Source organism: Parasteatoda tepidariorum, chromosome 4 (assembly GCF_982258835.1).
Source record: "Parasteatoda tepidariorum strain Cologne lab strain chromosome 4, Ptep-v5.0, whole genome shotgun sequence".
Taxonomy (NCBI): domain Eukaryota; kingdom Metazoa; phylum Arthropoda; class Arachnida; order Araneae; family Theridiidae; genus Parasteatoda; species Parasteatoda tepidariorum.
In genome coordinates this window covers 112,182,913-112,248,237 of record NC_141758.1, presented here as the reverse complement: position 1 = coordinate 112,248,237, position 65,325 = coordinate 112,182,913, and the positions used below count along the sequence as shown (strand labels likewise).

The 65,325-nt window shown below is 32.0% G+C and overlaps 1 protein-coding gene and 2 long non-coding RNA genes across 3 annotated transcripts; 2 read left to right on the top strand and 1 right to left on the bottom strand.

The window, feature by feature from the left end:
* Positions 1-4,893: 4,893 nt before the first annotated feature.
* Positions 4,894-15,972, bottom strand: LOC139425944 (uncharacterized). The gene is made up of 3 exons (XR_015433287.1): positions 15,730-15,972; positions 7,627-7,722; positions 4,894-5,665 (listed from the first exon to the last, which is right to left on the bottom strand). It is a non-coding gene; the product is annotated as an uncharacterized LOC139425944 (long non-coding RNA).
* LOC147812562 (uncharacterized) lies at positions 8,516-47,743 on the top strand. Its single transcript, XR_015433286.1, has 2 exons — positions 8,516-11,887; positions 46,965-47,743. It is a non-coding gene; the product is annotated as an uncharacterized LOC147812562 (long non-coding RNA).
* Positions 24,086-29,466, top strand: LOC147812563 (uncharacterized). Its single transcript, XM_087161917.1, has 2 exons — positions 24,086-25,781; positions 27,428-29,466. Exons 1-2 carry the CDS (start codon positions 25,339-25,341, stop codon positions 28,413-28,415), a joined length of 1,431 nt encoding a protein of 476 aa, XP_087018043.1. The 5' UTR covers positions 24,086-25,338; the 3' UTR covers positions 28,416-29,466.
* Positions 47,744-65,325: the final 17,582 nt, after the last annotated feature.

The window sequence follows — 65,325 nt, the reverse complement described above, 5'->3', positions numbered from 1 at the left end:
ATATTTTGAAGATTTTCTTCAGATTCTATTCTGAAGATTTTCTTCAGATTCTATTCTGAAGATTTTCTTCAGATTCTATTCTGAAGATTTTCTTCAGATTCTATTCTGAAGATTTTCTTCAGATTCTATTCTGAAGATTTTCTTCAGATTCCATTCTGAAGATTTTCTTCAGATTCTATTCTGAAGATTTTCTTCAGATTCTATTCTGAAGATTTTCTTCAGATTCTATTCTGAAGATTTTCTTCAGATTCTATTCTGAAGATTTTCTTCAGATTCAATTCTTAAGAATATCTTAAGTTATTTGGCCCACTTAAGCCTAAATCTTAAGAAAATCTTAAGTTTATATTTTGAAGATTTTCTTCAGATTATTTTCTTAAGATTTTCTTCAGAAAATATTCTTAAGAAAATCTTAAGAATGAGTGGGCCAAATAACTTAAGATATTCTTAAGAATTTTTTTTAAGAAATTCTTAAGATTCTTTTTAGTGGGGGTTAGCCTGGAAAAAACTTCGTCAGTAGGCCAAGGCCCACGTTGGGGTGTCGAGCCATTTGTGATGACGATGAACGTGATCATTAAGGAAAAGTGGTAGTACAATGATGTCGTTGGATAACCCAATAGGTCACAAAGTGTGAGGTTTGGATAAATTGGTATCGCCAAATTTGGAATAAGGTGAAAACTAAAAATAATCAAGAACGTAGATAAATAAGACAATGCCCTGCTATATCCAGATACAAGCTCATCATTTAACACGGTGAGATGTTTTCAAAGGGAAGTAAAACAGGTATTCAAAACAATTACATAAAGTACTCACCGCATAAAAAAAAATAAATAAAAACCATCACCAAAAATAATAAAAACCATCACCAAATAAAAAAAAATGATAAAAACCATCACCAAAATTAACACAAATAAAATGGTATATTCACACAATCTTTTCATTCAGCGCAGCATTTATATAGAACAAACTCACAATTTTATCAGTAAAACATATCTTTTGATACAATTTTAGCAAAAGAAAGCCTTGAATTAGAAATGGGTGACAAGAGAATTTAACGTAAAGCCTCGTGCATAAAAATAAGATACAAGATAAAGATAAATTTAAATGGTTATAATAAAAATAAATGCAGTAGAAACGCTTAAATTTGAAACGGTTTTCAATGTTAAAGAAGATTAAAGTTATAAAAAGTAGATATTCAATTAACAGAAATTTACGGTTTGAGGATTTTATTAAAATTAAAGGCAAAGAAAAATGATGTAAAAAAAACAAAAAAGAGTAAATTCTATCGATACGGACCGAAAGTGTTAAATCTTTTAAAAAAAATTCGTTAATTGGTATAGACTCGGAAAAAGGATAGACTGCTAAATTTAAAGAGCGGAGAGTTTGCAAATCGGACTAATCAAATTGGTTAAGCCCCCCTTAAGAAATAAATGAAGAAAAAAAAAAAACGTGATAGAGGGGTACCTCTCTCTCCCCAGGAAGTGCAACGACCAGTGAAGACGGGAGAACAGAAAATTAATATTCTTTATAATAAGAAAAGTGAAATTTTGCCAAACAAGATATTTAAAAAAATTATTTAATATTTTATTTATTTAATTGTATTTAAGACAAAACCCTAATTAAAATCAGTTGGAAAATTTCGCATGAAATAAATTTACACGGTTTTTAAAAAAAAGGAAATAAAGGTTTCAAAAAATTGAAAGATAATATTTAAATAAAAGAGTAAATTGTTAACATTTAACAAAGTGTTAATGTGACAGTAGGTGACACATATTCATCGACTGAAATTATTTATAATATTTCTTTTTCTCCATTTCTTAACTTTGTTAGGCGTTATTCAATGCAGTACGCTAACGGGTTCGACCGTATTTCTGAATACTTTCGGATGCCATTTTTGGCGCGTGTTATCTACATCTGTATCAAGAACATTAAATATTTTTATGGCCAAAATAAGTTTAGCCCCTTTCTGAAAGTGAAAATGAACATGAAATTGGACTTCAAGCATGGTGGCTCAGTAGGTAGAGCGCTCGTCGCGTATTAAAGTGAACTGGGTTCGAATCCCAGCTATCTAAAGTCTGGCTTATTCGAGTTCCGTACCAGTCTCGCACCAGCCACATTGCTGACGTAAAATATCCTCCGTGATAGACGGATCATGGGTTAGAGTCCCCTTGCCGCCAGGCTAACTGTGAGTGGTCTTCGTGGTTTTCCTTTCTATGTAACGCAAATGAGGGTTAGTTTCATCAAAAAGTTCTCCACGAAGGCAAATTTCTCCCAATACTTCATCCAAGAGTTCCCCTGTCTTCTGGATTGGGTTTAAAATTACAAGGCTACGGAGTTAACGGAGGATAACAGAGTTACAAGGCTATGGAACCTCGGTAGCCTTAAACTGAAAATTCGGTCGGCTGTTCAACGACAGAAATAATATAAAATAAAAATATAAAGAAACTGTACATTGTGTTCAAATTGTAGCTCATTGTGGGAAATAATTAGTGTACCCACCAATTATTTCCAACAATGGTCTACCAAAACTTTTATATCGGCTAAAAATAACGGTGGATGTAGTTTCTTGTTAACTTTTTTGTTAAGTAAAAATCCACGATTTTCAAAGTGAAATTTCAAATTTAACGTAATTAGCCCATATCAGTGTATCGTAAACCTACGTTTGGCACCAAAAACTTTCATTAGCTAACCAACTTAAAAAAATTTCTGTTTAAAACAATTTTTTTTTTTTAAAATGCCACGATATGCAGATGTCACTGCGATAATGTTGAGGAGAATTAGCGTAGGCGTTTACTCGGAGCCCACCAAATCCAAATGAATTTGTACCAACTTGTCTGCAATGTAAAGAGAGGTAATAGGTTGCCACTCTACAGGTCAAAACCTGGAAAATACGGGAAATTTAAAAATAACCTAAAATAACGGGGAAAATGCAGGGAATTTTGAGTTTTTCCTTAAAAACTGGGAAGATACAGGGGATTTTGTTTCTTATATTTGTCTTTTAATAAGTGGTGACCACTGAATGCGCATTTTATGGCATATTTAAGGATGACATTTCTGCTATACTAAACTATTTCATTTACTATAGCATTATTTGTTTTAAATTGGTTAAGCTGTTCCGTATTTCTTTAAATTTTTCCAGTAATTGAAACTAGTATAGTTAGACTAAGATAGATTAGATAAGAGCAGAGTGATTGTGAGTTTTCTCTTAATATATTGTGTATAATACGCACAGGGGGAACACGAAAATATTTTTTTTTCTTCAGATTTGAGTGTCGTTGCATTAGTCGCGAAATTGTTGATCCTTAATCTCTATGTGCCAAGGGTCACACGGGAATGCTTGGTTTTAACCTACCTTTTTAAAAAAAAATGACATGATAACCGCGGGAATGCTCAACCTTTTTTAGCCAAAGCAATTTTTAGCTGACTAAGCTAATTTTTTGATCAAAATTCTTCAGTGTTAGTTTGTTAGAAATTACTATTTTATCTTAACCCACCAAAATTTTCATTAAGCCACCCAATAAAAATAAAAAATACCGCAGCAAAAAGAGGTTTTAACTGGGTTAAAAAAATAGTTTAAATATTGTATTTTAAAGTAATTTATTGTAGATAATTGCTAAGCCACCCGCCAAAAACAGTTATTATCAAATTAAGATATATTTTATAATTTTATTACTGTCGTTGAACAGCAGACCCAATTTTTTGGGTTTACGACTATTATTGTTCAACTACGTCAACTTGTAATTTTGAACAGAATCCAGAAGGCAGGAGAACTCCTCCATGAAGTATTGGGAGAAATTTGTCGTCGTGGAGAACTTTCCTGATGGAACTAACCCGCATTTGCTTTACATGGATAAGAAAACCTCCCACAGTTAGCCTGATGGCAGGGGAACACTAACCCATGATCTGTCTACCACTGAGGATATTTTATGTCAGCACTGTGGTCTGTGCGAGCGTAATTCGTATAGGCTAGCCTTCGCTGAGATTTGAACCCAGTTCACCTCACTGATAAGCAAACGCTCTCTCTCCAGAGCCACCACTTCTCAAATTAAGATATAGTTAAATTATTATCTTCCATATCTAAATTTATTTCACCAGCAGCATTTTCTGCCTGAAATGTAAGTTTCTTATAGGAAATCTGAAGCACTCCAAACAAGTTTTGCCGAAAACGTAATGTGTGTTTTAGCTAATCAATCAACAGCAATTTGATCAAAAGTTTTAATTCTGTTTCCAAACGTTGGCACATCGTAGAAAATTATAGCCGAAACATCTTTCAGCTTATTTCTGATCTAGAAAACACAAGTTTGATTTTTACTTCAAACGAAGACCCATTTTAAGAAATCTTTACCTTATGCGCCTTATTGTTATAAATCTAAACAACTTTTTGCCGACTTCTGATGTATTAAAAGGTAAACAATAGTGAAGGCCAATAGTAGGCAGCTGCAGGAAATAATTATCCAACGCTTGCCCACGAAGGCTTTGTTGGCATTTCGTTAGCTCACTTTAGCGGGGGAAAAAACTTCATTTACCGAACCAGCAAAAAAAGTTAATCAAATGCATTTTATAGCTAATTTCTGACCCACTAACCACAAGAATGAATGACGTTTCATAACGTTAGAACACTTGCGGAAATATTCACCCAGGTTTACCAATCGAAACTTCTTGTTGAAATTGTGAGAAAAAAATTCTTTATTTTGGGAATACTTATTTTTAGGTCATTCACAAAAACAATTTTTCAAGCAAGATTGAGTGAATAATAAATTTTTGAAGACAGTTCTTTTCCCTTTCAGTCCTAACAAAATTCGTTATAGAAATAAAAGTAGCAATGAAAAACATTTAAGATGTCATAAATAATTTCCTTTATTCTCGAATGAGCTGCAAAATGTGTAAAAAATTATTTATAATCTTCAAAAATCTTCTTGATCTTCAAAAACCAAATACATGGGACTAAAAATGAAACAAATGTGAAAATAAATGAATGAAAATACATATTATATTCAACAGAAAAACTTCACACTTTAAGAATAAAATTTGCAAGGTTGTTTAACATCAATAGAATTGTGGGGAGAATCATATTGTTAATGTATTGTCAGTATTCATCTATGAGAAGGTATCACAACATGGAAACGAGTTACTTATATACTAGTGAATTCAAATTGTATTTTGTAGTGGTAGACATACTACGGTACTCATTCTCCTCCACCAGAGTCTTATCTGTGGTATGTGTCAATGAACGCATAACACTAGTTGATTCTATCCGTTTCGTGAGAAGCCTTGAGGGTTGTAATAAGATCACCGGACTTTTAAGGGCTGATCGTGAGAGCTGCAATAAGTTGCCATTTGAAGTAAAGTATGCACAGACCGACGTTGTGTGTGATCGAGACAGAGTAGCAACAGCGCGAGAAAAGTTAATAATGTCGCAGTCACAAGTAGCAAGTTCAATGTAGACGATCCTTGCGAAGAAGGCGTGTTCAGAACGAAGTGGTAGTTTCTGTGACGTCCAGGTCACCAATGTGGGGAGAGTGATATCGACAATGTCAACATCCATTTATGAAAAGGTACCCCAACATAGTCCTAGCTCTGTCGGTTGGTCGGGGTGCCCGAGGCCGGAGTGCCCCTTTACCCCATGAATTGAAGGATCATTGTGGTGGTTCCTTACGGTCCTCGTAGCCTAAAAATAAAATTAGAAATCATATCGAGAAAATCATAGAAGCCAACGTAGAATCGAGTTAATATTTCTTACATACCAGTGAATTGAGATTGCTGTTTTGTATTGGTAGACGCACTGCGGTATCGCAAACATAGGTGAAAGCTAAATGACATTTTTTTTACAAGAGCACAATAAACATTATTAATCTTGAATGAAAAAATGATTCTGGACTGAAGATAAAGAAATATTACCCCTCGAAAACTCGAAGGGTAGTTTTATCATTCAGATATAAAGATTAGCTAAATTTAAATTTCCACTTGAGTAAGTTTAAAAGTTTAGTCCGAAGAAGTTTGAAAGTGAAAGAATCGCCTCCAAGTCTAAGACGTGTCTCAGATTTTTAAAAAAAAATTTATATTCAGGCCTACAGTTCAATTTTTCTTCGACTTAATCTCTTCATATTTATAGATTTAGCAAAATGTTTCATCAGAAGAGAACCCTGGGCAGTGTATAAAGTTACGTATTGTATATCCTAAAAGTCATCTCCATAAAAATTGACAGCCTGTCTCTTTTTTTTCCTGAAGAATCTGACTAAAACGAAATATAAATAAGAGAAATCAAACATTTAGCAAAATTACTATATAAAAAGTCACATGCATTGGACCAAGATCCAAAGAAAGAGCATCGTGCTGAATGCGATATTCGATACACAAAATTATCACCGGAAATTTTGTTTTTTAAATATTTGAAAAAAGTCATTTGAAAAAGTAAGTAAAAGACACAATTGTACCATCTTTTTAAACTGTTTTGATGTTTCTCACACGTGTAAAATATTAACCTTCGATAACTAAAAAACTGAAAGAATAACTTTTGTTGTGGAAACAATGAATTTGCATCAACAACAGACCATTCTGATTTCATTCAAATCTAGCAGCTCATACCTTCATAAACATCTGTTCTAATAATCGGAATTATAAAAACTAATAAGTGTCGGTCTTAACAGCTCATAAGGGTGAACGCTAACTAATCAGTTCTAACTATTGACTAATTAATATATGTTAATATATATTAATTAATTATGTTATGAATCAGGCATAACACACTCCTTCAGAACTTTTGTTAACTTTCGTCAAATTTTAATTATGTTTTTTATAACAACCAACAGTTTCTAAACAACTCTCTCATGGTGCGTAGCATTTTTAGAAAGTGCTTAAAGGTGCTTATATTCGATTTTCGTTTTTCAAAAGCCCTTAAAGGTGTTTTTTTCATTGGGTGTCTTTAAAAAGTGCTTGATATTCCCTTTTTGAAAATAGATTTTTATCTTAACAATGTCTATTTTCGGCACGTATTATGCAAGAGCATGGTTTTCACATTGTTCTGTACAACGTTTTCACAATTCATTCTACCACAATCCATTCCAATCAGTAGCATATAAAAGCAGCTATCATTTTACATATTTGATGAAATACTTGCGAGTCCGCATGTGCGTCTGCTGAGATTAGTTTTGAAAAATTTTAGCACTCTCATGTGCTGCATTCTGCTAGATATTCTCAATTTCAGGCTTCATTTTCCATCCTCATTTTTCGAACCGAAAAACCTATTAATCTTTTTATGGTGGCTAATATAATCAACAAAAATAGTTCTTTGTCAGAAACTTGTTATTTTACAATGATCATGTAAAGCCTTTGAAAATTATTCTGCATTTTGTTAATGTATGTAGTGCTTAAAAATATTTTTCTAGTTCTTAAAAAGTACTTAAAAAGTGCTTACTTTTTGTTGAAATATTTGACTACGTATCCTGTATCTTAAAATGCTAAACAAACAAAAAATACAGAGTATCAATCACAAAATTTCCTAAATTAAAATTTATTTTAACTAAGATTTCGCATTTTTGAAAATGTGGGTTAAATACAAGACATATAATTAATTTATAGATTACTACAAAGTACATTCGTTAAAAGATTGTAAAAGTGTAATTTACTTACAACTAATACTCAGAAATATAAATTGTTTGATAGATCAATCATAACTTCCAACCAATTTGATCTGTAGTATGGCAAAGATAGTTCTTAGAATAGAGCCTTTGGACGGAAAATACTTCACATTACCATTGGTACCAAAAATACTTCACATTAGTAATACAAGCTTTGTTATAAAGAATATGTTTCATTACATACTATGAATAATTAAACACATAAACTAAACAGGCATCAATATATTATAAAATCAAAATGCTCAGTTGAAATTTTAAATAATGCCTCTACTTGAATGACCCTGGATAATTCCTGTCAAAAAATAAAACTATCTGTGAGGAATTATTCAAGGTAAAGTCTTAATTTTTTGTGAAATTTCTTTAGATTTTTGTGTGGAGTTCTAAGCACTCATCTTATGCTTGAAAATTAAAATAGAATAGAATTGCTGTAGAATAAAATAGAATATATCATAAAATGATAATAAAAGTATAGAATAAAATACACTAGTGGAAGAAATTAAGAGAATTTGCAAACTGGCTCGATTATCTCTAGAACTACTGGACCGATTTTAATGAAATTAGATATGTACATACTTTGATACAATACAAAACAAATAACCATTCAACAATTGTAATACTCACGCATGATCGTACCTAACACTAGTTGGAATCGGAAGGTATGAAACAATGGTTACAGAATAAGCAAAAATAAAAAAAATGGTCTCCTCTTACAGATATGCAGCGTGATTTCATACTTGAAATAAGACATCATTTCCTGTGATTATTTCATACCTTCCCACTTCAACGAGTGCTACTCACGATCATGCGTGTGTATTACAATTGTTGAATGGTTTTGTATTGCATCGATGTATGTACATATCAAATTTCATTAAAATCGGTCCTGTACTTCTAGAGATAATAGACCAATTCTGCAAATTCTCTTAATTTCTTATATTAGTGTAGAACTGCTTTAGCCATGATAGAAAATCACTAGCCTGCGAAAATGTTTCGTTAATCCCCACGTCAGAAAGTTAACCAATGTACGGCTATCAACATTTAATGAATATTAATAATGTATAGCCAAAATTTCCGGTGGTTATCACTTTCGAAGGAACTGTAAACAATCTCCTTTCTATTATAAATCCTCTTTAGTATTATAATTTGTTATATTATTACAGTGATGCTACGCCTGCGCCATTTGCGACAAACTGAGACAAAACGGCACAACTGCGCCATTTTGCGACATTCAGCTCAGTTTCTGCCAAAGCTGCGCCATTCTGAGACAAAACGTCCAAAATTTGGCAAACCTGAATTCAGTTTCAAATATTAATCCGCATCGCCGTGAGTCATTGGAGATCATTTTGCCGTTCACGTCTCCACGGGATGAAAGACTTCCGCAAAAAAGCGGAAATCCGCTTTTTTCTCCCAATTTTTAAAATTTTTGACCATGTTCCAAAAACTAAAATTTTTAGGGAGTCCAATTAGAGAAACCCAAGCCGCCAGAACGATAGTCGGATTCTCGCGACTTCCGCTATAGAGTGGAAAGGAGTCTAAGCGTTTCGTTTCGACCACCGACATTTGATTTTTTTTTCTTCGTTTGGCTGATTTTCGGAATTTTAAATATTAGGAACTGCGCTGGAATATGCTAAAATTGCGATTTTTAATCAGACGATTTTAATATCAATCATCGATTTTCGTATTGAACTGATTTAAAACTTATGTGTTGCGATTTTTTTACGCTGTTTAAAAATCGTACTAGCAATTCCTATTCACTCAATTTAAAAATTCAATATCGCGATCTGTATTCTCGCGAGTTTAAAATCCAACGTCGCGATTCGTATTCACGCATTTTTAAATCCAATATTGCGATTCGTTATCACGCAGTTGTAATATCAGATCTCGTTTTTCGTATTTGTACGCTATTTAAAGATTACTCATTGCGATTCGTATTCACGTGATCTAAAAATTATTCTTTGTGATTCTTATTTACGCGATTTAAAAATTCAATATCGCTATTTGTATTTTCGCGTTTTTAAAATCCAACAGCGCTATTCTTATTCACGTGACTTTAAAATTCAAAATCGTGATTCATATTCACGTGATTTTAAAATCCAACCACACGATTCATATTCACGCGATTTTAAAATCCTAAATAGTGATTCATATTGACGCGATTTTAAAGTCCAATATCGTGATTTGTGTTTTTTAAATCCAGCAGCGCGATTCATATACATGTGATTTTATAATCCAAAATCGTGATTCATATTCACGCGATTTCAAAATCCAATATCGTGATTTGTATTTTCGTGTTTTTGAAATCCAACAGCGTGATTCATATTCACATGATTTTATAATCCAAAATCGCGATTCATATTCACGCTATTTTAAAATCTAACCGCACGATTCATATTAACGTGATTTTGAAATCCGATATCGTGATTCATATTCACTTGATTTTAAAATCAAAAATCGCGATTCATGTTCAATCGATTTTAAAATCAAAAATCGCGATTCATGTTCAATCGATTTTAAAATCCAATATCGTGATTCATATTCACGCGATTTTAAAATCCAAAATCGCGATTCATATTCACGCTATTTTAAAATCCAATATCGTGATTCATATTCACACGATTTTGTAATCCAATATCGCGATTCATATTCACGCGATTTTAAAATCCAAAATCGCAATTCATATTCACGCAATTTTAAAATCCAGTATCACGATTCTAGAAATAAGTAGAATTAAGTTTTTTCTTGAATTAGTTACTGTAAAGATGTGATATATTTTTCTACAGTTGTTGCATTTAAACAATTACTAAGTGCATTCATAATCACATTTTATGATTGTATATTTAGCTATATAAATTAAAAGAACATAGTCAACTAACTGATCTTGTGAATGCAAGAAAGTACAATCTACTAGTCAATGCCAAATAACTAAAAAGTTTACTTTTATACTTAATAAAGGATGCAAGTCATTTTAGAAAGAAAATTATATTTATATGTGTCTTTTTAACTTGTTTATAATAGTTTTTATATATTTCTGCTTTGATATAAAAATGTATATATGTTAATTTTTGGCTATTAAGTGCTCCCTAAAATTTTCTTGAAAAATTCCTACTTAAAATATTTTAAAATTTCACTGCACCTCCTGAATTCTATCAAAGAGTGCTTTTTTGTGTTATTTGCATTTTCTTAAACTCTCATTATTTAATTACTGAATTTCTCTTTTAATTACTGAAATCTGTAGACCTTCCATTGTAACTGAATAGTTATAGATTTTGAGATGAAATTTGAGCTCAAAATAAAATGGATATTTTCCCTTTGAATTATTGAAACTAAATAGATATTTCTTTTTAGAAAGTTAACACCATTATATTTTAAAAAATAAGAAAGTTAAAATTTACTTTGTAAAATTCTGGAACAGATACTATTCATTGGCATAAATGATAAATGCAATATATATGAAAACAACAGAGTCCATAAAACAATTTTGTGGACTCTTATAATCAATCATATGCAGGTTTTTTTAAAATCCTAGCAAATAGTGAATATATGTATAATTGTAGTACTCCTAATATGCTATTAATGGTTTTATGGATCCTGAAAATTATCTTTATAATGTTATCAAACTGATTAATAATCATTTTAGCTGAGATAAACTGAGTGAAAAAATAATTTTAGCTGAGACAAACTGAGCCAAAAAGGGATTTTAACTGAGACGAAATGCAATTTCTGGTGAGACAATTTGATATTTTGCGAGTAGCATCACTGTTGTTATAAATATTATATACACAGAATTGATGCAGTTTTAATAGGCATCGAATAGACTAATGAAATACACTGTACCAATATTAGTATTTTTGCTACCTGTTAAAACTACATCAATTAACTAAAATACTAGCAGTACCAAATTTAATTAAACATCATTTACGTTAATAATAGTATCACACACCCTCTATTTTTTCTGATTTCCATAGCATGCGGCTTTAGACTTTGTCGCAAGGGGAGTTCTTTAAATAGACAAACTGTAAGTTACTGTCTTGTTTCTCCGTGTTCCCATGCTTTTTTTGCACCTTGCACACATTCGTATTGCAAAATATAAATGTCGTTAAATTTTTTATTAAATTTTATGATTTAAAATGCCAATTACCATATGAATCTCATATTATTTTCTTTGCAATTTTTGCAGAACAAGTTGTGGCCTTCTTTTCTGATAAAAAGAGCTATAATGTTGATTAAGCTGTTTAATGTGATGCACCATAATTCAGGTAAGCATTTTATTTTCATTTTCCTTTAATTTTAAGATCTCTACCTGTTTCGACCAAAAATTTAATTCAATTTTCATTTCTCAATAATGATTCAAAAACAATTTTAGTTTCTATACTAGTTGCAGTAATACCATTTATGTTTTTATTATAAACAATTAGTGTCACTTAGTAACGTTGCTACCTGTTCTCTTTACTGGCTTTTTTTTTCTTCTGAAAACTGCAGATTTCAAAGCACAAGGTACATATTTTCTTAAACTTTTGCTCCAATAAACTTGAATTTTGATGTGCACAATATTTTTCATTTTCATTAACTTAAAAAGAACTTTTTTTTATTCAAATAATTATTGAAAAAAAATCATTAAGAAAATTGATTTGCTTTTATGCATACATGGTAATACTCTTACTTCCGTTATGTGTAACGAAAGTAAAAAGTACGTACCTTTACTTTCACTTTGTTACTTTTTAAATTTAGTACTTTCACTTGCTTTTTCGTAATGCCCAATGTCTAACAAGGGATAGGCTTATTTAACCTTTATTTAATCAGTTGTGAAAATCTCTTTGAAAAAGCGTTTTCCAAAAAAGCGAATATGTATAATAGAAACCCCTTTGTAAATTTTACTTCATAACACTCGTTGAACAGTAGGCCCTATTTTGGGTTTACGACTACTGATGTTCAACTCCCTAGCCCCCTGTAATTTTAAACGCAATCCAGAACACAAGATAACTCCTGGATTAAGTATTGGGAGAAATTTGCTTTCGTGGAATACTTTTTGATGGAACTACACCGGCATTTGCGTTACATGGAGATGAAAACCACGAAGACCTCTCACAGTTAATTTGACGGCAAGGTACTCTAATCCATGATCCGTCTACCACTGAGGATATTATACATCAGCACTTAGGTCAGTGTTAGCCGGGTGCGGAATTCTTTTTGACCAGCCATCACTGGGATTTAAACCAGGTTCACCTCATTGGACAGTGCTGACGTAAAATATCATTAATGGTAGACGGATCATAAGTTAGTCTCCTTACCGTCAGGCTTATCGTGGGTGGTTTTCGTGGTTTTTCTCTCCATGTAACGCAAATGCGGGATTGTTGCATAGAAAAATTTTCCACGAAGGCAAATTTCTCCCAATATTTGATGCAGGAGTTCCCTTGTTTTCTGGATTAAGTTCAAAATTACAGGGCTACGGAGTTGAGTATTAGAAGTCGTAAACCCAAAACATTGTGTTGGATGTTCATGATGGTTATAAATAAAAGAAAATGATGGTTCGTAATTATTTTTTAAATATTTAAATAAAGGTATTGAGTCTTACCGATTTGTTTACGTCCTTCAGATATGTTAAAATTTGTCACAATTATGGTATAAAATCAATGGAGGAATCATAAAGCATTCCCCTTCCTTAAAATCTAATCATTAATTAAGAATTATAATATATAAATTTTAAATGTTACTTTTTTTTCCATTTTCATTAATAAAAAAAAAATGTGAATAATTTATAGAAATTTATCTCGTTAACAAAAAAGTTTTTTTTTAATGTCATAAACAATTTAAAGAATTTCGTCTCGTAAAATAAACAATACAACATTAAAGAAGTTTTTTTTTGCAATCCCGCATGCTATATTCAGTTTAAAGTATTATAATTTGTATTTATTTTTTCTTTATTATTTAGTTGACGCAACATAAAAAAACTCAATTCCGTACTAAGAACCTTTAGTTACTTTTCAGATTTATTAAAATTTTTGTTAAAATAGTAGATTTACTAAAAATGATATTTGAAAATTTTAGATAACGCAAATATAAGTATTTTTTGAAATTAAAAAAAAAATTACATGATAATTTGATCCTATTTGCAATATCTTCTGAAACAATTTCTGTGGATATGCTAGGAGTACTCCATGCATGTTGGGGTTTTAATGTTGGGATTGGGCTGTAAAATTGCATCCCATCAAATAATTAATTACCTTTAAGACAAATCCTTTTTAAATATGGGCATTGATAAATAGAAAATAAATACAATTAAATAGTGTCGTTGCTTATTGTATTGGTATTGAAATTACCTTAATAAAAACAGTAACCAATGTTAAAATTTCAAAGTTTTCGTTCTAAGTATGGAAATTTGTTTAATTAAGTAATTATTGCTTATTATATGATATTAGCCTTCTTAATTGCGCTAAAAAAATTATTTTCGTTTTATTCGCAAAACTATAGATTTCGATCTTTATCACTAGTTTTTTTTATTTTATTTTTTATTTGGAAAGTTTAGGAGGAAACGCATTATTGAACTTTCATATTGGTTACTCTTACATTTAATCACAGAAATATACTTCAAAATCTCCCTATCTTGCAGTTATATCTCAGGATCGTATATTCAAAATTTGATTTCTCAAAAACTATTTGACCTATTACTTTTGAATTTTGCGTTGAAATTTAATATATTAAAATTATCAAATTAATAATTTATTGACAATTTAAAAGATTATTACTTTAAAAATATGTGAGATTTTTATACCTCAGAAACCAAATGTTTTTCGGTTAATACTTAAAAAAATAATAAATATTTATCAAACATTATTTTGTTGCCGGAATTATCTTAGGATTATTGAATTTTATAAATGTGAGTGAAATTTTCACTTAGTTAGGTCTATTATATCGAAATACAAAAAAATTTAATTTAACATTGAGGGGTTCAAACTTTTTATAGCTTAAAGTAAAGAAATCATTTTTCCCAGATTACTGCTTACCCAGGATGTGAATTTCGAAAATTTAAATCCGTTGGGGGAAAAAAGGATATCTTATTCAGGGTGTTCACTTTTCCATTTTACACATTGTATAGATAATAGTAAAAATTATAAATAGCGAGAAAAATAGCAGAAACAATAGCGGTATTCAACATTTTATTCGCCACTTAGATTCTTTTCGAAGGGTTCTTTTCAATACAATTTTAACAATAGCATTCAGCGTTGTAATATTTTTAAAAAATTTCTCATGAAATCTTTTTTCTTGGATGCTAGGAGACTGCTATATAAATATCGCAATTAATATTTTTTTACAATCGCAATTGTTTTATTTAATGATTAACAAATTAATTAGCAATTTAATTGTTATATTTTGTTAGCAGTTCTCATAATCCGTATAATCAGAAGCTTCTTAAATTTTTATTTATTTGCTGCTTTACAAAACGATTACTTTTTCAAATAACAGTTTCCTTTCTTTAGTTTAATTTCTAAGACTGAGTGTTGTTTATTTCAACATTGTGTTAAAATAACTCAATAAAAATCTTTAAAATTACTTAGAGCATCATTTTCTAAACATGAAAAACTTTGAAATATAACTGTGTTTCATTAAATCAACTAAGATGTCGCTTCATTGTTTCATCTGATAAAGTAGTGAATGACATAAATATTTAGCAGTGACATAATATTTTGAATTTACGGATAAATGCAACATTATTAAAGTTTGAATTGCTATAGTTTTTTGCAAATTTTTGATCATATATATTATACAATCTTCCACTATATAGTGAAAATAATTAATTTTTCAGATAATCCTTTTATTTTTTTTTTGCATCTTACAAAATAGAAAATATAATATTTGTAAAAGTGCGCCGATACGAGATTTGTCACTTGAACTGTTTCTCCTAGAAAACCAAACGTTTTCTGTACAAAATTTAAATATTTTGGCATTAAAAGATTTAAAATATAAAATTTATGCTTCGTTTAATTAAAATATAATATGTATTAGAAAAAATCTAGAGTTTTATTATTTCATTGATTTTAAATAAAAAAAAATAAAAAACTTTTTTGAATTTTACCATATACCAATCTCGCTCACCACTCACCAATCTCGCCACCGCTCACCACGATGATTGCTTCACAATAATTGCTGTTTCTTGACAGCTGAGAAAATTCAACTAAAAATGTATGTATTAAAAAGAGCACTTGTTGTTTCGTGCTTCCGATAAATCTACCCGATCTATCCAGCGATGAAATAACTTAAATTTACAAGAATTATCTGCGTACACATATTTACAAAAGCAACCATTTTATTTTTCGTAGAACACATCTAGCACAACATTCTTTTTGTTGCCACTCACACTTTCCATATATACACAGGCTGAAAAATCGTTTTAGTTAATATTTACACTTTAAATGAATGACGTCATTTTATGAGAGTGACGTAACACTTGTCCCGCCACTTCCCACGTCCAAATACTCCCCTTATGATAATACTATACACATACTGTATTATATAACAATTAAGATCTATCAGTGAATCTAAATCATTTATCTAAATAATCTTTTTTTTTGAACTAACCTTTAAAAATAAAATTATATTTAAATAACAAATTTGGCGCGTTCACAACTGTGATTTACTATTTTTGCTGATCAAACTAACGGATGTATACTTTAATTACAAATTTGCATTCATTATTTTGTGCAGCAAGTTGAAATTTAAGTTCTAAATCATACAACGAATCTCTTTAACAGTAATTCATAAGAGTATATTTATGTAATTTGCACCTAAAAAATAATAATTATAAAACGATAAACAAGGTCAGACATCGATTTCATCTTAAAATATAACACAGAATTACGTTATTCTAATAATTATAATTTAAAAAAATCCTATTAAACTCTTAATTTAGAAAACAAACAAAATCAAAAACGTAATAATAACAGTACAGGTAAATATCTTTAAATTAGGGGTGCACAAATATTTAGAGGAAAACAATAACTTTATGACTTATATCAATTTTATACTGATGACAACCAAACCAATATGATAACTAGTAATGAGGGATCCTACCTTTTCGACCAATCAAAATTAGTAATGAGGGATCCTACCTTTTCGACCAATCAAAATGTACCGCGACACCATCCTTAGATTTTTATGTATATTTGGAAGCATTTAATTTATCACATGAATAAGATAAAACTTTCGTGCTCAATTTTTGATTAAAAGTGATTTCAACACTGAATATGCCAAATTTCTAAATTTACTTTCCTTTAACTTGAAAAAATGCTAATTATGATTTTTTATTTAATGATTTTCAAGGAAGTTACTTGTGTACATAAATACATCTTTTAAATATTTCTTTAAACAAAAATTGCAATATTTATCTAATTTGTTCTACAAATCCGATAATGGAAACGAAATTTCTAAATATTATGTAGTATTAAAATTAATAATTTTATATGTAAACATTTTTAACATTTACTATATTTCTGGATATTTTTAACATTTACTATTTCAATGAAGTTTGTAACATTTTCATGCATTTTAAAGTTTTGTACGTTTTAATGAAAATTTAATACGTTTTAAATAAAAATTATATTTTTTCTTAGATTTGTAGAATAATATTTCCCGTTATTTTGAATTTTCGATTTCCCTGAAAAGTAATTTGAAATCGTTACTTTTTTGTATTGTACTTGTACTGTTACTTGTACTATTTACTCGTTACTTTTGTCTTAAGTATTTGTACTTTTACTCGTTACTTTTTAGAACAACTTTCAAACTTCCGAACAATTTCTTGGCAATTTAAATTGAAATAAAAATGAAAGGAAATCGGTAACTTTCATTTGTTCACTGAAAAATTTCGTTTGTTTAACTGCTAAAAAATGTCTAACAACAGATTTCGCCGATTTTTGACAAAATAACCAAAAGTTTGAATTTAATATCGAAATTGGAAAATCGACATCCCAATAAATGTTTCGCTATCTCTCCTCAAAAGATATTATAATAATAAAATAAATTTTAGCTATCTTCAAACAAAATTTTAGTTAGTTTTCGACAACAAAAAAAACCAACAGAAATTTAAATTTCGATTCCAAATTTCAGCCCAGCGTACGACATTGTTAATCCATATAAAATATTCTTTCCCCCATTTGTCAAAAAAGTTTTGGATTAAACAAATTTTTAATGTATTTTGACTTAAAAAAAAACACTTCATTTTGTAATTGAAAAAAGTAGCCTGTGGCATTAGATTATTAGTATACATATTAATCTGAGTAAAATTTTTTATATAGTCCGCAAAATAATATGACATAACAAGACCAAACTATTAAAATTTTTATCCTTAAAATGACAAATTTGAATTTCGCGATCAAATGTTAACCCCAAAGGCAGTAAATCATTTTCCCACCACAAATATTGTTTTCAAAAGCAAAATGTTTACCCATTGTAAGCATTCGTTAGCAATGTAGCTATAAAAGTTGGCCTTTTCTAAAAAAGTTCAAGAAGGGCGGATTTTATGCATGATTTTATTTTTGAAAAAAAGCTAACTTGTATTGGATTTTTTTATTTATTTTTACCTTATTGTTCTAAGGTAATGTGTGTGGAGCCGTGATCAGGCCCGTTCCTAACTGATTTGAGAGGCGGGGTGTTGAAGTTTATTTTGCCGACTGTCATGTACGTGTCATACGCGTATATATATATATATATATATATATATATATATATATATATATATATATATATATATATATATATATATATATATATATATATATATATATATATATATATATATATATATATATATATATATATATATATATATATATATATATATATATATATGTACGGTATGTGTTGACTGAAAATCTACTAATCTACAATCTGTGTATTTAAGAGTGTACTAAATGGATATTTCACAATGAATTGTTCTGTGTAGTGATTGCTTTTATTCATATTTTAAGTGAGCGTCTTGATATTTGCTGTCATTGGCAGACAGGCTCTTCACGTTTCCGACTGACATTCTGAACTTGTTTAATTCTCAGGGACTTCGTTTTGGAATCTAGTTTTACGGTGTCCAACATGGAGTTACGTAGTTAAAGCAAAATCATACTTGTCCAAAATAAATAGATTGGTCATTTGTTCAGCTTTACGGAAAGAGATGTCGGACGTAGGGGAGCCTAGTCTGGTAGACCCGGTCACGGGCGATTCGTTGTACGAACCACCAACCCTTAAACCTGCATTGGTGCTCCAAAATAAGTTACACTCACTACTTTTTAGAGAAAATTGTAGAATTGTCAAGGCAGATAAGGATGGTTTCTTGAACACCCTTTCTGAGCTCATGTCACTGGTAGCCAACCAGGACACACAGATCGCATTGCTACAGGCCAAACTGGACAGCTATGAAGAGTTAAATGAAATTGTTTTGGATCCGATAATAGAGAATAATAGCAGAAGAAATGATATGGCGAGTAGGTCCTATGCGGATATTGTGAAGAAGGGACATAGTCGCCAATTGGGTGTCAGTGATCGAACCAAGGAACATGTGGCGATAGTCAGACCAATAAAGGAGGGAATTACTTCTGACCAAACTAGATCTGATCTTTTGCAGGGCTTGAACCCGGCAAATCTGAGGATTGGAATTAGAAGGATTGCTAATGTAGGTCATGGGGGAGTCCTGATACAGTCGGACACCGAAGAAGATCTCGAAGTTCTGAGAGAAGAAATGATGAAACAGGGATTGACAAAACAGTATACTGTAGGACCTCCTAAGTTTAAAAACCCTACAATAATTGTATTCGGAGTGGAAGAGGACATGGAAGAACAGGATTTACTGGACGGATTGACAAGGCAAAACAATGAGTTTGAGGAGGGAGATATAAGGATTAAGATGGCCCATAGACCAAGAGGTGGTAAGAAAAATTGGATACTAGAGATAAAACCAGAGAACTTTGTTAGACTTAAATTCAAGGATAAGCTAAATCTGTTGTGGAGGAGATACAGATTCGAGGAATCATTACATGTTAGACAATGTTATAGGTGTGCAGCCATAGGTCACCTAGCCAAGGATTGCAAATCGACAAAAATATGTAGATGCTGCTCATCGGCCGAGCACACGGGAAAAGAATGCAATGAGGAGGAGTTCTGTATACACTGTAATAAGGCCAACCAGAGATACAATTTGAACTTGGATACCAACCACTCACCCTTTGATAGAGCATGTCACCAGTTTCTAAGAGCCCAACAAAAAGAAGCTAGAAAAGATTATGGACAGAAATAGAAATAGCAAATTTAGAATGGGTCATATTAATTTACATCACTCGAGAGTGGCTAACCAGCAGTTGGACGAGGACATTGTTCATCTGGGCTTGCAGGTTGTAGGACTTAACGAACCTTATTTTAATAATCAACATATAATCACAGGTTTCTCCACACAGTGGACAATCCACTATAATCAAGACAGGCCAAGAGCGGCAATCCTAACGGATCGGAGGGTGAAGAGTGTTCTTTCTATCGTGGCGAAGAGAGACATCACAGCCATTTCATTTGTTTCGGACAGCTCCACCTATATCTTCGTGTCTGTGTACCTCTCGCCAAATGAAGATCCCTCGGCAAACTTGGCAATCCTGGATGCCTTGTTGGTTAAATATTCCTCGGTAGGGATTGTGGTTGGAGGTGACCTTAACGCCAAATCCACGGCCTGGGGTCCGAGAACCGATGCAAGGGGAGATAGAATGCTGAACTTTCTAAACGAGCACAATTTGGAAATTCTGAATGATCCCTACGGGCCGCCAACATTTAATTCTGTACTTGGACAGAGCTGGGTGGATGTCTTCGCCAGCAACCTTCAGGATATTGGCAACTACAAAGTTTACGAGAACATCTCCTGTTCGGATCATGAGCTGATCACAGTCGAAATTGGTACTACCTCATATACACCCGGAACTAGTAACTACATTAACTTTAAGAAAATCGATTGGCTCGAGATGAGAATCAAGTTGAAGCAAATTACGGACAATCACGACTTTGGTTCTATTGACAAAGCGGAAGATCTAGAAGATAAAGTAAAAATAGTGACAGAAGAAATTGTCAGGGCAGGCAGGACCAGTAATATAAAGCGTGGCTTGGGGGACAAAAACCACTGCACCTGGTGGACTCCAGCTCTTGGACAGCATAGAAAACTGGTTAGAGCATTAAGAAGAAGATACCAGGGGACAGGTGATGACCAAGAACGAAGAGACTACAGAACCAAGTTCAAAGGTCAAATGACAATTTACAAAAGAGCGATAAGGAAGGCGAAGACACTGCACCTGAAGAAGTACCTTGAAAGAGTTAATGAGGATGGGGCCTTTACAGCACCATACAAATTGGCAAAAGGTCAGAACTTGAGACGCTCAAATTACAACCCTTTATACAAAGAGGATGGATCCATGACGAGTGACTACAGAGAGACAATTACAACGATTATGAAACATCATTTCCCAAAGGAGACAGAGACCTCGATCATGTACTCTCATAATGGTCATAGTGACCCATTATTTACCCTGTCAGAATTGGAAATGGTAGTTGACGACTTAGGATTAAATAAGGCGCCGGGACCGGACGGAATCCCCGGTGAGATATTTAAAGAATTACTTCTTATTAACAAATCCTGGCTCCTAGAATCAATAAATAAGTGCCTTGAATTGAAAGTATTTCCTGTTTGCTGGAAAAGCGCCAGAGTCACCCTAATTCCCAAATCCGATAGGGACCCACATTTTCCGACATCTTACAGACCAATCTCTCTTCTCCCGGTCTGGGGCAAAATCCTAGATAAACTCTTGACCAAGAGACTTGCCTACTTTTTGGAAAGCAGAGATCAATTAAATCCCTACCAGTATGGCTTCCGGGCTGGGAGAAGCACAGACGACGCATTGTTGGAGCTGGTCAAATTTGTTGAGGAGGCTAAAGCAAACAACAAACACAGCATAAGGGTGCTCTGGACATTAATAATGCTTTTAATAATGCAAACTGGTCGATTTTGAAGTAAGAAATTTTTAAACTTGACCTTCCAGATAATATTGTCAGCATTATCATGAGTTTCCTAAGTAATAGAGAGGTTACATATATAGATTAAGAAGGTCAGTGCCTATTTAAACAAGATACCTCGTTGGGGGTTCCGCAGGGATCTTCCCTGGGACCGGTGCTGTGGTTGGTATATGTCAATACGATTTTCAACAATTTTAACAATATTGATTTTAGCGGTTTTAGCGATTTTAAAAAAGATGACAGCCGACTGATTGTTTTTGCAGATGACATTTTACTTCTCTTGAGACACCAGATACTGTATAGATTTGATCTGCTGGCTACCCATTGTCTCACTCATCTCTCAGCCTGGGCCGAGTCAAACAGACTGAGTTTCAGTGATTCAAAAACTAATTGCCTAACATTCCCTAAGAACCAAAAAGAATCGGCAGACACCCACGTATTAAAATGAGTGTCAATCATAGCCAAACAATTAAGCAAGTCAGGGAGCTAAAATATCTCGGTGTTGTGCTCGACCCGGGCCTGACCTGGATACCCCATTTAAATCAGATCAAAGAGAGAGTGAACAATTTTAACAACCTCATCAGACGGGTGGCCAGGGCCTTTTGGGGCCTCAAACCATCGATCTTAAAAATCATCTACCTCAGGGCGACCGAAAGAATTATACTCTACGCCGCCAGTGTCTGGTATCGCAATAATACAAAAATCAATGACAAGCTTAAATCCATTCAGAGATCCTCCTTGATTACCATAACAAAAGCCTACTCTACTACAAGTACGGAGGCCCTCCAGATACTGGCGGGAGTGATACCTATTCACTTAAAGATTCTTGAAGATATCAGCACAAAAAGATTGACCTGGGGCTGGGGGTTGGCTGACTTGGAAATAGTTTTGGGCCACTCTCTGGACTCGATTGCACTGGAACAACGACCAGTAAGACAACACCCCTCAAAGTTTGTTTCGGTGCCTTGGGGTAGGTCACTCCCCACTAATGAGGGGTTGGAAATTTTCACGGATGGTTCAAGAGTGGAGTTCGCCGAAGAGACCGATAGTGGAAGTAGGATAAAGCACAAGACCGGTTATGGAATTATCATCAAGAGAAATGGGATAATCATTAAAGCGGACTCCATTAGACTCTCCAACAATTGCAGTATTTTTATGGCTGAGCTGATGGCAATTAAAAGTGCATTTGATTGGCTGGCTAAAAATGACTACCCGGACGCCACTCTTTTCACTGATTCGCTCTCATCGTTGCAAGCCCTAAGTGACCCAACTCCAAATAACAAAGAGACAGAAAATACTAAACAACTATGGAGACCAAACATCACATGTAACTGGGTCAGGGTGCACATTGGTATCCTACGCAACGAGGAGGCGGATCAGGCAGCCAAGGAAGCCGTCAGTCTCAGCCAAATCAATTTAGAGGCCCCAAGTTCCAAGGCCCAGATCAAAACAATCATCAAGTGCAACAACCTAAACAGATGGAAAACAGAATGGCAGAGCTCCGAGAGAGGTCGACAAACCTATGTTTTTTTAAAGACCCTTCAACCAAACGACTACAGGCCAACTTTTACCTAAACCAATTACTTACTGGACACGGGGTGTTTGGAGAATACCAAAATAGACTTTTCAATAAAAACCCAAATTGTACCTACTGTGGGGACAATCAGACAATCGAACACTTGATCATGAACTGCCCACACTTCCAGACACTCCGTGGAAACCATTTTGCAGGACAAAATTTGCACCAATGCTTTGCTAAGTTGGTCTGTAGAAACATCGTTAAAAAATTATAAAGGTAACATTGGAGGACATTCTGAACCACATTTAACTATGCTCGGAGCCTGCGAACACTATTGCTGGTGTCTTGTGTTTCTATCTAATTTCATTTTAAACTTCTCTACGTTTTAACTTGTATTGTTTTTATAAATTTTTAATTTAACAAGCATTGTTTTTATCAACTTTTAACTGATTGTTTTGATTCTTAACTTGTTCTGCCTTTTAACCTTTTTATCGAATTTTAACTTCTATATTTTATCACTGTTTTGCATGTTCCTGCAAAGTTTTAATATTTATTGGTTTTTGGGTGATTTTGTGTTTCTTTTTTTTTAACCTTTTTACTACTTTATTATTTTATTTGGTTTTAACTTGTTTTATAGAATTGTACTGAACATTATTTTAGATATTCAGATTTTTATATTCACTGTTGATGTAACTTTTAGATATTTACGTATTTTTAATGTATCATTTGTGTATGTATCAACTCTCGTATGCCCTAAAATAGGGCGGGGTTAATAAGAATAAAGGATAATAATAAACTATATATGTAATGTATATATATATATATATATATATATATATATATATATATATATATATATATATATATATATATATATATATATATATATATATATATATATATATATGTAGTATCTAAAATACTAGCTTTATAAAATTAAAAGGATCTTTTAAGACTAAACTCAAAAAGAATTATATCTATCTGCAAATAAGCTTATCTGGTCTCTGAGAACATTAAATTTCTCTTTCACATACTTAACTTGGCTCTTCGCGTATACATTTAGTCCCGTTGAATAGCGATGAAATCTTTATTTGTAAAATGAATCCACCCGCGCAATAAAATATCTCAAAGAAACCAAATTCCCATGAAAATCAAGACTGTTGAGAGATTAGTTCATTTCCATCTGGTCTTAAGATCTTCCAGACACCGGCTCTAACATCTGGGTTATATAGATCACATGACATGAACATATGTTACGTTAAAGAAGGTACACTTATATTTTGGAAATGAAATGGTAAAGATGTGTCCCGGAGCCTCTGCTCCGTTTGTATATAATTTGTAAATAGATTTCCTTATCCTTTTCTCAATAAAAGCATAGAAACTTCATTTGTTGTCATCCTTATAGAAAAGGATATTAAAAATAATTAAAACATGACTGCGAAAATTGGAATCAACAAAATAATCATTCATGAATGAAAGCTACGACAAAAGAGTTAACGAGAAAGAACGAGAACGAGCACTACATCAAAACCCTATGGAATAGCATGTGAATTTAAAGATTATTGCAAAGAATTTTGCTTTGAAGAAATGAACTGGAATTAAGAGATGCAACATTAAAAGTTTGATGAACTCCCGTTATCGGCCCCTTCTCTGCTTGGGACGGAAAGTCGGAGGTTCCTTTTGCCCCCCTGAAGCCCGATGGAGATCCGATGATGAAATTCGCCGCCCCTATAGAGATCTGAGGGTGAACTTCGCCGAAGGAGGGATGACCTTACTTCCTCCCTGTATGCTCGCTAAGTGATCTTCGCCGCCCCTGTTCTTGATGCGCCCTAAGAAAAGGACTGACTCTCGCAGTAGAAAAATATTGAAGAGTGAAGGAAGAAAGGGACTGTTTATTGTTTCTAATACGGTGCGCTCGCTTTGTAGAACAGATGAAGATCGGTAAGTTTTGAAAATGATAGTTTTATTACAATACTGAAGATAGTTATAAATAGAAATTATATTTTATTATGGAGTGTGCTGCAATTTTAAAAAGTATATAGAGTGTATTGGTATTTTAAAAATGTAATACTTTGATTTTTATTTTCAATTGATTTTGATTTTCATTTCTCTTATTGCAAAAATAAGTATCTTATTTTAAGTTATTGATAATTATTGTTGTGAAAAATGGCATATTTATGGAAATTAGTTAAATCGGAACTGATAATTTTAGCGAACGAATTAGAATTAGATGTAAATGAAAATAACACAGTTCCAGAGATAAGAAATAAAATTGTAACGCAAGATAATTATGACGAATCTATAACTAAAGAAATAGTTAATAGAATTTTAGAAGAAAAACGGGAAAAATCAGAATTACAACTTTTAAGAGACAAGGTTTTAAGTCTAGAAAATAATGACAAAGATATATCCTATTTAGGTAAACTAGTAAAAGCTGATTTAATTGTTTTGGCAGATGAGTTAGGAATATTAGTAAGTGATACCGAACCAGTTTCCGAAATCAGAAAAAAAATAATATCAGATGAGAATTACAATGAGGGGTTAACCAAAGAAATTGTAAGTCGTATGCTAGAAGAAAAGAAAGAAATGCAAGAATTACAAATTTTAAGGTATCCGACTACCTTCGGGACAAAATTTTTGAAAAATAAATATTTTTCACAACATTATTGCAATTTATATTGTATATTAATTTAAATAAACATATTTAATAGAGAAAATTTTAATATACAGGAAATTTTTTGTTTAAAGAGTATTTTTTAGATAATTTTAATGAAAATAACTCATTAACGGAAAACACTCTACACAAAAAACTATTGTACATGCAGCTATCAAACTTTTTGAGCCGTTTCGTATAACCCTCTGAAGTGTTATGAACCTCAACTTAAATGATAGCATGAAATTAAAAAAATTTATGGAGTGTTAAGCATATTTTTCCATTTTTTTTCACATTTTCTTCACATTATCTACTGCAAAATATATCATAAAACAAAAAATAATACAGTTATCTGAATTCTGGAGGTCTGTTACATAACCACTAATACAAGAAACAATCTCTGAAAGTTTGAAGACAAATTTATTATAATTAGTTGAGTTATCTTGTTTTCCGTAGACAAAAAACAGCAAAATTGTCATTTTGAGAAAAACACAATTAAAGTTTATAATTACATTTTTTCTAAAAACTATGAATGTTTGTCAGTAGGAAGTTATTATATTTTATAGGGGGCACATTCCTTCACACATTTTCTTAGTTTTATTTAGCGTAGCGATATTTTAACGTATTATTTAGCGATATTTTAAAGTATTTAGTGAATAACATCAAAAGTCTACTATAAAGCATTTAACACAGGAACAATTTTTTATTAAACAACCATCTTACTGTATTTTCACACTTTAATATATATGTCTAAATATAGTTTTTATTAATAATTAGAAGTAAAAAAATATTTTTTAAAATATTTATAATAGCTCAAATCTAGAATTTTCTTCTAAATGCAATTTGCTATCATAGCAAACAGGACAACATAATGAAGCTAATATCACCATTAGGATCTCAATATCAATTATTCGATTGCCACACAGATTGTTTTTATCCAAAGGCATCAGTTCTTTATTGACATTCATAGAAATCGATAATTTTGAAGAGCTTGAAGTAATAGATTCATCTGCTTCACACAATTTTGAATAAATGGTATAATCAACTTTACTCAAATCATCGCTTTTGGTGGCATGTTGATTACCGTAATATTTACGTTTCTTAGATCAAGAAGTACATCCTTTAATTCAATAAATTCATCAAAATAAATAACAAATTTTTTTGAAAGAAATCAATAAATTTCTTCAAAACAAATCAAAATCAAGATATAGAAAGAACGCTTCAAATGTAAACAAACTATCAGAAAATATGCTAACTTTTCATGTTACCCACAAACAGTAACCACGAAACGTAAAATCTAATTAAAATATAATTCAGATTATTAGCCGTGAGTTTAAGAGCTTTTAAAAATTAAATATCTAAGAAAAATAAAGATACAAATAGAAATGGATCCGAAACTATTACCTACTACCGGCTTCATTTTTGTAATTTCCGGTAAGTTGGACAGCTGTCATCTTTTACTAAAATAGCTATAACTAAAGTTCTGCTTGACGTGCATTCAAAAACAAAACAGTTTTTAAAACTAGAAAAATTGGGCATTATTATAAAGCAATAAAATAAAAAAGTGATTTTTTTTTGTGAAAATCCTCTTTTTTAAGGTAGTCGGGAACTTGAACTTTATAAATTAACTTTTCAAAGTAATGATAAGGAAACACGTTCAAGTGTAAATTCATCTAATGTAAATATTTCCTTAATCAGATTGTCACAACCGTTTGACCCCCATAAAGATGAGATATTTTTGTATTTAAAAAATTTCGAAACTAAGGCCAAATTGGCTAATATTCCCGAAACCGAATATGTTGTTTATTTATTGAATATGTTACCCCATGATATTGTTAATCAACTAACACGGGAACCGGGTGAATTGGCTCATGATTATTCACATATAAAAACCTTATTATTAAAAAGGTATAAACTTAATCCAGAGCAATTAAAATTTAAATTCTTTTCAACTCATAAAAAATCTCAAGATTCTTGGCGCGATTTTTGCAATGAAATATCTGCTTACTTTAATGATTGGTTAGTTGAGCTTAAGATAGAATCATTTGAAGAATTGAAGGAATTAATTATTGCTAACCAAATCAAAACTAGAGTACCAAATGAAGTAAAGCAGCATTTTCTTGATACATGGAATTCTATGAATAGTTCTTTAAATTTGGCAGAAAAACTAGATGAATTTGAATCTTTAAGAATCGGTATAAATAAACAGACAGGTACGAAACCAAAACAATTTTCTCCTACTTTGCAGAGACGCGCTACAAATAATGCACCACAAGTAAAAAGAAATTTTTCAAATAATTATCAGAGTGGTCCCGGACAGTTCAGATACCAGACTGATCAACAGCATTATATGGGACGAAATTATAATTACCCATATAGGGCTGGTTTCAATCAGTATAGTAATCAGTCTAAATATAATAGTAATGAAATGAAACGATCAACTGAAAAAACTCACCACGGAACTGTTTCTGATAAATCTTCCCGAAACAAATATGACAAAAAGAATGAAAATTATAATGATAAGTCTTCTCAAAACAAATGTAACAAAAATGTTGGAAATGGTGTTGAAAATGGTATTAATGATCAATGACAATTAAATTCTTTATATTTTTGTGATATGATTATGTCGGGAAGTGATGGCACAAAAATTGAAATTCCAGCACTTTGTGATACTGGAGGAACAATATCAATTGTTCCATCAAAATTATTAAAAAATATTAACTATAGAAAAATTGAAGAAAAAGATAAAGTGCCATTGCAACAAACACAAGGCACAATTCATGATTTTGATTTAATTGAAATAGATGTTTGTATCGGTAAATTGACAAATAAAATTAAAATGTATAGTATTAATACGAATTTGAATTATTGTTTGCTATCACTACCTGACATGTACGTATTTAATATTAAATTAGATTTTGATAAAAGAATTGTTATTCAAGGTGAAAATGAACTAAAATGCTCTAAAAATATTGTAACTCATTCAAAGTGTTGTCTCAGTGTAGTTAAGGATAGTCTTTGCTCATCACCAACGAGTAAATATTCTAAATCTAAATCACTTGAATCTGTGGATTGTAATTCACCACAGGAAATAGTAGATAAGAGACTATCCTTATTAAGAGAAAAATATAATGATATTTTTAGTGAGGATAGATATGATGTTGGACTCATAAGGTTAGAGCCTCAGAAGGTTATTCTTACTTCTGAATTGCCAATATCTCTACGTCCATATCGTTGCTCTCCTCAAGATAACATAGAGATTGAGACACAAATTAAAAAGTTGTTAGAAAATGATATTATTAAACCTTCACATAGTCCCTATTCAGCCCCTGTAACGATGGTTACTAGAAAAGATGAGGGAAAAAGAAATAGACTTTGTATAGATTTCAGGCGATTAAATCTAATAACCAAAGCAGATGCTGAACCGATTCCTCGAATTGATGATGTTCTTGATGACTTAACGAATGCAAAATATTATTCTAAAGTGGATTTATGTTCAGGTTTTTGGCATTTAAAAATTAGAGATTGTGACACTGAAAAATTTGCGATGGCCACTAATTTTGGCTTATATGAGTGGGTAAGACTCCCTTTTGGTTGGAAGAACAGCCCAAGTATATTTCAGCGAGCTATCCGCCAAATACTACAAAAACATAATATTAAATTTGCTAAAAATTTCTTTAATGATATTATAATTTATAGTAATTCTCTTGAAGAGCATTTAGCTCATTTAGGAAAAATTTTCGAAATTTGTAGGTTAGAAAATATCAAATTAAAAGGTTCTAAGTGTGATTTTTGTAAAACAAGTATTAAGTTTTTGGGTTATGAAATTTCCGAAGGTAAATGTTCTCCTAATGATGCAAATATAGAAACAATTAAAAAACTTCTGCCTCCTCATAACGTCAAGTCATTACAAAGGTTTTTAGGTTCGATTAATGTTTATCATCGTTTTATTCAAAATTACGCAAAGTTAAGATTGCCGTTAAATAAATTACTTAAAAAAGATGCTAAGTTTGTTTGGTCTGAAGACTGTCAAAAATCATTCGAAGAGTTAAAAAACGCGTTAATTTCCAAACCAGTTTTATGTCTTTTCAACCCACAAAGAAAATGTCATTTGTATGTAGATGCTTCTGGTGAGACTATAGGTGCAGTTCTTAAACAAGAGCACCCGGATGGAACACAACATCCAATATCTTTCCATTCGAGGCAATTAAGAACTTATGAGAAAAATTATTCAATTACTGAGTTAGAATGTTTAGCAATAGTAGATGCTCTTGATAAATATCAACATTATCTTCATGGAACACCTTTCACCATACATACAGATCACGCAGCTCTAGTTTGGTTGAGAAATGTGAAACATTTGACAGGTAGATTATTTAGATGGTCTTTAAAGTTATCAATGTATGAATATGAGATAAAATATAAAAAAGGAAGTACTAATTATGAGGCAGATATGCTCTCTAGAAATAAAATTTCTCGCCATAATTGCTCTCCAACTCATTTAATTCAAAAAGAAAAATTAATTGAACATCAAAGGCTTGATAATGTAAATAATCCTAATTTTAAGAAAATTAATGATATTTTAACTGTAAGTAAAAAGGGTTTAATTAAAATTGTAGTCCCCTTTTCCTTAAGAGAAGAATTAATTTCAAAAGTACATGAAGAATATGGTCACCCAGGTGTAAAGAAAATGTTAAGCATTATTTCCCCATACTATTATTGGTCAGATATTATTAAGGACATTAGTAATTATGTTAAGCACTGTGAAACTTGTCTGTTTAATAAGATCTCACACTTGAAAAAATACGGTTTGTTACAGTCAATGCCACCCTGCAAAGAACCTTTTGAGTTAATATCACTGGATTCTGTAGGTGGTTTTAATTATTATAACTCTTCTAAAAAGTATTTGAACATTGTAATTGAACATTGTACCAGATATATCTGGACTTTTTGTAGCAAAAATATTACATCAGAAGTGTACTCAAATTTGTTGAAGCCTTTATTTACATCCTATGCCCCAAAGGCTTTATTAACTGATAGGAACCCAGCCTTTACTTCTAGTCGATTTAAGAAATTTTTGAGAAATCATAATGTAAAACAGTTGCTGACAACTAGTCACCATCCACAATGTAATGGAAAATCAGAAAGGGTAGGACAATCAATAGTTACTAGATTAAAATGTAAAGTAAATAACTTTTCTAAAAAGATTCCTTGGACTAAATTTCTTGATCAAGTTGTGTCTGAATATAATAATACTCCTCATGCTGTTACAACTTTTCCACCTGCTTATTTATTGTTTGGCTCCTTGCCTTTTGATTCCCCTATTGATCAACCTTTATACCCCCCAGTCGAAAAAGCCAGAGAAATAGCTTTCGAAAAAACCAAGGAACGTCATTTGAAAAATAAACTTAGATATGATTTAAAATTTAAAAATGCAGATTTTAAAGAAGGAGATTTGGTAATAATGGAAGAATATAAATACCCTAACACTAGAAAATTAACTTCTCCTTATTCAGGCCCTTACACTATATTAAGGAAACTTTCTAATGTAAACTTTGAGATAGATAAATATAATAATCAAACTGAAATCGTTCACTCTTCCAAATTAAGATATTTTTATCCAGTTGAAGAATTTCATTTAACACCAGAAGGTGAAAATTAAGAGTACATTTTATGTAAAATTTAGTCAATTTCTGTTATAATATTTTTGTAATTTTGCTATAAGGAAAATTTGAATTTTGTAATTTATTAAAAATGATCCTGTCGACTTTGATGTAGTGCTCGTTCTCGTTCTTTCTCGTTAACTCTTTTGTCGTAGCTTTCATTCATGAATGATTATTTTGTTGATTCCAATTTTCGCAGTCATGTTTTAATTATTTTTAATATCCTTTTCTATAAGGATGACAACAAATGAAGTTTCTATGCTTTTATTGAGAAAAGGATAAGGAAATCTATTTACAAATTATATACAAACGGAGCAGAGGCTCCGGGACACATCTTTACCATTTCATTTCCAAAATATAAGTGTACCTTCTTTAACGTAACATATGTTCATGTCATGTGATCTATATAACCCAGATGTTAGAGCCGGTGTCTGGAAGATCTTAAGACCAGATGGAGATGAACTAATCTCTCAACAGTCTTGATTTTCATGGGAATTTGGTTTCTTTGAGATATTTTATTGCGCGGGTGGATTCATTTTACAAATAAAGATTTCATCGCTATTCAACGGGACTAAATGTATACGCGAAGAGCCAAGTTAAGTATGTGAAAGAGAAATTTAATGTTCTCAGAGACCAGATAAGCTTAATTGCAGATAGATATAATTCTTTTTGAGTTTAGTCTTAAAAGATCCTTTTAATTTTATAAAGCTAGTATTTTAGATACTACATATATATATATATATATATATATATATATATATACACACAATTTGTATATGGCTAAAGATTGATAATCAAAGGTAAAACATATTAAATAAAAGAGTTCAAATGCGCCACAAAACTTGAGCTTCCAAAGTTTATTTTGAAATCATTTCGACTAGTTATAAACATAATGCTATTCATCGAAATAATTTTTACAGCACTTAAAAATGCAACCGCTGTACACGATTGTACACAGTGCGCTGGTTCATTAAATAGTATAATTTCAACAAACAATATTTTATTTTAACAATTGTAAATAACCAAATTCATTGCACTATTACAATGGAAGCCACGACTGGCTCAAACAAGAGTTCAAGAGAGACTGAGCAGTTCACAACAATTGCTACAGATGGCGCTTCGCTGAAGACCGAACATGCCGGCCCCTTGAAATATTTAACATATTTCAACAATAACTAATATACATTGAAACTATAAGAATCACAATAAAATTATTAGAAATATTTGATTTCAATTAATAGAATAAAATTATGGACTGTAGAAAAATATTTGTTCCAATATTAAATGAATGCACAATTCCAAATTTAAAGGAAATTATTAAAATACAATGATACAATACAAATATAAACTAAAATTAATTCAATGAGGTTACAATTAATACCAAACTATTTATTGTCCTCAATAGGTAAAATACTCAATTTATGAATTGGTCTTTTAAATAAACCTTTAGAAGTTCGCACTAAAACAACCCTAACCTTTTTATCTTTGCCAGCTATAGTTTCTTCAACTCTACCAATTATCCAATGACATACTGGAAGATTATCTTCCCTAACTAGAACCATTGCACCAGGGGTAACATTATCCTTCGAAAATTGCCACTTAGTTCGTTCGTGTAAATTAGACAAGTAATCTCTTTGCCACCTTTTCCAAATATTTTGAGTCAATTTTGTAACTCTTTCCCATCTAGACAATCTGTTATCTGGAATTTGAGTGATTTCGGGTTCTATGGGGGCAGTTATTGGACGCCCTATTAAAAAATGACCTGGCGTCAGAGCGTTCATATCATTTGCATTTGTAGATAATGGGGTAATTGGTCTAGAGTTTAAAATTCCCTCTATCTGCGTAACAAGGGTCAAAAATTCCTCAAGGGTTAGTTTTGAAATTTTAACTGTCTTTTTAAAGTGGGTTTTAAAGGATTTCACTGCTGCTTCCCAAATACCCCCGAAATGGGGGGCCCGTTGCGGTATAAATTTCCAAGTAGCCTCTTCTGTTAACAGATAATCAATTAATTCTTGTTCCGGGGATTGAGCTAAACTATATAACCGTTTTAACTCGTTTCGAGCTCCACAAAAATTACTCGCATTATCACTCATTAACATAGAACATTTCCCCCTTCTTGCAAAAAACCTTTTTAATGTGGCAATCAAGGCCTCAGTTGTTAAGTCCGAGACAATTTCCAAATGTACTGCCCGAGTGCAAAGGCACACAAAGACTGCTACATACATTTTTTGAAGACTTATTTTTCTTTGATTTTTTTGCTTGACAAGAAACGGTCCGCAGAAATCTAAGCCTGATTTATTAAAGGTGAACTCAGGACTTAATCGATAAGATGGAAGATTACCCATTAATTGATCAATAGCTACAGGTCTAAATTTAAAACAAGTAACACACTCGTGCACTATTTTTCTGGCAAGATTTCTTCCGTGAATTGGCCAAAACCTTTGGCGAACAGAATTAAGTAATGCCTGGGGACCAAGATGCAAATCTTTTAAATGGAAATACAACATAATTAAATATGTAAGCTTATGACCCGCAGGCAAAATAATGGGAAACTTAGCATCGAAACTTACCTGCGAGTGGGCCAAGCGACCACCCACCCTCAATATACCATCTGCATCTTAAAAAGCGTTAAGTGATTTAATCTTACTCTTAGAAGAAATTGCATCTTTCTGAATATCTGCAATATCAGAAGAAAATTCATCCCTCTGTACTTCTCTAATCAAAAACAATTCGGATAATTTTAACTCATATCCCTCGAAATTGGTCCCGTAGTTTTCTTTGCTGAGTTTTTAGCATTTCTTACAAACCTGAAAATAAAACTTAAGATTCTGATTAGTTTCATATAACTATTGCTTTTGTTCAAAAAATCAATTATAAAAGTGTTTTTCTCAAAGACAGTAAAATTAAGATCAGAATTTTTCTTGAGTTCAACCATATATTCATCGCTGGAAGAAGGAGAATGTTCGAATTGCTTATAGTCCTCAGTCTTTAGAAAGGAAGGGCCATTCCACCAAAGTTCAGAGTTTGAGATTTTGTCTGCAGTAACACCACGCGAAATGAGGTCAGCAGGCTTGCTTTCGGAAGGCACGTGTCCCCATTTAAATAATCTAGTGATTTCTTGAATCTTGGACACTCTATTCGATACGAAAGTTTTCAACAAACATGGATCAGTTCGTATCCACGCCAAAGTTATGGTTGAATCCGACCACAAGTAGGCACTTTGTATATCCATTTGAAGAGCCTTTAACAGTTTCTGTAGAAGTTTGGACATTAGTTCAGCCGCCAATAATTCTAAACGAGGAATCGTAAACTTTTTTATCGGCGCTATGCGTGACTTGCTGCACAGTAAGTTAATAGTCACTTGATTCAATTCATTCTTACATCGTAAATAAATCGCTGCACCGTATGCATCTTGCGAAGCATCGCAGAAGCCATGGATTTCAAAGGAGGAAACAGTTCCATTCGCTACACAGCGGTCTATTTTAATGTCTTTCACACAGAGAAGAGAGGAAGCATATTTCTCCCACTCCTTAACTTTGCAATCTGGCAGTGTCTGGTCCCAGTCTAGTTTTTGTAGCCAGAGCTTTTGCATAAAAATTTTGGCCTTCACTATCACCGGCCCCAAGAGGCCTAATGGATCAAACAGTCTTGAAATGCACGATAAAACAGTTCTTTTAGTACAGTTCGTCAGATTAGTGCTATCTGAAATTGAAAATTCAAACAAGTCTACATTTGGGTTCCATATCACACCGAGAGTCTTAACGTTGTTTTTAACATCGAAATGGTACTCCTGGTCTTCATACGGTAAGTTTTCTAACAAGGACTGTTCATTAGATGACCATTTGTGTAAATCCATGCCACCCCGATGAAGAAGGTTTATTAACTGATTTTTTAACTCTAAGGCAGAAGAAATATCATTAACCCCCGAGACTACATCGTCCATGTAACAATCATTTTGAACGACACGAGCTGCAATGGGAAAATCCTTCCCTTCATCAATCGAAATTTGTCTTAAGTCACGCGTTGCCAAAAATGGAGCAGAGGTAGTACCATAGGTAACAGTACAGAGCTTGTAAATTTTAGCTTCATCATCTTTATTCAATTTCCACAATATTCTTTGTAAGTCTCGTTGATTTTCATCAATTAAGACAGTGCGAAACATACCTCTAATATCAGCCGTAAAGGCTACAGGATGTTTCCTAAATCTACACATAATTGAAAATAAATCATCCTGAAGCACGCCCCCCTTCATTTGTATAGAGTTAAGTGATTCACCACTCGATGTTTGCGCACTAGCATCAAAAACGACACGCAATTTTGTGGTAGTTTTGTCAGGGCGATGTACGCCAAGATGGGGAATATAGTAACTAGCGTTTACATTAATATCGGTGTCAACTAGTTGCATGTGTCCTGAATTTTGATATTCAAGCATAAAGTCTTTATATAAGTTACAAAGTTCAGGATTAGAGTCTAACTTTCAATATATATTATTCAATCTCTTTAAAGCTAGTTTCTTTGAATCACCTAAACATTGGGGATCCTTTTTGAGTGGCATTTGAACCACATATCTACCACATTCGTTGCGATAATGAGTTTTTAAAAAATGATTTTCACAATATTCCTCCTCACCAGTAAGCATATCTGACGATACACTTTCGATTTCCCAAAATCTCTGGAGAGAATCTTCAATATTTTCAGAGTTATGTGTTAAACCGCAAAAGGAATTTAAAATGTTCTCATGAACCTTACCCGTTGCTATCAAACCAAAAGCAGAATTTTGGAATAACAAATTAGGAGAAACTCTGGTTTTTCCTTCCTTTAAAATATCATAAAAGAGCTCAGCTCCTATAATCATATTTATTTTACTCGGTATCTCAAAATTTGGATCAGCTAATAACGCACGATCAGGAATTAAATGCTCACTAATTTTAATGGGAGTCGATGGAATCAAGCCCGTAATTCTCGGAACTATTAACAATTCAACTTGCGAAGAAAAAGATAAATCCTTATTACAAATCAAAGAAGTCGCCTTCCACTTAACATTCATTTTATTCTCTCCCAATCCACTAACAGAAATGTTTATTTTTTCTCGCTTCAGCCCCAAATCAAAACAAGTATCAGAATTTAAATAATTCGACTGACTGCCATTGTCCAACAATGCTCTTATTAAAACATATTTATTATTAAGCGGACTCCAGATGTTAATTAAGGCAGTAGATAGAAGAACTAATTTATTACTATTTAGACTACGAGTTGAGAATGCGTGGGAAACGCTACTCTCTTTCGCTTTCTCTGAGTCAGCAATTTCACCGGCTTCAGAAATATTACTCAATACATTTGGCGCCAGGGAGGGGGATTGTTTTGGCATATCTGAATTTGATTTAATAGTTTCAAGCGGGCGAGAATTATCTCTATGAAGTAAATCGTGATGTTTACAGTTACAAATTTACAACAAACTTTCGAAAAACAATTAGAAAGTTTATGATTATTACCAAAACAATTAATGCAAAGCCTTAATTTTTTAACTTCTTCAAACCTTTTTAAAGGGGAAAGATCTAAAAATAATTGACAATTATGCAGTTCATGCGGTTTTTTACACAACAAACATTTCAAACTACATTTTAGAATAAAAGATTTACTTTTATTTACGGGATGAAGTTTCGATTTATTTGGCTGCACACCTTGTAAATTCTCTAATAACTGAGCTCTTTTATGAAGAAAGTCCAAAAACTTATCCCATTCGGGTAAATCAGAAGTTGTTAGAGACATTTCGAATTCCTTACGTGTATTTTTATCTACTTTTGTAGAATAATATTCATTAGCAATTGATAACATAAATCGTTACTTTCTAATTTCAAAAGTTTTAAACCTCTTAAATTACGGTTTAACACATCAATAAGATTTCTTATGTCTTTAAAAGAATCATACGATAACTTTCCTAAGTTTAAAATATTAGAAATATAACTATTTACCACAATACGCTTATTCTCATATCTATCAATTAAAACTTTCATTAAAGATTCAAATGAATCTTCACTAGTTTCTATATATTTAGCATCGCCCTTAAGCGATGATCTCAAATAAATCAACTTTTGTAAATCAGACAATGAAGAATTATTAGATATTAAACTATCGAATTGTTGTTTAAAGCTTGACCAATGCTCAACTTGTCCATTAAATGTAGGCAAATTAATATCTGGTAACTTTAAATTCATTTTAGTTACAATAGAATCATTGCCTCTCACTTCACTATGTTGAAACTTAAATATAAAGGTTTGCAAGCTTACCTTTATGTGTTCTATAGACTCTTCTAAATTGTCCATTTCAGTTTCAAAATTGGGCAAATCTTTTTCATCGAGGGTGGCATAGTAATTCAATTTTAATTTCTCTAGTTTATCACAAGTATCCAAAACGTTTTCTAATTTGCATTGAAGCAATAATAGTCCAGCTGTTTCAGCTTTCTCACGAACAAATGTCTCTAATTTGGTTATTCGACCTTTCAAATAACCCTTTCTGCGACTAAGCACAGTCTTTTCTGATTTTTTGTCTTCTTCACTACTACTGCTCATCATGAAGAAAGCGAAATTAAACTACGCATTCCACAACAAGCCGAAAGTTCGAAAGTACGATTTCTCCGGTTCCACTAGGATCACTTTATTATGTACACGATTGTACACAGTGCGCTGGTTCATTAAATAGTATAATTTCAACAAACAATATTTTATTTTAACAATTGTAAATAACCAAATTCATTGCACTATTACAATGGAAGCCACGACTGGCTCAAACAAGAGTTCAAGAGAAACTGAGCAGTTCACAACAATTGCTACAGATGGCGCTTCGCTGAAGACCGAACAACCGCCATGGGTGAAAAATGTGGTATTATTGATAACTAAATGGTACCAGCAATTATTCAAAATAATGCAAAGAAAATACACTTTTTACATTTACTTTTAATTATTAAAATGGTAACAAAATATTAAAGAAAAAAACTATTTTTAAAAAAACTGAAACCTATTCAATTAAAATAAGTTTTCAGTAAAATTAAGCAATAATTATTTGTGTAAATAACTTTAAAAAATAAAGTTGTAAATTTAAATGTTTTTCAACGCAACTTTGAAATACTTTTTACTTTATATTTAAATATTTTTTGAAAAATCACTTGGTAATTAAAATATATCTTTCGTTTCATTTAAGCGTTGTTACCATAAGCTAATTACAGCAACTGTTTGAAGATGAGAAAGTAAGTCATAATCAGCAAATACAGACTTCTATAAGATATTGATTCAAAACAAAATTCATTCAAAAGTAAATTGACCTTTCATTTTTTAAAAAAAAGAAAAAAATGTAGAAAAACATTGAAAATATTTGCCATTTAAATTATAAATGAAGAAATTCACGTAAAAATGATAAAAAAAATAAGATATTAGTAAAATTACGTTATATTATATTAGCTACGTAATTTTACTTCGACGTTGTTTTAAAAGAAAAAGATATTCTGCCAACTTACAGGGATGAGAGTAGTCAGAAAGTAAAAAAGATAAAATCCAATATATATATATATATATATATATATATATATATATATATATATATATATATATATATATATATATATATATATATATATATATATATATATATATATATGTATATATATATATATATATATATATATATATATATATATATATATATATATATATATATATATATATATATATATATATATATATATATATATATATATATAAATCGCACTTTTTTTGTCAAATTTTTGTTTAAACTTGTAATCCATGTGATTATAAATCCCGATATGAGGCTTTTAAATCACGTGAATATGAAACTCTACATCGAATTTAAAAAATGCGAAAATACAAATCATGATGCGTAATTTTTAGATCAAGATGCATAATTTTAAAATCGCGCGATATTACAACCGCAAAAACGAATCACGACATTGGATTTTAAGCTCCCGTAGCTACATAGGGTTTTAAAAGCTCGTAATTACAAATCGCGATATTGGTTTTTTAATCTCGTAAATTAGAATCGCATTGTACAATATTTAAATGGCCTGAATAAGAATCGCAACGTTCAATTTTTAAATCAGGTAAATACGAAAATCGATGTTGCGTGTATTCCTTTCAAACACATTCAGAATTTTTTTACTAATTTATTTTTTTTAATCTTCGAAACTTGAGAAATTTTAATTAATGCTCTATTTAAATTAATGCGCTATTTTAGTTAAGGGTTTTCTGAAATTTATTACTTCTAAGATTCATTGTTTTGCTTTTTTCCGATTAATTTAAATCATTCCTTTTCGCTCTCAACTTGCACCCAACTCAAAGTCATTGACTGGGTTAAGCAATTATTCTATTTAAGAGAAAGACTCTCTGTACACTAGTGTGTTAGGTTTTTGAAACTTTTTCTTATCAAAGTTAATAGTGCATTAACAGGGGATCACAAAACAAATCACTATATCCCTTTTTTACATTCTAAATGATGTGAGTAAGTCAAAGAGGGGTAAAAACCCCTTAGTTTACTTCAATGTATAAAACTGGCAGCAAGATTTGATTAAATTTTCAACTTTACCCCAAACACCTACTAATGAATAAGAAATCCCTATTGAAGTGATCACCTATTGTATCTTTATCTTAACTGAAAAAGGGAAATTCCATTTTAGCTGGTGAAACATTTTTCAAAAATAAACAATATTTTTTTCATTTCAGTACCACTTCTTTATGTAATTAGGCGGGGGCGAAAAACAACAAATAACCGTTTAAACGGGGAAGTTTAACATTAGTTTCTTCTAAAATGATTTGGTTCCATTAAATTTTATTCGTATAAGCGGGTAATTCGATTATGCGATTAAGCGGGAACGACAGTACAAAATAACTAAAAAGAATTATTTATCAAGAAAAAACTGAATTTTCTATTTTTAAACACGTTACATTTTCAATATAATTAGCATTAGTACATTTTCCTTCATAAAGGATTGCAGTTTGGACTTGTAAAAACAAAGCCTACGAAAAAATATAGAATTTGAAATTTCAATTAAATAAGATCTATGAAAAATAATTTCAGCTGAAAAAATCTAAAAAAGAAAAAAAATACTATTTCAAGCACAAAATAAAAGTTTAGTAAAAAGTAAAAAACGGAAAAAGAATTCTAATTTTCAGAATTCAAATGTGATTTATCTTTTTCTATCCCTAGCTCCTACTAATGAATAACATAGCATTCTTAATTGCTCTTTTTTCTTTCTTTTAATTATTTTACTGCACAAAAAAGATTAAGAAAATAATTTTATCTGCTTCATAAAAGTCAATTTTTACCCGAAATAATTTAATTGGAAAGTAATAACACCTTTAATGCAATTTAATTAAACTTAATATTTAAACAATAAGACTGCAAATAATAAATATGTATTCATAAAAAAATTATACTTACATTCAAAACTTAGACTGCGGTAGATAGGATGAGCGGATTTTCTATTTTATTTAATGTAAATTTATAAAATACACTTTGAGTAACTAAGTATCCGTACATGACAGTTAAAGCAGGTGAGTGAAACTGCTTTGAGCCCCATCCTTCTTAACCACATGGATATTGTCTTTATTCTCAGAAAGAGAAAATATAGCTTAGGGCATTTCTAGCTAACAACTTTTAAAAGACCCTCGATTCGACAGAAATATCCGGGGTTTTGTCTGCTGCTTCACAAGATCGAGTCGCAGCACCAGCGGCTTCATCAAACAGAATTGCCTCCGTGAATATTCGGAATTCTCTATTTTCACCATATTTTTATTGAAATAATTAATGAATCCAAAATTACAACATTTAACGCTTTGAACTCGGCAACCATTCTCAAATTGTGTGAAATGATCGAAGTGTTGATTCGATTGAGTGTAACTCAATTTAATGTTTCAGAATTCTTAGGATTCTTAAAAAAAAATATTGAAAGCAAAAAACAATATTTTATTTTCAAAACAGAAACTTTTATAAAGGTGAATTGAGGATCACATATATGTTAACTATTTTTCATAGAGAATATCCAATTTTGTTGTCATGATTAATTGTTCTAAAGATATGAATTAGTCCCTGAACACTTTATTTTAGGTTAAAAAATTTTGAACTCAAGTAATAATCCAATCATTATAGAATTTTAAAAGTTATGAACTGACTGGTAGTTAACAAATTAAATGTTTTTATTTTCTTTTTTGGAGTTAGGAGTCCTTTGAAGTTAGTAAAATTCTTGATAATAGAAAAATAGCGTTTACTAATTGAAAATATAAATTATTTAATAATTTATGTTATTTAAACAGAATTTAACAATTTAAATAAGATATTTTGAATAATAAAGTATCCTATTTACTAGGTACTCTTATTTGTAATTTTTTCCCTATATTTTGAAAGTAAAAAAAAAAAAAATAGGCTGCATCACCAGCACGATTATTTCATATAAAATTTATAATTCTTTAAAAAAAAAATCATGTAAGTTCATCACTTCCTTTAAAAAAATTACTTAACGGGATTCCGAAACGAAATTTAGATAACATTGAAATCCGTTTAAATCTCATCACCGATTAAATGTCCGATAATGAAAGAATTTCGGCAAAGTCGGAATTTTGGCCTGAATTATCGATCATCTTGCTTTGAATTATCATAAATGGTCACTCTTGTTGGAGAAAAAAAAACTAAATTTGAAAACACATTTCACAACAAGATTTGTCGAATCGGGTCTGGGATCCCGAAATGAAAATCAGATAACATTGAAATCCGTTTAAATCTCATCACCCATGAAATATCCGACAATGAAAGAATTTCGGCAAAGTCGGGATTTTGGCTTGTAAAAAAAAAAAAAAAAAATGCCTGGTGGACCTGGCCGTGATAGATCAGGGGATAGAGCGTTCGCGTTTCAATGAGGTGAACCGGGTTCAAATCCCAATTGCTGGTGCATATGAATTCCGTATCCTTCTTGCACCGACCACAGTGCTGACGTAAAATATCCTCAGTGGTAGACGGATCATGGGTTGGAGCAGTAGCACATTATTTTCCTTAATTTAACACTTAAAATTAGTAAAACTCTAATTAAAATGAGCAAATCTCTAAATAATCTACAACTGCAAAATACAACGAAGAAATCCAAGTAATAAATTTAATCATAAGAAGAGGCGTAAAAAATTAAATTTACGCGTGGTTAACAAGCTAATGTTTATTTTAGTTTCCAAATAAGCACGTGAGATAGATTTAACGTTAATTTATTATGTACTTTCAAGTCATGTAAGTTTCATGTTTATCTTATGGCTTAGATGGCTCAGGGCGTGATATTCTGAAGTCTTGGAAGTCTCAAGTATTCGCTCATGGTATTATCAAGTTGGTTTCAGGTTGTGTTCTCAGCTCAAATCAGTCCCAGATTGTGTTAGTCTCAAGTTACGGTAAACTACCAAGTCATGAAAGTTTCAAATGGCGGTAGTCTCAATACGTGGTAGTTTCAAAGCGTAAATCATATATTGACGTCTTAAAACGAATTATCAACATCTGAATGGTTACATTGGTGATGTTCAACTTCAAATAATCGTGTGTAGTCAACTAGTAATGATAAACGGAAAGGCCTATTACAGAGACAGACAAATTCCGATGGGATATTTTGTTCCGTTTTAATGCTTTATGAAAATAATATTAGTTGGTCTTAAAAGTCCCATCGGTACATGAAGAGTTATACAGCGTCGAAAATTTATAAATATTACTATTTAATATATTAATATAATTATATAATTTTAATTATTAACCCCTTAACGCACAGATTTTTTGAAAAAAACCAGTCCAAAAAACATATTTTTTTTTTTTTACTTAAAAAAAGCACACTTTTAATTCTGGATTATATTGGAGTGGGAAAAATTATATCAGCATAAAATACAACGCATCTCGAATTATGTCGAGCGTGCACAGTTTGGCCTGTTTAGCGTTCTCGAATTAACTTAAGCTCACAAGTTAAGAGGTTAATATAATTTTAATGATTTAATATGATGATAACTCCATTAAAATCTTATTACTTGTTTTTAGTTTTTCCGATCAGATTCTTGTCTTTATGATGAGGAACATTCAGGCATTATAGTCTTTATGATGCGGATGGCATATAATTGGCAGGTATTTTGCGTTGCACCATGTTTCTGGTAATAATGTGATTTGTTAATTCTTTTTGACAAATTTGGGGGAAAGCGAAGATTATAAGCAAAGCTAACGTACAACACAGTAATAGCCCGGCAGGGAAAATTTATACTTGAAGTTTCTTGATCATAAATTGTAATTTCTAAGTCAAAAGTTAAGTAAAACTAGTTTTGGTGGTATTTTTGACAAGTTTTCTAACGAAGCAAATTGTGGACCTAATGATTTCTTACGATGAACTAGCGTCTTAAGGCGAAATTCAAATCTCTTAATCATGAGAAAACTAAATTGCTTTTTCTGTAACTGTTTTTTGTTAGGTTAAATAGCATATACTTGGGCTAACAATTTCATACAAAGGGCAAACGCTCGGTTTCAAAATTCAAACTTGTTGTTTCTAGTTATGACATGAGATATAGCATGAATTACATGAGATATGTGCAGATATAAAAATGTAAATAATGCTTTGGTAGAAAAAACATCAATTTTATATTGTTTCGCACATTGTTTAATAATTTATTATTTTTTTAAAACTTACAATTGGTTCTGTAGAAGTTGTAAGCGTCAAAATTGAGAACCTAATTGCTACAGATTGGTGGCTAGGCTCAAACTTTTTCCTACGTCATCGAACAGTTTTTCTTATTGCTCTATATCTTTTTCTGTGGCTTTCCGTATGAAACTTTTAGGCGAACTATTAGCTATAATTCGCTAACGTTTCAACGCCAAATTCAAACTGGGGGTTTCGATGATAAAATTTAACCAAAAGTAATTTTTGGTTTAAACTTCTTATGCTTCTTTTGCTAAGTGAAATAGGGAAAAATTGTAATGCTTTGTTACCAGCCACTGGTATTTTTATAGAGACCACTTTTTCAAAAATTTAAAACGATTAAAATAGTTATTCATATTATTTATGTAAAGCCTTTCGCAAAATATCATATATACTACACTGGTGGACAAAATTAAGAGAAGGAAGACATTTTCCCAAATATCTCAAAAAATACTGAATATAAATAAGTGAAATTTGGTAGGGATATATCTTATTTCATGATAATAAAGTAAGCAAAACAAAAATGAAAGTGCCATTCACTGGTAAGACCTATTGCCAAATAAATCCAATGTAGTCTGAACTTAGGATAAAAGATGACAATAAAAGTGAGGTCTGTACAGTGTGTGTTGCCTCTAGTATGGTGTATGGTCACCCCTGACAGACAGATAGCATGCACAACGAGTATGCATGCTGTTAATAAGGAAGTTAAGGAGGACTTGGAGTAAGACCCTCCCATTCTTCCACCGGAGCAATTTTTAACTCCAGAATGGTTCTGGGGGGAGGTTGACGCATCGCAATAGTTCTCCCAAGAGCATCCCAAGCATGTTCAATAGGATTCAGGTCAGGGGATTTGGCTGGCCAATCCATTCGTTGAATATCCTCGCTTTCCAGATACTCATCAACCATGAGAGCCCTATGTGGTCTCGCATTGTCGTCCATAAAAAGGAACTCAGGGCCAACAGCGCCCCTGAAAAGACGCACATAGGGCTCTAGGACCTCCTGCCTGTCCCTCTGGGAATTCACGGAACCATTGTCAAACACATGGAGTGGTGTGCGGGTATCTTGCATGTGCGAAAAAGCCTTCCATCTCTTAATTTTGTCCACTGTATACATGATTAATTTCTAAAATGCAGAAAAATGTTTCTGTACTTTTTAAGTAATTTTATGTAAAATTTAAGTTAAGTATAAGGTTAACTTTTTCATCTTTTGAAATTTAGTGTTTAATCCTTTAAACCATTAATGCTGGATGAAATTTGCATTAGTTTCGAATCTTAAAATTTATCAGATGCTAAGCAAAACTGATATTATTGGGATTAGTATAGTGGAATATTTTATTCAATTATTCTTAATTTTTATCAACCATAAATTGAAATTTGATGTGAAATTCACTTGATTTCGAAATTTAGTTCCCCTGAAATACTGATCCAGTGTAAAATAAAACTGTTCAGAGTGTAATTTCCCAAAAATAAAAAAATAAATAGAATCCTAACTGTTATTGAAATTAGAAAATAGATCAATGAAAATAAAGCATGTAAGAAAAAGAAAGACGATCAGAAATCTATATTATAATAAAATCTCTATAATACGGAGTACCCTGGAAACTGCAAATAGATAGTATGTTTTTGTTACTAAAAATGCATTTCAAACTTGGTAATTTAAAATAAAAATTATGTTAGCATATGCCTCAATGTTTACAGTTTTGAAATTTGGGATTTGGGGAAATTTGGGAGGTATGTATTATAGTGATGTAGTCTTTTGTGATGAAAAGACGTTTAATTTGGATAGACTATTTCGCTGTCGTTATTTTTAGTACGACTTTTACGGACTGACCCACGATTATTTTCCAAACGTCAATTTGGTGGTGAGTCCGTTATGGTTTGTGCCGTTTTTGCAACAGGCGGTACTACTAAAATTATGTGTATGCAAACTAAAATAAATACAATTATGTATCGGGATATAATTTACTTAATGTTGCTCCTCTTATAACATCTGAAGACTGGACTTTAACAACAGGACAATACGGCAGTCTATACTTTATATTCAACTAAATTATGGATGAAAGCAATTTAGGCTAAATCCCTTGAGTGGCCATCTCGTAATCCAGATCTGAAGTCAGTCGAAAATCTTAAGGGCAAATCAATCGGACAAGTTTTCAGATCGACAACTCAAGAGCAACTCAGGTTTGATTTATGCAATCAAGATGTCTTGAAAAAATATCGATACCAGCATATTACAAACACTATCTGGGTCCACGAGTGCGAGATTGTAAAACAAAGATCGAATACAAAGGATCTCACATTGATTATTGATGTAATAATTGTATCATCCTTATACTTTTTTTTCCAGTTTGCTTAGAGTTGAAATTTTAAAATGACACATAGCAAATGTGTAATGTAACATGTGTAATATATGATGCTATTAATTTAATTTTGATTTTAAATTTTTTTGTCATAATCTATGGCTACATTGTAAAATCAAATGATATAAGTCCTATATTCTTACGTTTTTTCATTTTCATCGGTGACTTTAAACTCAGAATTACTAAGCATGCAATTTGTCTCACGTATTGTCCTGCATCCTCCCTGCATTAACCCATCAAAATATTTCGGTTTTCATTCCCGACCGCTAAAATATTTAATAAATTTTTCAGGTAATTTTTGAACTGGAAACAGAGATAAATAAAAAAAAAATAGTTATATTTATTATAGTAGTTTTTATAACTGTAAAAACATGTTATGAAAAGATATTAAGTATATACTTTTTCTCACAGGGTCTGTAACAAGAGTCAAATCTGTGGAAAAATTTGAACAACAAAAATTCAATAAGAAGTTATGAGAATTTTTTTTTATCTGATGCCAAATTAATGATTTACTTAGGTAATCAGGAAATGACATAACCTCTGATGATTCATGTCCAACCCTGGTCCAGAAATATCTAGATCAAGTCCATCGCCCTAAGTAGGAAGTATGTTCAAATGGCAGAAACAATTTCCATCGTACCTATCGTGTGTGGGAGGGAGGCTGATTGTAAAGACCCAGCTCCCAGTCAAGCATCACTGACTGCGGTCAGTAAGTGCGTGGGTGACCACTTTGATTAGCCTGCGTATGGACGAGGGTGAGCAACATCGGTCCTCTCTTAACTGTTCCACCGCAAAGTGCTCAACTTCGCGCATGTCGTCGGGCTAACAAAGCACGGGAGCCATCCGCTCTGCAGAGGATCAAAATTGTGATGGCATTTCTGCCTCAGTGATGTTTCCTACACCGTCGCCGATAGCCCATTGTGAAGATCTAATAAATAAAGTACCTACCTATCTCAAAACCTGTAATAGCAAAAAGATATGAGCAAAAATTCGAACAGTTGCGTAGATTGCAAAACCTGTTATGAAAATTCAAACCAACCTCCATTCAAACAACCTAGAGTAGACACCGCTGCCAGACTTACCGAAGTCCAGTAATCCAAGGAAGACTCTAGGAAGTGCCAAGAAATGGAGGCTATTTCTAACCATGTAAAAACACATCCTCCGAAATAAAGAACTTCCTTTTACAGTCTTAATACTATGTATATTTGTAATACGACACAAAAAAAATGCTGTATCTATGATTAACATTAATCGTTCAAAATTGAAAAGACTAGGCTCACTGCCAACCCTCCTATTTAGGTTAAACCTTCTAATTACTGAAATTGTTATAAAGTATATTTGATATAACTAATATTTATATAATATTTAATGCAAATACGGCTAAGCCAGTGATGTAATTAAAAGATTGTGTGAGTGTCATTTTTACAACCGAAGCAAAAAAATTTTTATCTGAGGAAGAAATAATTGTTGGAGATACTAGATATAGCAGTGTAAAATTTAAATCAGAAAAAATTTGGTAAGAAGGATAGCTTTTGGCGGAAAAATTTTCTTCGCAAAAAAAATAAGTTGGTAGCTTAAGCTCAGTGTCAGGAAACTTATGTTGAATACTATGGTATAAAATGTCTAGGAAATAAAGTTTAAAGCTAACTGTAGAAAACACAAAATAATCGCTGACTGAATTTTCTTTTAGCAAAAGAATTTAATATTTGCCATCACGGATGGACTAAGAGACAGGGGCTCCTGCAATCTGGAGCCTATTCAGTCAGATTACTTTGTGCAAAACAATTTTAAATCTACTTTTTTTTCAAATTTATTTCCAATTTATATTGTATTCTTTACAAACTTAGTCAATTTAATTACAACAAAATCTTTTCACCACCATCTCATTTATATACGCTCATCTCATATGTAGCACACGTCACCCTACCGATGTTAAACTCACGGACGACCAAAGACGTGAACAGCAATTATCATATTATAGAAGCATCTAACACTGAGTAATCCGCATTCGCAAATTAAAAAAAAATAGGCTGTTAGATTATTGGTCTAATATAATAAAATCCAGTACTGCTACCGAGAGCATCATTGAGTAGTGATTAAGTTAGCAAACCAGGCTAAAATATATCAATAGGACCAAGGGATCTGGTTCACTTTACCAACACCACTTCGTCGACAGGGCTAATAAGTCGACAATATCATATCTTAGACATAACCATTTCATCGACAAGGTCATCCCCCCCTTAAACTAGCGCAAGGCGCGATATCAGACCTTAATATTGACCCATAATATTTTAATTAGACCACGTATTATATTACCGGGTACCCTTCCCGAAAAAAAAATTATATGTCAATTAGGGGGTACACAATGATTTCCTGTATTTTACTACGTATGCGTATCTAAAATAAGTGTTCGGAAGAGCTTAAAATGAGGAAATTCGCCTTCTAAAACCCTTTAAAGATAGGAAGCGCGAAGTCACTTTTCAATGTTAACGTAAAGCCCGATTTCGGACCTTAATATTGAACCATAATATTTAAATTGGACCACATATTATATTACAGGGTAATAGTGATCCCTACCACAGGAAATAGTTATAGACCGCATTGGGGGTACACTATGTATATTTTAAATAGTGCATAAAAACAAGGAATATCGAAGACACTTTTCAATGCTAACAAACGGCACGATATCTGCCTTTAATATTGACCTATAATATTTTAATTGGGCCAAGTATTATATTACCTAGGTATAGTGTACCCTACCAAAGAAAATAATTATAGACCCCATAGGGGGTACACAACGTGACCCTAAAGTTTACTAGGTATGCATGCATATGTGAAATAAGTTTTCTGAAAAGCTTAAAATAAAGAAATTCGCCTTCAGAAAAGCTTTAAAAATTCAAAGACATTTTTCAATGTTAATTAACGCAAGGCGCGATATCAGACCTTAATATTGACCAATAATATTTAAATTGGACCACGTATTATATTACCAGGAAATAGTGTACCCTTCCAGAAGAAACAATTATAGGTCAATTAGGGGTACACAATGAGTTCCGTTATTTTAGTATGTATGTGTATCTAAAATAAGTTGTTCGGAAGAGCTTAAAATGAGGAAATTCGCCTTTTAAAACCCTTTAAAGTTAGGAAGCGCGAAGTCACTTTCTATCTTAACGTAAAGCCCGATTTCGGACCTTAATATTGAACCATAATATTTAAATTGGACCACATATTATATTACAGGGTAATAGTGATCCCTACCACAGGAAATAGTTATAGACCGCATTGGGGGTACACTATGTATATTTTAAATAGTGCATAAAAACAAGGAATATCGAAGACACTTTTCAATGCTAACAAACGGCACGATATCTGCCCTTAATATTGATCTATAATATTTTAATTGGGCTAAGTATTATATTACCTAGGTATAGTGTACTCTACCAAAGAAAATAATTATAGATCCCTTAGGGGGTACACAACGTGACCCAAAAGTTTACTAAGTATGCATATGTGAAAAAAGTGTTCTGAAAAGCTTAAAATGAAGAAATTCGCCTTCTAATAAGCTTTTAAAATTCAAAGACATTTTTCAATGTTAACTAACGCAAGGCGCGATATCAGACCTTAATATTGACCCATAATATTTTAATTGGACCACGTATTATATTACCGGGTAATAGTGTACCCTTCCAGAAGAAATAATTATAGTTCAATTAGGGGGTACACAATGACTTCCTGTATTTTACTAAGTATGCATATGTGAAATAAGTGTTCTGAAAAGCTTAAAATGAAGAAATTCGCCTTCTAAAAAGCTTTAAAAATTCAAAGACATTTTTCGATGTTAACTAACGCAAGGCGCGATATCAGACCTTAATATTGACCCATAATATTTTAATTGGACCACGTATTATATTACCGGGTAATAGTGTACCCTTCCAAAAGAAATAATTATAGGTCAATTAGGGGGTACACAATGAGTTCCTGTATTTTACTATGTATACGTATCAAAAAGAAGTGTTCGGAAAAGCTTAAAATGAGGAAATTCGCCTTCTAAAACCCTTTAAAGTCAGGAAGCGCGAAGTCACTTTTCTATCTTAACGTAAAGCCCGATTTCGGACCTTAATATTGACCCATAATATTTAAATTTGACCACGTATTATATTACAGGGGAATAGTGTACCCTACCACGGGAAATAATTATAGGTCAATTAGGGGGTACACAATGAGTTCCTGTATTTTACTATGTGTGCGTATCTAAAATAAGTGTTCGGAGGATCTTAAAATGAGGAAATTCGCCTTCTGAAACCCTTTAAAGATAGGAAGCGCGAAGTTCCTCTTCAATGTTAGCGTAAAGCCCGATTTCGAGTCTTAATATTGACCCATAATATCTAAGTTGGACCACATATTATATTACAGGGTAATAGTGTACCCTAAAACAGGAAATAATAATAGGTCAATTAGGGGGTACACTATGTATATTTTAAATAGTGCATTAAAACAAGGAAATTCGAAGACATTTTTCAATGTTAACTAACGGCACGGTATCGGACCTTAATATTGATCTTTAATATTGTAATTAGACCAAGTATTATATTACAGGGTAATAGTGTACCCTACCACAGGAAATAATTATAGGTGAATTAGGGAGTACACTATTTATATTTTAAATAGTGAATTAAAACAAGGAAATTCGAAGACACTTTTAAATGCTAACAAACGGCAAGTTATCTGACCTTAAAATTGACTTAATTCACTATTGCTCAAAACGAGGAAATTCGCATTCTAAAACCCTTTAAAGATAGGAAGTGCGAAGTCACTTTTCAATGTTAACGTCAAGCCCGATTTCAGACCTTAATATTGTCCCATAATATTTTAGTTTGACCAGGTATTATATTACATGATAACAGTGTACCCTACCACGGGAAATAATTATAGGGCAATTAGGGGGTACACTATGTATATTTTAAACAGTGCATTAAAATAAGGAAATTCGAAGACACTTTTCAATGTTAACTAACGGCACGGTATCGGACCTTAATATTGAACTTTAATATTGTAATTGGACCAAGTATTATATTACAGGGTAATAGTGTACCCAACCACAGGAAATAATTATAGGTCATTTAGGGGGCACACAGCGTGACCCTAAAGTTTACTATGTATGCATATGTGAAATAAAGTGTTCTGAGAAGCTTAAAAGGAAGAAATAAGCCTTCTAAAAAGCTTTAAATATTCAAAGACATTTTTCAATGGTTAACTAACGCAAGGCGCGATATCAGACCTTAATATTGACCCATAATATTTAAGTTGGACCACATATTATATTACAGGGTAATAGTGTATCCTTCCACAGGAAATAATTATAGGTGAATTCGGGGGTACACAATGTGTTCCTGTATTTTACTATGTGTCCGTATCTAAAATAAGTGTTCGAAAGAGCTTAAAATGGGGAAATTCGCCTTCTGAAACCAGGTATAAGATAGGAAGCGCGAAGTTCCTCTTCAATGTTAGCGTAAAGCCCGATTTCGAGCCTTAATATTGACCCATAATATTTAAGATGAACCACATATTATATTACAGGGTAATAGTATACCCTAAAACAGGAAATAATAATAGGTCAATTAGGGGGTACACTATGTATATTTAAAAAAGTGCATTAAAACAAGGAAATTCGAAGACACTTTTCAATGTTAACTAACGGCACGGTATCGGACCTTAATATTGGCCTTTAATATTGTAATTGGAGCAAGTATTATATTACAGGGTAATAGTGTACCCTACCACAGGAATTAAATATAGGTGAATTAGGTGGTACACCATTTATATTTTATATAGTGCCTTAATACAAGGAAATTCGAAGACACTTTTCAATGCTAACAAACGGCACGATATCTGACCTTAAAATTGACTTAATTCACTATTGCTCAAAACGACGAAATTCGCCTTCTAAAACCCTTTAAAGGTAGGAATCGCGAAGTCACTTTTCAATGTTAACGTCAAGCCTGATTTCGGACCTTAATATTGACCCATAATATTTAAATTGGACCACATATTATATTACAGGGTAATAATGTACCCTACCGCAGGAAATAATTATAGGTCAATTAGGGGGAACACTATGTATATTTTAAATAGTGCATTAAAACAAGGAAATTCGAAGACACTTTTCAATGATAACTAACGGCACGTTATCGGACCTTAATATAGAACTATAATATTTTAGTTGGACCAGGTATTTTATTACAGGGTAATAGTGTACCCTACAGAGGAAATAATTATAGGTCAATTAGGGGGTACACAGCGTGAATCTAAAATTAACTATGTATGCCTATGTCAAATAAAGAGTTCTGAGAAGCTTAAAATAAAGAAATAAACCTTCTAAAAAGCTTTAAAAATTCAAAGACATTTTTCTATGTTAACTAACGGCACGGTACCGGACCATAATATTGACCTATAATTTTTAAATTGGACCATGTATTATATTACAGGGTAATAGTGTACCCTACCACAGGAAATAATTATAGGTCAATTAGGGGGTACACAGCGTGACCCTAAGCTTTACTATGCATGCCTATGTGAAATAAAGTGTTCTGAGAAGCTTAAAATGAAGAAATAAGACTTCTAAAATGCTTTGAAAATTCAAAGACATCTTTCAATGGCTAACTAACGCAAGGAGAGAAATCAGACCTTAATATTGACCTATAATATTTTAGTTGGACAAGGTATTATATTACAGGGTAATAGAGTACCCTACCACGGAAAATAATTATAGGTGAATTAGGGGGTAGACTATGTATATTATAAATAGTGCATTAAAAGAAGGAAATACGAAGACACTTTTCAATGTTAACTAACGGCACGGTTTCGGACCTTAATATTGACCTATAAAATTTTAATTGGACCTGGTATTATATTACAGTGTAATAGTGTACCCTACAACAGGAAATAATTATAGGTGAATTAAGGGGGTACACTATGTATATTTTAAATAGTGCATTAAAACAAGGAAATTCGAAGTCACTTTTCAATGCTAACAAACGGCATGATATCTGACCTTAAAATTGACTTAATTCACTATTGCTCAAAACGAGGAAATTCGCCTTCTAAAACCCTTTAAAGATAGGAAGCACGAAGTCACTTTTCAATGTTAACGTAAAGCTCGATTTCGGACCTTAATATTGACCCATAATATTTAAATTGGACCACGTATTATATTACAGGGTAATAGTGTACCCTACCACAGGAAATAATTATAGGTGAATTAGGGGGTACACTATGTATATTTTAAATAGTGCATTAAAACAAGGAAATTCGAAGACACTTTTCAATGATAACTAACGGCACGTTATCGGACCTTAATATAGAACTATAATATTTTAGTTGGACCAGGTATTTTATTACAGGGTAATAGTGTACCCTACAGAGGAAATAATTATAGGTCAATTAGGGGGTACACACCACGACCCTAAAGTTTACTATGTATACCTATGTGAAATAAAGTGTTCTGAGAAGCTTAAAATGAAGAAATAAGACTTCTAAAAAGCTTAAGAAATTCAAAGACATCTTTCAATGGTTAACTAGCGGAAGGCGCGATATCAGACCTTAATATTGACCCATAATATTTAAATTGGACAAGGTATTATATTACAGGGTAATAGTGTACCCTTTCGCCGGAAATAATTATTGGTCAATTAGGGGGTACACAGCGTGACCCTAGAGTTTACTATGTATGCCTATGTCAAATAAAGTGTTCTGAGAAGCTTAAAATGAAGAAATAAGCCTTCTAAAAAGCTTTAAAAATTCGAAGACATTTTTCTATGTTAAGTAACGGCACGGTATCGGATCTTTATATTGGCCTATAATTTTTAAATTGGACCACGTATTATATTACAGGATAATAGTGTACCCTACCACTGGAAATAATTATAGGTCTATTAGGGGTTACACAGCGTGACCCTAAAGTTTACTAGGTATGTCTATGTCAAATAAAGTGTTTTGAGAAGCTTAAAATGAAGAAATTAGCGTTCTAAAATGCCTTAAAAATTCAAAGACATCTTTCAATGGTTAACTAACGCAAGGCGCGATATCAGATCTTAATATTGATCTATAATATTTTAGTTGGACAAGGTATTTTATTACTGGGTAATAGTGTGCCCTACCACGGGAAATAATTATAGGTGAATTAGGGGGTACACTATGTATATTTTAAATAGTGCATTAAAACAAGGAAATTCGAAGACACTTTTCAATGTTACCTAACGGCACGGTATCGGACCTTAATATTGACCTATAATATTTTAGTTGGACCAGGTATTATATTCCAGGGTAATAGTATACCCTACCAGAAGAAATAATTTTAGGTCAATTAGGTGGTACACAGCGTTACCCTAAAGTTTACTATGTATGCCTATGTGAAATAAAGTGTTCTGGCAAGCTTAAAATGAAGAAATAAGACTTCTAAAATGCTTTAAAAATTCAAAGACATCTTTCAATGGTTAACTAACACAAGGCGCAATATCAAACCGTAATATTGACCTATAATATTTTAGTTAGACCAGGTATTATATTACAGGGTAATAGTGTACCCTACCACGGGTAATAATTATAGGTCTATTAGGGGGTACACAGCGTGACCCTAAAGTTTACTATTTATGCCTAAGCGAAATAAAGTATTCTGAGAAGCTTAAAATGAAGAAATTAGCGTTCAAAAATGCTTTAAAAATTCAAAGACATCTTTCAATGGTTAAATAACGCAAGGCGCGATGTCAGACCTTAATATTGACCTATAATATTTTAGTTGGACAAGGTATTATATTACAGGGTAAAAGTGTACCCTACCACGGAAAATAATTATAGGTGAATTAGGGGGTACACTATGTATATTTTAAATAGTGCATTAAAACAAGGAAATTCGAAGACACTTTTCAATGTTAACTAACGGCACGGTATCGAACCTTAATATTGACCTATAATTTTTAAATTGGGCAACGTATTATATTACAGGGTAATAGTGTACCCTACCACTGGAAATAATTGTAGGTCAATTAGGGGTTACACAGCGTGACCCTAAAGTTTACTAGGTATGTCTATGTCAAATAAAGTGTTCTGAGAAGCTTTAAATGAAGAAATAAGACTTCTAAAATGCTTTAAAAATTCAAAGACATCTTTCAAAGGATAACTAACGCAAGGCGTGATGTCAGACCATCGGCAGAATTTTTCTAAGTACCGAAAACGTCAGAAAGTTTCTAAGTATCGAAAACTTCTGAATGTTTTCTAAGTACCGAAATCGTCAGAATTTTTCTAAGTACCGAAATCATTAGAATTTTTCTAAGTACCGAAAACGTCTGAAATTTTCAAAGTACCGAAAAAGGCAGAAATTTTCTAAGTACCGAAATCAACAGAATTTTTCTAAGTACCGCAAAGGTCAGAAATTTTCCAAGTACCGAAAAGGTCAGAATTTTTCTAAGTACCGAAAAAGGCAGAAATTTTCTAAGTACCGAAAACGACAGAAATTTTCAAAATACCGAAATCAACAGAATTTTTCTAAGTACCGAAATCGGCAGAATTTTTCTAAGTACCGAAAAGGTCAGAAATTTTCCAAGTACCGAAATTGTCAGAATTTTCTAAGTACCGAAATCGGCAGAATTTTTCTAAGTACCGAAAACGACAGAAATTTTCTAAGTACCGAAATCAACTGAATTTTTCTAATCACCGAAATCGGCAGAATTTTTCTAAGTAACGAAAACGTCAGAAATTATCTAAGTACCGAAAACTTCTGAATGTTTTCTAAGTTCCGAAATCGTCAGAATTTTCTAAGTACCGAAATCTTCGGAATTTTTCTAAGTACCGAAATCATTAGAATTTTTCTAAGTACCGAAATCGGCAGAATTTTTCAAAGTACCGAAAAAGTCAGAAATTTTCTAAGTATCGATAACTTCTGAATGTTTTCTAAGTTCCGAAATCGGCAGAATTTTTCTAAGTACCGAAAAGGTCAGAAATTTTCCAAGTACCGAAAAGGTCAGAAATTTTCTAAGTAACGAAAACGTCAGAAATTATATAAGTACCGAAAACTTCTGATTGTTTTCTAAGTACCGAAATCGTCAGAATTTTTCTAAGTACCGTAAAGGTCAGAAATTTTCTAAGTACCGAAATGTTCAGAATTTTTCTAAGTACCGGAAACGTCAGAAATTTTCTATGTATCAAAAACTTCTGAATGTTTTCTAAGTACCGAAATCGTCAGAAATTTCTAAGTACCGAAATCGGCAGAATTTTTCTAAGTACCGAAAACGACAGAAATTTTCAAAATACCGAAATCAACAGAATTTTTCTAAGTACCGAAATCAGCAGAATTTTTCTAAGTACCGAAAAGGTCAGAAATTTTATAAGTACCGAAGTCGTCAGGATTTTCTAAGTACCGAAATCGGCAGAATTTTTCTTAGTACCGAAATCATTAGAATTTTTCTAAGCACCGAAATCGGCAGAATTTTTCAAAGTACCGAAAAAGTCAGAATTTTTCTAAGTATCGATAACTTCTGAATGTTTTCTAAGTTCCGAAATCGGCAGAAATTATCTAAGTACCGAAATTATCAGAATTTTTCTAAGTACCGAAATCGTCAAAATTTTCTAAGTACCGAAATCGTCGGAATTTTTCTAAGTACCGAAATCATCAGAATTTCTCTAAGTTCCGAAATCGTCAGAATTTTCTAAGTACCGAAATCTACGGAATTTTTCTAAGTACCGAAATCATTAGAATTTTTCTAAGTACCGAAATCTACGGAATTTTTCTAAGTACCGAAATCATCAGAATTTTTCTAAGTACCGAAATCGTCAGAAATTATCTAAGTACCGAAAACTTCTGATTGTTTTCTAAGTACCGAAATCGTCAGAATTTTTCTAAGTACCGAAATTATCAGAATTTTTCGAAGTTCCGAAATCGTCAGAATTTTCTAAGCACAGAAATCGTCGGAATTTTTCTAAGTAAAGAAATCGACAAAATTTTTCTAAATACCGAAATCAACAGAATTTTTCTAAGTACCGAAATCAACAGAATTTTTCTAAGTACCGAAATCGACAGAAATTTTCTAAGTACCGAAATCAACAGAATTTTTCTAAGTACCGAAATCTTCGGAATTTTTCTAAGTACCGAAATCATTAGAATTTTTCTAAGTACCGAAATCGGCAGAATTTTTCTAAGTACCGAAAAAGTCAGAAATTTTCTAAGTATCGATAACTTCTGAATGTTTTCTAAGTTCCGAAATCGGCAGAATTTTTCTAAGTACCGAAAAGGTCAGAAATTTTCCAAGTACCGAAAAGGTCAGAAATTTTCTAAGTAACGAAAACGTCAGAAATTATATAAGTACCGAAAACTTCTGATTGTTTTCTAAGTACCGAAATCGTCAGAATTTTTCTAAGTACCGTAAAGGTCAGAAATTTTCTAAGTACCGAAATGTTCAGAATTTTTCTAAGTACCGGAAACGTCAGAAATTTTCTATGTATCAAAAACTTCTGAATGTGTTCTAAGTACCGAAATCGTCAGAATTTTCTAAGTACCGAAATCGGCAGAATTTTTCTAAGTACCGAAAACGACAAAAATTTTCAAAATACCGAAATCAACAGAATTTTTCTTAGTACCGAAAACGACAGAAATTTTCTAAGTGCCGAAAAGGTCAGAAATTTTCCAAGTACCGAAGTCGTCAGAATTTTCCAAGTACCGAAATCGGCAGAATTTTTCTAAGTACCGAAAAGGTCAGAAATTTTCCAAGTACCGAAATCGTCAGAATTTTCTAAGTACCGAAATCGGCAGAATTTTTCTTAGTACCGAAAACGACAGAAATTTTCTAAGTGCCGAAATCGGCAGAATTTTTCTAAGTACCGAAAAGGTCAGAAATTTTCCAAGTACCGAAATTGTCAGAATTTTCTAAGTACCGAAATCGGCAGAATTTTTCTAAGTACCGAAAACGACAGAAATTTTCTAAGTACCGAAATCAACAGAATTTTTCTAATCACCGAAATCGGCAGAATTTTTCTAAGTAACGAAAACGTCAGAAATTATCTAAGTACCGAAAACTTCTGAATGTTTTCTAAGTTCCGAAATCGGCTGAATTTTTCTAAGTACCGAAATCATCAGAAATTTTCTAAGTTCCGAAATCGTCAGAATTTTCTAAGTACCGAAATCTTCGGAATTTTTCTAAGTACCGAAATCATTAGAATTTTTCTAAGTACCGAAATCGGCAGAATTTTTCAAAGTACCGAAAAAGTCAGAAATTTTCTAAGTATCGATAACTTCTGAATGTTTTCTAAGTTCCGAAATCGGCAGAAATTATCTAAGTACCGAAAACTTCTGATTGTTTTCTAAGTACCGAAATCGTCAGAATTTTTCTAAGTACCGAAATCATCAGAATTTTTCTAAGTACCGAAATCGTCAAAATTTTCTAAGTACCGAAATCGTCGGAATTTTTCTAAGTACCGAAATCATTAGAATTTTTCTAAGTACCGAAATCTACGGAATTTTTCTAAGTACCGAAATCATCAGAATTTTTCTAAGTACCGAAATCGTCAGAAATTATCTAAGTACCGAAAACTTCTGATTGTTTACTAAGTACCGAAATTGTCGGAATTTTTCTAAGTACCGAAATCGTCAGAATTTTTCTAAGTACCGAAATCGTCAGAATTTTTCTAAGTACCGAAATCATCAGAATTTTTCGAAGTTCCGAAATCGTCAGAATTTTCTAAGCACAGAAATCGTCGGAATTTTTCTAAGTAAAGAAATCGACAAAATTTTTCTAAATACCGAAATCAACAGAATTTTTCTAAGTACCGAAATCAACAGAATTTTTCTAAGTACCGAAATCTTCGGAATTTTTCTAAGTACCGAAATCATCAGAATTTTTCTAAGTACCGAAATCTACGGAATTTTTCTGAGTACCGAAATCATCAGAATTTTTCTAAGTACCGTAATCGTCAGAAATTATCTAAGTACCGAAAACTTCTGATTGTTTTCTAAGTACCGAAATCGTCAGAATTTTTCTAAGTACCGAAATCATCAGAATTTTTCGAAGTTCCGAAATCGTCAGAATTTTCTAAGCACAGAAATCGTCGGAATTTTTCTAAGTAAAGAAATCGACAAAATTTTTCTAAATACCGAAATCAACAGAATTTTTCTAAGTACCGAAATCAACAGAATTTTTCTAAGTACCGAAATCGGCAGAATTTTTCTAAGTACCGAAAAAGTCAGAAATTTTCCAAGTACCGAAAAGGTCAGAAATTTTCTAAGTACCGGAAACGTCAGAAATTTTCTATGTATCAAAAACTTCTGAATGTTTTCTAAGTACCGAAATCGTCAGAATTTTCTAAGTACCGAAATCGGCAGAATTTTTCTAAGTACCGAAAACGACAGAAATTTTCAAAATACCGAAATCAACAGAATTTTTCTAAGTACCGAAATCAGCAGAATTTTTCTAAGTACCGAAAAGGTCAGAAATTTTCCAAGTACCGAAAAGGTCAGAAATTTTCTAAGTAACGAAAACGTCAGAAATTATATAAGTACCGAAAACTTCTGATTGTTTTCTAAGTACCGATATCGTCAGAATTTTTCTAAGTACCGTAAAGGTCAGAAATTTTCTAAGTACCGAAATGTTCAGAATTTTTCTAAGTACCGGAAACGTCAGAAATTTTCTATGTATCAAAAACTTCTGAATGTTTTCTAAGTACCGAAATCGTCAGAATTTTCTAAGTACCGAAATCGGCAGAATTTTTCTAAGTACCGAAAACGACAGAAATTTTCAAAATACCGAAATCAACAGAATTTTTCTAAGTACCGAAATCAGCAGAATTTTTCTAAGTACCGAAAAGGTCAGAAATTTTCCAAGTACCGAAGTCGTCAGAATTTTCTAAGTACCGAAATCGGCAGAATTTTTCTTAGTACCGAAATCATTAGAATTTTTCTAAGCACCGAAATCGGCAGAATTTTTCAAAGTACCGAAAAAGTCAGAAATTTTCTAAGTATCGATAACTTCTGAATGTTTTCTAAGTTCCGAAATCGGCAGAAATTATCTAAGAACCGAAAACTTCTGATTGTTTTCTAAGTACCGAAATCGTCAGAATTTTTCTAAGTACCGAAATCATCAGAATTTTTCTAAGTACCGAAATCGTCAAAATTTTCTAAGTACCGAAATCGTCGGAATTTTTCTAAGTACCGAAATCATCAGAATTTTTCTAAGTTCCGAAATCGTCAGAATTTTCTAAGTACCGAAATCTACGGAATTTTTCTAAGTACCGAAATCATTAGAATTTTTCTAAGTACCGAAATCTACGGAATTTTTCTAAGTACCGAAATCATCAGAATTTTTCTAAGTACCGAAATCGTCAGAAATTATCTAAGTACCGAAAACTTCTGATTGTTTTCTAAGTACCGAAATCGTCAGAATTTTTCTAAGTACCGAAATCATCAGAATTTTTCGAAGTTCCGAAATCGTCAGAATTTTCTAAGCACAGAAATCGTCGGAATTTTTCTAAGTAAAGAAATCGACAAAATTTTTCTAAATACCGAAATCAACAGAATTTTTCTAAGTACCGAAATCAACAGAATTTTTCTAAGTACCGAAATCGACAGAAATTTTTTAAGTACCGAAATCAACAGAATTTTTCTAAGTACCGAAATCGGCAGAATTTTTCTAAGTACCGAAAAAGTCAGAAATTTTCCAAGTACCGAAAAGGTCAGAAATTTTCTAAGTACCGGAAACGTCAGAAATTTTCTATGTATCAAAAACTTCTGAATGTTTTCTAAGTACCGAAATCGTCAGAATTTTCTAAGTACCGAAATCGGCAGAATTTTTCTAAGTACCGAAAACGACAGAAATTTTCAAAATACCGAAATCAACAGAATTTTTCTAAGTACCGAAATCAGCAGAATTTTTCTAAGTACCGAAAAGGTCAGAAATTTTCCAAGTACCGAAGTCGTCAGAATTTTCCAAGTACCGAAATCGTCAGAATTTTCTAAGTACCGAAATCAACAGAATTTTTCTAAGTACCGAATTCGACTGAATTTTTCTAAGTACCGAAATCAACAGAATATTTCAAAGTTCCAAAATCACCAGAAGTTTTCTTAGTACCGATAACGTCAGAAATTTTCTAACTACCGAAAACCTCCGAATGTTTTCTAAGTTCCGAAAAAGGCAGAAATTTTCCAAGTACCGAAATCGTCAGAATTTTCTAAGTACCGAAAACCTCCGAATGTTTTCTAAGTTCCGAAAAAGGCAGAAATTTTCCAAGTACCGAAATCAGCAGAATTTTTCTAAGTAACGAAAACGTCAGAAATTATCTAAGTACCGAAATCGTCAGAATTTTTCTAAGTACCGAAATCATCAGAATCTTTCTAAGTTCCGAAATCGTCAGAATTTTCTAAGTACCGAAATCGTCGGAATTTTTCTAAGTAAAGAAATCGTCAGAATTTTTCTAAGTACCAAAGTCAACAGAATTTTTCTAAGTACCGAAATCGGCAGAATTTTTCTAAGTAACGAAAACGTCAGAAATTATCTATGTACCGAAAACTTCTGATTGTTTTCTAAGTACCGAAATCGTCAGAATTTTTCTAAGTACCGAAATCATCAGAATTTTTCTAAGTACCGAAATCGACAGAATTTTTCTAAGTACCCTAGAGGTCAGAAATTTTCTTAGTACCGAAAAGGTCGGAAATTTTCCAAGTACCGAAAATGTCAGAAATTTTATAAGTAACGAAAACGTCAGAAATTTTCTAAGTACCGAAAACTTCTGATTGTTTTCTAAGTACCGAAATCGTCAGAATTTTTCTAAGTACCGAAATCATCAGAATTTTTCTAAGTTCCGAAATCGTCAGAATTTTCTAAGTACCGAGATCTTCGGAATTTTTCTAAGTACCGAAATCATTAGAATTTTTCTAAGTACCGAAATCGGCAGAATTTTTCAAAGTACCGAAAAAGTCAGAAATTTTCTAAGTATCGATAACTTCTGAATGTTTTCTAAGTTCCGAAATCGGCAGAAATTATCTAAGTACCGAAATCTTCTGATTGTTTTCTAAGTACCGAAATCGTCAGAATTTTTCTAAGTACCGAAATCGTCAGAATTTTCTAAGTACCGAAATCTACGGAATTTTTCTAAGTACCGAAATCATCAGAATTTTTCTAAGTACCGAAATCGTCAGAAATTATCTAAGTACCGAAAACTTCTGATTGTTTTCTAAGTACCGAAATTGTCGGAATTTTTCTAAGTACCGAAATCGACAGAATGTTTCTAAGTACCGAAATCGTCAGAATTTTTCTAAGTACCGAAATCATCAAAATTTTTCGAAGTTCCGAAATCGTCGGAATTTTCTAAGCACAGAAATCGTCGGAATTTTTCTAAGTAAAGAAATTGACAAAATTTTTCTAAATACCGAAATCAACAGAATTTTTCTAAGTACCGAAATCAACAGAATTTTTCTAAGTACCGAATTCGACTGAATTTTTCTAAGTACCGAAATCAACAGAATATTTCAAAGTTCCAAAATCACCAGAAGTTTTCTTAGTACCGATAACGTCAGAAATTTTCTAACTACCGAAAACCTCCGAATGTTTTCTAAGTTCCGAAAAAGGCAGAAATTTTCCAAGTACCGAAATCGTCAGAATTTTCTAAGTACCGAAATCGGCAGAATTTTTCTAAGTACCGAAAACGACAGAAATTTTCTAAGTACCGAAATCAACAGAATTTTTCTAAGTACCGAAATCAGCAGAATTTTTCTAAGTAACGAAAACGTCAGAAATTATCTAAGTACCGAAATCGTCAGAATTTTTCTAAGTACCGAAATCATCAGAATCTTTCTAAGTTCCGAAATCGTCAGAATTTTCTAAGTACCGAAATCGTCGGAATTTTTCTAAGTAAAGAAATCGTCAGAATTTTTCTAAGTACCAAAGTCAACAGAATTTTTCTAAGTACCGAAATCGGCAGAATTTTTCTAAGTAACGAAAACGTCAGAAATTATCTATGTACCGAAAACTTCTGATTGTTTTCTAAGTACCGAAATCGTCAGAATTTTTCTAAGTGCCGTAAAGGTCAGAAATGTTCCAAGTACCGAAAAGGTCAGAAATTTTCTAAGTATCGAAAACTTCTGATTGTTTTCTAAGTAACGAAATCGTCAGAATTTTTCTAAGTACCGAAAACGTCTGAAATTTTCCAAGTACCGAAAAATGCAGAAATTTTCTAAGTACCGAAATCAACAGAATTTTTCTAAGTACCGAAATCAACCGAATTTTTCTAAGTACCGAAATCGTCAAAATTTTCTAAGTACCGAAATTGTCGGAATTTTTCTAAGTACCGAAATCGTCAGAATTTTCTAAATACCGAAATCGTCGGAATTTTTCTAAGTAAAGAAATCGTCAGAATTTTTCTAAGTACCAAAATTAACAGAATTTTTCTAAGTACCGAAATCGACCGAATTTTTCTAAGTATCGAAAACTTCTGAATGTTTTCTAAGTACCGAAATCGTCAGAATGTTTCTAAGTACCGAAAACGTCTAAAATTTTCCAAGTACCGAAAAAGGCAGAAATTTTCTAAGTACCGAAATCGACAGAATTTTTCTAAGTACCGAATTCGACAGAATTTTTCTAAGTACCGAAATCAACAGAATATTTCAAAGTTCCAAAATCACCAGAAGTTTTCTTAGTACCGATAACGTCAGAAATTTTCTAACTACCGAAAACCTCCGAATGTTTTCTAAGTTCCGAAAAAGGCAGAATTTCCAAGTACCGAAATCGTCAGAATTTTCTAACTACCGAAATCGACAGAAATTTTCTAAGTACCGAAAACTTCTGAATGTTTAATAAGTATCGAAATCGGCAGAATTTTTCTAAGTACCGAAATCATTAGAATTTTTCTAAGTACCGAAATCGGCAGAATTTTTCAAAGTACCGAAAAAGTCAGAAATTTTCTAAGTATCGATAACTTCTGAATGTTTTCTAAGTTCCGAAATCGGCAGAAATTATCTAAGTACCGAAATCTTCTGATTGTTTTCTAAGTACCGAAATCGTCAGAATTTTTCTAACTACCGAAATCGTCAGAATTTTCTAAGTACCGAAATCTACGGAATTTTTCTAAGTACCGAAATCATCAGAATTTTTCTAAGTACCGAAATCGTCAGAAATTATCTAAGTACCGAAAACTTCTGATTGTTTTCTAAGTACCGAAATTGTCGGAATTTTTCTAAGTACCGAAATTGACAGAATTTTTCTAAGTACCGAAATCGTCAGAATTTTTCTAAGTACCGAAATCATCAGAATTTTTCGAAGTTCCGAAATCGTCGGAATTTTCTAAGCACAGAAATCGTCGGAATTTTTCTAAGTAAAGAAATCGACAAAATTTTTCTAAATACCGAAATCAACAGAATTTTTCTAAGTACCGAAATCAACAGAATTTTTCTAAGTACCGAAATCGACAGAATTTTTCTAAGTACCGAAATCAACAGAATATTTCAAAGTTCCAAAATCACCAGAAGTTTTCTTAGTACCGATAACGTCAGAAATTTTCTAACTACCGAAAACCTCCGAATGTTTTCTAAGTTCCGAAAAAGGCAGAAATTTTCCAAGTACCGAAATCGACAGAATTTTTCTAAGTACCGAGATCGTCGGAATTTTTCTAAGTAAAAAAATCGTCAGAATTTTTCTAAGTACCAATGTCAACAGAATTTTTCTAAGTACCGAAATCAACAGAATTTTTCTAAGTACCGATAACGTCAGAAATTTTCTAAGTACCGAAATCGTCAGAATTT

Coding starts and splice junctions, on each gene's coding strand:
- LOC147812563 (XM_087161917.1), top strand. CDS start 25,339: ATGGCATATTTATGGAAATTAGTTAAATCGGAACTGATAATTTTAGCG. Junction 25,782..27,427: donor CAAGAATTACAAATTTTAAG/GTATCCGACTAC, acceptor TTTTTAAGGTAG/TCGGGAACTTGAACTTTATA.